Raw genomic sequence first — 72,089 nt, 5'->3', positions numbered from 1 at the left:
TGGCGTTACTTTTAATAAAAAAATCAAAAGCTGAAGGAATGAAAAGATGATCTGTGAGGCAAGTTTTGGTTATCATGAATCTTCTTATTGGTTACCAGTGATATCCTGAAATAGAGAAGTGAATTTTAATGATGATAAGCTGAGATTACACTGTACGCTCATAGATCTCAATGATGAGAATTTTTCTAATTAATGGAATAATACTTTGAACTTGACTATGAAGTTTACCGTGCGCTTGAGTCTAGGAGGAAGTAATATCCAACATTCATGAATCTGGGAATTCTCACATCTGGATTATTCTACAAAAATCACGCGAGTTTATAGAAATTGTTCTGTAATTCTCAACTTACTTTTCACATATTTTGCTCGGGACTAGCAAAATGCTGGTTGGGGGTTGTGTTGAGGGTCAAATATTGCATATCAGACCCATTTATTGCATGGATTTACAAGCATGATACCGTTTAATAGCCTGATTTAATTGTATTTGTGATGCAGAGTGTATTTACAAGCATGAACTGAAAAAAGGTGCTTAAACCATGGATTTAACGCTCTGATGACACCCAAGGCAAGGGACGGACTCCAGGGGATGAAGATCGATGGAATTATGCATCAAGGATCCGAGGAAATCAGGCCATTCACGTTAAAGAGGCCCGAAATTGGTGAAAAATGCAAGATCACATAGTTCTTGCCATCTGATTGGCTCAAAACTTCATACATGACCTGAGGGCCATAAATTAACCGTACATATCAAATTTTAGCCGTCGGATCACTATGGAAGTACCCCAACTGACAGATCAGCCCATAAACCGTTGATTCTGGGCCCACCTGATATCTGGAACTATCTCAACTTTGGTCTCAACGGTTTAAATAAGATGAGAAAGTAAATGGCTGGATCAGATTTTCAAATCACATCACATTGGGGCTTGTACGTGAGGCGTGTACACTGCACGTGTACACGTGCCGAGCCGCACCGAACCACGTTACGCGAGTCAGCAGCGCTGACCCGCATCTCCTTCTCAAATACGGCAACTGCCGTTTCACGTAAAACGGACTGACGCTGTCCGTTTTTACGGACGCTAGTGGGCCCCACAAAGCATACGTACGGACAATCCAAACCGTCCATCGTGTAGAGGGCCTCGACTACTACAAAACCTTACTAAACTTTTGGACCCATGCAAGCACACGTGCGCGATATAGAGGCCACAAACAGGCGGTCCTGCGACGTTCAAAACAATTTTTGAGGTGATTTCTTCTCTGGGCCGCGTCAATGGACGTTCAAAACCACCCATTCTTGACTGAAATTTCATCCTAAATCTAATGGACGGGGTGGATTTCTCCAAAAATACCTCTGTGGGGCCCACCGAACACATCAGCGCCTTTGCGTACGCCTTACGCGCGTTCGGGAAAATCGAAATTTGCGGGAGATAGTGAGCCACGGTCATCAATACTTTGAGTGATCCAGACCGTCCAATGTGTCCACAGGGAGTCCAATACCCTAGCCAAGATTTCAGAATTGTCAGGTAGGTCGATATCACGCCGCAAAGACACTATAAACGCAAGTCATTTTGCATTTTTACTGCGCAGACGAACTCAGTTGCGGAAACAAAGTGCGAAAGCTCTCCTGGTGCGGAGGGGAAACTTCGACCGAAGTTTTCAGGAGGGTCTTCTATAAAACAGGGAAGAGAAAGCATGGATAGGGAGTTTTTTGGGCCGAGACGTGAAGTTTTAGGAGAAAAACGGGAAGACAAGGGTGGTTTTTTCTGCTGGACGTGGCTGAAGCAAGAGGCTGGAACGGGAGCAAGAATCTGGGCGGCTGTAAGGAGCAAGACAGGAAGCTTTAGGGCTGGTCGCGGAGCAGGGAAAGAGGCATTGGAAAGAGGAGAGTTGGAGCTTAGTCTGACGTATGGAGAGCTGCACATGAGCAACATTGGCAAGCTGGGTTTCCTCTTTTTCTTTTCTTCTTCTTCTCTTGTTTATGTTGGATTCAGCCTAAGCATGTCCATTCTCGGCTGAACCTCTTAGCTAGGGCTAAGAGGTGAAGCCTGTAGCGAGATGGGAGATTTTACTGTGTGCCTTTAATTCATAAACTGAATTTGATATAGTTGATTATCAAAGGAATATTTTTCTTAGTCTTTTACGGTCTGTTGTGACTGAAATTACAATGGGTTTGCAATGGCTTTGAGTATTTTTTCCCCCTTTTTATGTTTATGAAGTCAGGAAGCCCTGTTGTTCATCATTGCTCCATGGGCATGGTAGGATGACAGTACCTTTCCTGATCCTCATACATTGTTGATTGGTTGGTAATTAGTTTAATCCTATTGTTTGCTTTGTCTCCTGGGCATGGTTAGATGATGGAATCCATTCTAATTCATATACCTTTCATCTCTTGAAAACCAGATCAAGTAAGTTCAGTTTAAATTCCATAATCCTTGATGCAGGTATAAGATCTCCCTGATCTCTACAAGTGGATCCTCTAAATCCCTAGTTTCCTTCCTCTGAATTCCTTAAAGTTTTAGATAATTATTCCACAATTATTTCCTAAATTGTATTTGGCTTAGATCACATCTTAGTTTAGTTCTAGTTCTACTTGGTTTCAGATCACGTACAAGTTTCAGTCCCTGTGGATTCGACCTCGGTCTTACCGAGTTTATTACTACATCACAACCCTATACTTGGGGAGTGAACAAATGCCTGAGCAACCTACCAACGCCTAGTCAATAAAATGTTTGCCAAACAGATCGGTAACACGATGGAAGTCTACGTCGACGATATGCTCGTCATAAGTGCCGAGGCAAGAGACCACGTATCAGACCTTAAGGAAATGTTCTCGATCTTAAGGAAATATTAGACGAAGCTAAACTCGAACAATTACGCCTTTGGTGTCAACTCAGGGAAGTTCCTGGGTTTCCCAGTCAATCAGAGAGGGATGGAGGCCAACCCTAACAAGAACCGGGCCCTCTTAAAGATTAGCTCCCCAAGGACGACAAAAGAGATCCAATGCCTCATAAGCAGGGTAGAAGCTCTAAACAGGTTTGTCTCTAGGGCTACAGATAAATGCCTATCATTCTTCAAGCAACTGAAGGGAAACACAAAGCTGACCTAAATGAGTGAGTGCGAACAAGCGTTCCAGCAACTCAAGGAGTGTAGGAGTGTATGAGATCTCCCTCCCCCCCCCCCCCCCCCCCCAAGCCAAAGCTAGGAGAGCCACTACTGTTGTTTCTAGTAGTGTCAACCATAACAGTTAGCTCGGCCCTAATGTGCGAAGTAAAAAAGAAGTAGCTACCATGGATATTTATGTCTCTCAAGCATGTGGAATCTCCCCTTTTCAGGCCCTAAGTGTGTGGTCGAGGTGTATTTACTTCGATGCCTATCTCCTTAGCCAAAATTACCCTTTTATAACCTCATTCAACCCATGAGATGATGCTATGTGGCAATCTCTAATCCTGACCCTTCAACCACCTTTTGCCCCTAGGATTACTAGCAATTACTAGAAAATTGGGTTTGGAGGCTATAAATACCCCACTTCCTCATTTCAAGCATCCAGTAGATTCATGAAAAATCTCCTCTTAACTAAAGATCCCTTATCCTCAACCATCTAGCCATTCCTCCACTAAGGATAAGTGATAGTGAGAGAAAAGAGTCCAACCCTGGTCTAGCCTAGTCTAGCCAAAGCCCAAGCCTCCTAAGCCAACTATGTTCAAATCTGAGCCACTCAATTTAGTCGTACGATACTACCATTCATCCAACCATTCACGCTTCAATCAGTTTTAGCATAACATTGTGCAATACTCATTCGCTTCTCAACCCCCTTGCTCCACATATATATTAGCATTATATTATATTTACCATTTTCTCGCATCTGACTGGCAGGCGTATGCTTTGCAGGTTGTCGATATAATCAGAGTAAGTCCACCAAAAATCTTAACTAGTTAGTTGTCATTTTATCATAAGCATCAATACATCATCAATCATCCCATACATCCCATTTCTACATAATTTACAACATGCACTTAATCGTTTCAAACATATGCTATGCAGCTTGCTGATATAATCAAATCCTGCCGATCATAAATTTTGATCGATTAATCACCATTGCCATTACATTGCATTACATTTTCTGCATGCGAGAACTAGTCTTATTCATAAAAAATTAGTCAAATCTTATGAAATAAAGACCATACACCTGTACAAGCAAAGTTGGTGCCTAAAACCTTCCCTCTCTTAACTGCAGTCCCTTACTCAGAATTTCTGAAACACAAACTCACGAGTCATTTTAGGAGTAAGGACCTTCGAGTTTTCAATCCTAACTGCTTGTACATGTTCTAACTGACTGTAGGATTGTAATAATTGGTTAATGGCGACTCTAGTCAAATATAACATCCTTTTCACCCTCAAACGAAAGCTCTTGAGTGAGGAAATTGGTGGAAAAGAGAGTCGCTCTCCCCTGTCCCTAGAAAATCCTCCCTCCAGCGTCCACCTCCTTACATTACATTTTTTATATTTGTATTACCCAAAATTCTACTTTAGGGTGGATACATTTATATTTCAAGTCATTGTATAGTCAGATAGACACTAGTAAAATTAGAATCTTTTGCATAAGTGCCCGTGCATCAGTCGTGTGAAAAATTCTGACGATTCTATCAAGCAGAAGAAGATTGCATGGTGTGCCACACACCACTGACCTCGATGGTGTGTTGACATCACCAAGTTCTTTTGGCCCCATCATGATGTATGTGTTGTATCCACACCCTTCACCCATTTGGTAAGATCATTTTAGGTCATGAGCCCAAAAATGAAACAAATCCAAAGCTCAAGTGAACAACCACACAAAGTAGTGGGGACAATATTGATTCCACCGTTGAAACTTTCATAGGGCACACCATGGTGTTTATTTGTCATCAAATCTATTTGTGATGTAACACGGACCTAGTTGAAGGGGAAAATAAACAGATATCAGATTGATCCAAAACTTATGTGGCCCTCAAGAGGTTTTCATGTTCAATCCCCCACGGCTTTTTGTGGTGTGGTCTATTTGAGCTTTAGATCTTCATAACATTTAGACTCATGCCCTGAAATGATCTCATAAAGTGGATGGGCGGTGTGGATTTAATACGTACATCATGGTGAGGCCCACAGAACTTGGTGACGTCAACACACCACAAAGGTCGTTAGTGTGTGACACACCATGCAATCTGTTTCCCTATCAGGTGGGGCCACATGGTGATTCAAGAAATTAAGCACTTGAATCTCGAAGGAAATAGGGCATGAAAGGGCATCACGCCCCCTCTCGAAGGAGAGCCAGACCCTACTTTGATGCCTGTCGGAAGCAAATCCCATATAAAAATTGCCTATTCGTCGAAAACCTACCATTCAGTTGCTCGACAGAAGATGTGCTCAAGATCTTCCAAAAATATGGAAGAATTTCAAAGGTCTTCCTCCTGTTTTTCCCTGGTACATCCAAACCTAGAGGCTATGGATTCATGCGCTACTTTTACGAAGACGAAGCTCGAGCCATTAGGGACATCCTAGATGGCAAAAGGATTGATGGTAGAGAGGTCTTAATGAAGGAGGCCCGACCAAGATCTACTCTGCAGCCGAGGTCACCGGCGAGATGCATCTAGCCCAGATTCAGAACTTGCAAGGGAAGAAACCAAAAATGGTGGCCCAAGGTGGACCCACACCCCCTCTAAGAAGATGGGAAAAAAAGGGTTTATCCCCAATCCCGAAAATCAGGGATTTCAACGAGTCATTGCGGACCCATTGCAGGTCTCTCGAAAGATGAATGAACTTAGCCTTACTTTGGGCTCCTCTGGTAGCAAAGTGATATCCATCCTCCAGATTAATGACGACATCAGATCATCCAGATTTAATGCCTCTACTATTGATGTAACTAGGATTTCTCCCTATAAATTTCTTATTTCCTTCAAATCTAGGAAAGAACTCTCAAACTTCGGGACGGACACACCTCTTTGGCAGAACATGAGTCTGGTGGAGATTACCCCTTGGTCCCCATCAATTCAAATGGAAGAATAAGAGATATGGATCCACCTTTTTGGAATCCCGGCACATGCGTGGTTTGAATCGGTCATCCATGATTTGGGCAGTCTTTATGGGGAAGTGATATGCATAGACACATTATCCGGATTTAGTATTTTCCAGATGTTTGCAAGAGTCAAGGTGTCTAAGATGAAGGAATCGTCCCTTCAATCTCCAATCCAGCTCTAAGTGGCAGGTAACTTATATGAAATCAGAGCCCAAATCGAAGGTATGCAACCAGAAGCCCATCTCGGTGATGAAAAACTCCATAGCACATCGATGAACAGTTGCCCGGTCAATAATAATAATTGCCCAAGAGATGTCCAGAATACAGAGAAAGCAATGATTGAGTTTGTTGGTATTGAGGTTAACCCCCCCCCCCCCCCCCTCGCTTCCCTCAGGTGCATAGTCCTACCTTGTTTCATCCAGTGGACTCTCGTATCTTAGTGCAGTAGGCTTGTGAGTTCGATATATACTCCAATTCCCAGCAGCAATATGCTATCATTAGATAGACCCCATTTTAGAGTCTATCCTTATCAACAAGAAATTCACCTATTTATCTCATTTTCCTTAGGAATGGGGAATCGCAACAGGATGTTATCTCCCCTCCTCATATCACCCCAAGGCCTCAGTTAGAAGCAGAGAGTAGTTCTTTGCCTCTCAAGGGCCTTACCAACGGTTGTATCTCAGTTTACAGGCACCTAGATTTCATTGTTGATCTATCTCCATATAAGATAGTCCACACTGATGGTGGGCTCCACTCCAACTCACAGACAGGCTCCGAAGGCAAGATGAAAAGACTGCTCCAACTCAAAAGAAGGGTTGGCTTATCAGGGAATGTTTCTGATGGATAACAACCTCATCTGGAATGCTCGTGGGATGGCTATTATGGCCACAATTCGTACAATGAAAAGGCTTAATCGGTCCCATAAACCATCGATAGTTGCGATTCTCGAATTTATGGCTAGAGATAGTCGGAGAGTGGGGATCGGTCTCAAATTGGGATTCCACTCCTCCATCTCTAATGACTCTGAAGGTCGAAAAATATGGATATTCTACCAGAATGACCTCACTATTTCTGTCATAAGCCAATCTAACGAAATGATCTCTTTAGAAGTTTGTATGTAGAACCAGATGGCTAGTATCTGGATATCATTCGTCTATGCGAAATGTTCTAGATTCAATCGGAGATTTCTTTGGAGTTCCTTAGAGTCCCTTGCTACAGGCTCCCCCGACCCATTGGCAGTATATGGCAACTTCAATGCAGTTCTGGATTCTTCAGAGCGGCTCGACTACAGGAGTCAAGATCTGGACAGCACGCGTGAATTCAGAGAAATTATGGAAGATACGGTTGACATTTTGTAAAGTTTGTTTTGGGGTTTTCCTTTCCTGGGATGGCCCCTCCTTTTATTACTGGAGCTCGTGTAAAGTTTTAGAGTATATGAATGGAACATATTTCGCCAGAGAGAGAGAGAGAGAGAGAGAGAGAGAGAGGCTATCGATAAGGTCGGGTTGTGTGATGTTGGATTCGTAGGTAATAGATTCACCTGGTGTAACAACCATGCTAGCCTCTCCCGTGCCTAGGCTTAGCTAGACATAATCCTCTACAATGATATCTGGATGCATCGCTTCCCCAGTTTCTTGGTTAAGCACCTCTCCAGGTTACACTCAGTTCATGCTCCTCTTTTGATGTCCTTCCCCAGGGCCTCTCCTTCAGGCCCCAGCCCTTCCGCTTTCACCGAATGTGGCTTCTTGACGAAACCTTCTCCCTCATTATAGAGAAAGCTTGGTCAGAAGACCTTTCCTCTCAGCCCATGATTAACCTATTACTGAAACTAAAGAAAGTTAAAATGGACATGAGAACATGGAACCAGGACGTACTTGGGAACATTTTTCAAAATATCTGAATAGCCAAGCACTCGCTGACTCTCTTGGAGTCCAGCGCTCAGTCCAACCCCGTGATCTCCGCAGCCGATCTCGTAGAAGCTAGGCTCCACCTTGCCAAGATGGAACTCGCAGAAGAAATCTTTTGGAAGCAGAAATCCCGAAATTCCTGGTTAGAGGAGGGAGATAGAAATATGAAATTTTTCCACCTATTGGCTTTGGAAAAGGTCAGAGTATTGGGAATCCAGGAGATCCATTTGGGTGAGGAAGGGATAGTGTCAAACTAACCTTCCATCCAGCGAGCTACAGTCGATTTCCTGAACTCCTTGTTGTCCTTAGAAGCTGCGGCTTCCTTATCCTCAGCTTCGGAAGAACTCCTAGATTGCATCCCTCCCCTAATTTCTGAAGACAATAACAAAATGCTTATGCAAGTCCCGTCTCTGGTCGAAGTTAAACAAGCAGTGCAAACACTTGCCAAGGATAGAGCGCCTGGGCCAGACGGTCTTTTGGGAGCCTTCTACTCAGGCTGTTAGAACATCATAGGGAAGGATATCCACTCGGCTATGGTGGCCTTTTTTCAAGTGGCAAAGCTACCAAGGTCATTCACCTCCACACTAGTCTGCTTAGTTCCTAAAAATCAGGGAGCTAGATCCTTCGCAGACTATAGGCCTATCAGCCTTTGTAACGTTGTGTATAGGATATTCGCCAATATAATCACTTCCAGGCTAAGTGCCCTCCTCCCAAAGTAGGTCTCCTTAGAGTAAGGTGCTTTTGTTAGGGGCCGTTCGATTGCTAAAAACATCGCCCTTGCTCAAGAAATTTTCAAAGATGTAGACTGGAAGGTCCAGGGAGGGAATATAGTGCTGAAACTCAACATGGAAAAAGCGTATGACAGTGTCGAATGGAATTTTCTGCATTAGGTCCTGCTCAAATTTGGGTATGAGGTTAATTGGGTAAAGCAAGTTGAATCTTGCTGTAAAAATAACTAGTTTTCGATTCTAATTAATGGGCTAAGTTGCGGTTTCTTCCACTCCTCCCGAGGTTTGAGACAAGGAGACCCCCTCTCCCCTAGCCTATTCATCCTTACATATGAAGTTTTCAGCAGGGGACTATCCAGATTGAGCTCCCAATGGCTATGTACTCCATTCAAGGTGAAGCAAGGCTGCAAACAGATCTCCCATTTGCTATATGCAGGCGGCACTATTTTGTTCCTCAACGGTTCCAATAAGTCTCTTCATGTGGTAAAGAAATTCCCCTCCGACTACCAGTCAATCTCAGGCCAAAGGGTTAACCAGCGCAAAAGTTCTTTCCATTGCTCCTTAAAGCTATCCTCTGCAAGGATTAGAAGTATCCAACAAATTCTTGGCATTAACAAAGCTACAGAAAATTTCTCGTACCTGGGTGTTCCAATTTTCAAGGGCCGATCCAAAAGCTCCTTCTTCACCCCCCTACTGAGCAAGATAGCTGCCAAGATTCAAGGATGGAGTGCTAGAATTCTCTCCGAAGCGGGTAGGCTCGCCCTCATCTCATTTGTCCTTAACAGTATACCTATCCACACCTTAGCAGCCAGGATTGTTCCCAAGAGAATTCTAAAGGAGGTTGAGAGAATGTTTCCCAATTTCCTCTGGGGCTGGCGGGATGGAAAGTCGAACCTTCATTGGCGAAGTTGGTCCTCCATTGCCATGCTTAAAGTCGAGGGTGGGCGGGGGATTAGATAGCTCTCGAGCCAATTTTTAGCTAAATCCGTTGGAGCATTAGCAGAGACAGAGGGCAGGTCCTCCCTTGGGGCCAAGAGAGTTGGCATCTTGAGATTCCCCCAAAAATCTCCTTATTTCTATGGAGATTACTAAATGACACCTTACCCATCGATGATCTCATTCAGATGAAAGGAATCCAACTGGCATTAATTTGTAACTGCTATAATATCGCGTCAACAATAGGCCCTCAAGTTAAATCCCTCTCTCATCTCTTCCTTCTAGGCTCTGTCGCCAACAATGTGGCAGCGTTCTACAGCCTTCCTCAGGGTTCCATTGTTTCGTCAGTCCTCCATCAGGAACCGGCTTCATTGGTGGTGACAGAGACCTCTTCCCCTCGGTAGTAGACAGGTGGTCATCCGGATGGCCCCAACTTTCATTCTATGGGAGGTTTGGAAAGCAAGGAATGCTGCCAGATTCGACAATTTGGCGATCTTGGCTTCAACGGTTTTTCATAAGATTCGATGGTGGTTCGAGACCCTCTTACCCTAGATTGCGAGAATTTTCTAGCAGCGCCCCTCTTCCTCTTCAGCTCTCGTTTCTCTCCCCTCAGTTGGTTCCCCTCGCCCAGCCCGTTCTTTCTCTTTAGTTAAGTGGGTCAAGCCAAGAGAGGGTCTCTTCAAGTTGAATGTGGATGGTTCCGCTCTAGCTAATCCTGGTCCAGCTAGTGGTGGGGGCATTTGCCAAGATCATCTCGGAAATCTGATCTTCGCTTTCGCCTGTGGCTACGAGGAAGCTTCTAACAACACGGCAGAATTGTGGGCAATCCTCGATGGTTTAAAATTCTGTTTAGATCTCGGCCTCTCCAATGACCTCATCGAGTCAGATTCTAATTGGGTGGTATCCTGTCTCACGAAGGTTGCCTCGCCTTCCTGGAAATGGTCCTACTAGCTAGCTAGGATAAAAAAGCTCTCGTCTCAGGGAACTTTCGAATAGCTCATGTTCTTAGAGAAGCAAACAGTCCGGCAGATGGCTTGGCCAAAATCGGCAGCAAAGAGCAATCCATTAGGCTCTTCCATGGTCTTTCCTCCTTCCATCGCTTAATTAAGGGGCGGGTTCTTTTAGACAAAACAAGCTTAGGCTACATTAGAGATCTTCCTTCAAACCTCCCTGTATAGCATATGATTAGTAGCCTAGGCATTGTCCCTGGATCTTCTCCTGCCCAAAATAGGCTTACATGTAAAAATTTCTCTGCTATGGAAATAGTTGAATGGTTTAAATAAAAAATAAAAATAAAAAAGACAAAAAGAAAGATCTGATCGTTGATTGAGACCATCATCATGTGTGTCCCACCTTTAATTAGATCATCTCAAAGATCGCTTTGAACAGATAAGACTGTTTTTTTATATATATAGAAAGGTAGAGGACACCACTTATAACTTTGTTAAAATAAGATATGGGTATAAATTTATTTATTTAAATGGATGTTTCATGTTACTCACACACACACACACACACACACACACACACACACACATGGGAAATAGTTCTATGCGGTCAAGCTCATGAGAAGTTCCCATGAGGTCAAGCTGTGTGGGCCCCACCGTGATGCGTGTCAAACATACACCCCATCACCCATCAGTCAAATGCACCATTCCATGGTGGGCCTCAGGCTTAAAATTCAAGTCAATCCATGACTTGTGTAGGTCACACCACATACAAAAGTTGAGAGGGATTATCCTCCCATTAAAACGTTCATAATCATTTGTTGGGCCCACCGAGATGTGGTTCACAAATCCAGTCCATCCATTATGTGTGTCCCACTTGGATGAGGGGTCACACCAAGTTTCGGACGCATCCAAATTTTAGGTGGGCCCCACCAAGTACTTTTATATGTTTTAGGCATGCCTTGACATGATTTCAGATTGTATGGCCCACTTGAGTTCCTTATACGACTGATTTTTGGGATATCCCATAATTTAAAGGGGACTCATCAAATGCGCGGTGCTGATGTTTGACACGCATCACAGTGGGGCCCACACAGCTCAACTGAGCTCCCCTGCATAGAACCATTTCCATATATATATATATAGACACACGCACACATATGATCATTGATCCATATCATCCAATCATGTGGGTCCTAGTTTTGTTACTATCCCTCTAAAAAAGTGATCACTTTGATCAAATGATCCTGACCATCGAATAATCCATATTAATTATACCAGAAATCATTCAATCAATAATCTATATCATCTTTCACTTGGATTTCATATGTGACTGCCCAAAAAAAATCAATTTTATCGAATGATCCTGACCTCCATTCTTGGCTAGGTAAATGGATGGTATTAATGATTCAAAAAGTAGTTCAATCATTGATCTCGATCATCTATTACATAGGTTCCACCTTTGATGCGGATCAGGTGGTGTTGTCAACACCACCCAAGTGGCGTTTTGTTGATGAGTGGGGTGTTATGGGGCCCACCATGTTGCGTGTTTCATATCCACACCATCCATCTGTTTTGCGTCCTCATTTTAGAGAATCAACCGACAACTGAAGGATATATGAAACTCAGGTGGACCACACCATAAGAAACAGTGGTGATTGAACGCCCACAATTAAAAACTTCTTCGAGGCTACAAAAGTTTTAAATCAGATAATTGCATTTTCCCATCATCCTGGTCTGAGTGACCTTATCAAAAGGTTGGACGACAAATAAACATTATGGTTTTCCCTAGAGGTTTCAACGGTGGGTGTCATTATCCCCACTGTTTCCTGTGGTGTGGTCGACTTGAGCTTGGGATCTGCCCCTCAAAAAACAAAGCAATTAAACAGCACAAGGAAATATGAAACAACAGAGAAAACAGGGCCCATATCTTACTGGACAACCAGCTCACTCGCCATGACTGGTGATGGACACTAACCCCAATCCCATTCACCTCTCCCACGGAAAACTGAAAAACTGGCTTGCAGAATACTCACCTCAAAGAGCCATAGAGAAAACAGGGCCCATATCTTAACGGACAACCAGCTAATTCACCATAACTGCTGCTGGACACGAACCCCATTCGCCCCTCATACAGAAAACTGAAAAACTGGCTTGCAGAATACTCACTGCAAAGGGCCTCCTCCCATTTGCTACGGGCCATGCGTAGATCTTTCTAACCAAGCCATCACTTCAATCTTAACCCAGATCTTGCTACTGGCTTGCACAACCAGCCGTCAAAACTAAGCCATTGCTTCAATCCTAACCCAGATCTTTCTTGGTCCTTTTTTAAAGTTTTCTCGAGAGAGTAGAATTTGAAATTTTGATGAAAAAAAAAAAAACAACTAAATTAGGAGGAGACAGCTGTTGTTAGATGTCTTCAATCTTTCTGTAATTGTGTCCGTTGATGGCATCGATAAACCACTCGATCTCCTCGAGTTGTTGTCAATCCCATAGACAGTTCACTCAATCCCATTGATAAACTTTCATTTTTTGGCTTCTACTTATTGGAGAGTCCTTGGTTCAAATTGATCCCATTGAGCCCATTGATGTGTCATCAATGGTACTCATTCTGATCAAAGCTCCCATTGACCGACTTACACAATGGAATTTCAATTTTTGTTTTCTATTTCGGTTTTAACTCTATTTAAGGGTATGTAATTGGGAATTAGGAAATTTTGAGAACATGTTTAGGGCTTTTGTGAGCAAAGGGAGAGCAAAGTAGGGATTTTATGTTGGGATTTTGGCCTGCGGAATCACACAGATCTAGATCTAGGATAACAATACAATGACACTAAGCAATCACAGAAGAACATACAGGCCGGGAGAATTTAGCAACATACATGCGTGTTCTTCATCTTTCATCACTTCCTCTATATCCAACAATTTGCAAACTAATTTATTAAAGTTGCTGATGTGAGCTTCCAGATCTCCACCCTCTACCATCTTAAAGTTATCACTACGTCACGACTAGTGATGACCTTGCGTGTGACCTTATCGAATAACATGTAACCTTTCACACCAATGTCATAGCCAACAAAGATATACTTTTTAGCCCTATAGTCTAGCTTATCTCTCTCAACTGACGGTACATGAGAGTAAGCCTCACAACCTGTGAGAAGAATCACACAGCATGATCGTAGGATATCGGCGTGGTACATGGATGACTCCAACATCGCAGGGGATTCATCTTCTATTCAGATGGCTCTAGGTGAGCCCGGTGCTGAGAAGTGGAAGGAGACTAGATGTGATGGATTCGTTGTACTATACCAACATATGGGAGCAGGTGGAGCTTCCAATGGGCCGGAGAGCGGTTGGATGTAGGTGGATCTTCAGGAGGATACAGTATAGATACAAGGCGAGGTTGGTGGTGAAGGGTTATGCTCAAAGAGAAGGGATCAGCTTCTCAGAGATGTTCGCGCCGACGGTATAGCAGGTGTCTATTAGATCCGTGATTGGCGCTGGTTGGCCAATATGATCTGGAGCTGGAAGGATGAATATGGATTCTGCACTTCTGCAAGGGAAAGTGAAGAGCAGATCTACATGAAGCAACCAGAGTGGTTCAAAGTTAAAGGGGCTAAGAAAAGACTTTGTAGGAGGTCGTGGTTCGACCTGTCGCCTAGGCAGTGGTTTGATTCCTTCATGGTGAGTCAAGAATTGATGACATGTAGATCGCCAATTATGACATGTCTGAAATCAATATACTGAAGACTCGGTTAAGTGAGACATTTAGGATGAAGGATCGGGGGGGCTGCAAAGATGATTTTCAGCATTGAGACTGAAGGAGGAATAGGCTTTGGTAATCATAGGAGGAATACCTTATGTGTAAGTATTGATCAAGGATGTGATGGGCCAGGTAAAGCCGGAGAGCGTTCCCTATGCGTCTCTCCTCAAGTTTTCTTCAGGACATGTCCCAAAACAGATGAGGAAAAGCAGGATATCTCATGAGTCTTATTCGAATGCGGTTGGCAGTGTATGTCATGGTCTGGATTAGACCGGTTATTTCACAGGCTATCAGTGTTGTGAGTAAGTAACCCGGCAAGCAATATTGGGTAGTAGTGAGATGGTAAGAAGACTACGTCTTTTCTTTTGAGAAGACAGAAACAAAGATGGTTGGGCACGTGGATTCTGATCCGATGGACATGCTCTCCTAGATCGCTCCTATAGAGAAGTTCAAGGTCTGTGAAACTTCTCTGGGCTTGGCGATGGCAGAAAAGAAGGACGGAGTATGCACGAGAAGTTATGATGCAATGAAGGAATAAGAGAAGAGATCACGGAGCTACACGGTTGAAGATTGAAGGCATGATGGAGATTGTTGTCAGATGCCTTAAGCCAGTTCTTTGGCATTAGTCGACTAGTCGTGGCTTAGCCACGACTGGTCCTAGAGAGCAGCTCGATTGGTCGTAGCCTGCTCGACTCAAAGTCCAGTGGCTATGTATTTTGGTGTCCGAGATACTCGACAGGTCGAAGGGATGTCACGACCGGTCGAGGGGGTCCCACGACCAGTCGTAGCCTCGGCTCAACTAGTCGTAGTTATGCAGATTCATTTTTAAATCTGATGCGGACTGTGGAAATTTAAGTCAGTCTTTCGCAAGGTGCGAAAGGAAGTTGCCTAAACTATAAATAGGGGTCCCTAGGGTTTTTCTAGGTACAAGGGGAAATAATTATAAAGCTTTCTAAAGGGGTTCTAAGAAATTCAAAGGGTATAGCAAGGGTAAGATTCGAGGTTGTTCGAATCGGGTAGGTCCTCTCACTTGTAAGTTTCTTTTCATAGTAGATTTCTGTCGCTTTGTGCCGTGGTTTTTTCCCACAAGGGTTTTCCACATTAAATCTTTGTGTTCTTCTATGATTGCTTAGTGTCATTGTATTGCTATCCTAGATCTAGATCTGTGTAATTCCGCAGGCCAAAATCCCAACATTTTATACATTTTTTGGGATTAATTCTCAGATCGGTAAGTTCTTCCATCTCTTGTAACTTTGTATATTACAATGGATTCATTGTCACCATGTTTTGTGGCTTTTTCCCATGACGGTTTTTCCACATAAGAACCTTGTGTTCTCTATGTGCTTTGTTTATTTGATCTATTATTATTTAATTCTAACTTGGGGTTGCTTCAGCGTGTCCCCCCAATAACAGGGTAATTTCTCTTCCTCATACAAACAAACAGCACAAAGAGACGTAAATTTCTACACTGTCAAGATTAAAAGCAAACATCGTTATCTAGGAATGACTAGGTAACTAGGTAACGCTACTCAATTACACTAATCATATTCAATTTCTTCACTCTAATATTGCAAATCCTCATGTTGAAATATAGTCCCTATGGTTTAATATTGTCCATTGCCATCGGCCCCCTTACCTCTATTAGCATATCAATTCTCCTCTTATAAACAACATTTTTCCTACTACTACCTCCGAAAGGGACTAAGTCATCAGCAACTAAATTGCATTCCATAAAGGCATGCACGATCTGGTGATTCAAGCTTCCTCACTCACTTCTAACCTCTCTCACCATGTATTGTATGTGCCAAGAGAGGGAAGCGTTATGGTATTTTATACTCTCCAAAAAAATCATCGACTCATACTCCACTTCCACATTAGATAGCCAAAATCTTCTGCATAGCTTCACCCCATCGAGCATTGCTAACAACTCAGGATGAAAGATAAATTCTCTTGTCAATACAAATTTTTACTAATGGTCACGCAACCCATTGGATGAATGTAAATTCTATATGCGGACTGAAAGGATTAAACAGTGCATCGGAGATGGGGATTAAAAAATCTAAAAAAGAATTCGTATCTGTTTGGGACAACATCGTTGTAAGCTTAATAAAGTAGTCTTTCGCACCTTACACCCTTTACAAAAGCACCGGGATGGAAAAACTACCTCAAACGTATGTACGCTTGGGGACCCAGCTCTTTTTTATAGTTATTGAGAGTGAGGAGTTTGGAACCCATCGAAAATCCTTTCCCTTAGGCTCTACATGAATTTGACAATCTCAATCCAAATAAAACATTATGTGTGTAACACATTTGTAGCGCACCACCCCCGCACGATTCTATATTAATCACAACTTGAGTGGGGTCCACCAAGATGCCCAATCACATTATTCACCATTTAGGGAGATCTAGACCATTGATCAATTATGCCCACTTTATAGAAATTCTTACATTCACCCACTTTGGCCACATTGATCAATGTCATAATTCAATTTTAAAAATATTTCAAAAATATATTTTAATTTTAAAGTAAATATCCAAATAGTTAGCCAATGGAATTATTAGATAATACAGGCAACACTTCTACAATCTAGTGCATCAAGACTACTAGTATTGAATTGCGATAGCCATTACAACAATTAATCTTGGTGAAGTGAGACTGAGCATAGTCACAAATACTAACAGCCTTAATGACATACATCAAGGACTAGGAAGTGTGGTATAAAGATTACACACATAATGTGATTGTATATGCCTATATTCAAAATGTCCTAGAGCTTTTAATGTCTCCAATGAGACATGACTCCAGTCCTGCTTGCTCAAAATAAATTGCACATACGTAAATAGAAGAAAAAATTAACTTTATATTAAAATCATTAAAACTTTATAAATGATATCTTTATATATGTCCATAAAATTGAATTGCACTTAACTCTCACTAACTGAATATATTTGTGGGATCAATAACTTACATGGATATCACATGTTCCTGAAATAACGTCATGGGGATCCCTTTTAATGAGCAGATCTGCAATCATCTGCTTAGTGGCGATGAACTCCACAGACACTAGACGATTCTGAACTCTTTCCTTTACAATAAGATACTTGATATCGATATGTTTTGACTAATTTGATAAATGCTTGTTGTTATTAGAGAAGGAAATTGTGGTTGAGTTATTATAAAAGATTCTCAATGGTTTTGGGATACGCTCCAATACCTGTAAACATAAAAAGAAACACTAGTACCTGATATGATGCTTTTTGACAAACAATAAGCTCTGCTTCTATGGTGGACAAGGCTTTTGTTGATTATTTCACCATTTTCCAAGATAGCCCCACCAACTATCATAGAGATGTAGCCTGAGATGGACTTATCTGTATCAACGTAGCCAGCATAATCTACATCTGAGTATCCGACCAATTCCAAATGGTTAGACCTTCTAAATGTAAGTCCTAAGTCCTTTGCTCTTTACAAGTAATGCAACACCTTTGCAGCTATACAATACTGCATTCCTAGATTGGAGGGATATCAACCCAACATTCCAACTACAAAAGCAATGTCTGATCGTGTACAAACTTGAGCATTACATGATGCTCCCAAATACTAATGCGTACAAAAATTCCAGAATACAATTCTTTTTCAAATCATTTTTAAGATACTAAAATTAGCTAATTTTATCACCCTTTACAATGGACGATTGTCTAGTAATACGGTTTAATATGTCATTATTAGTGCACTAATTTATGCACCCTATTTATCAATCATGTGAGTCCTTGTGTCGCATAGATGGATAAGCCTTTGGAAAGTGAAGACCGAAGACACAAGTGAAGATAGAACATCAAGGAGCATTAAACAGGTAAATATAGTGCCTTGGTGACCCTAACCATAAACCAAAAACAACCTACCTTTAGATAATCTTAGGGACCCAATTAGTAAAATATATATTGATCATCTTATAAACCATAAGAGCCTAAACTTGTCACTATTATATAATCTCAAGAGGTTTCAAGTTACTGAAATAACCACAAGAATTCAGCTACCTTCGGTCCCACTAAAACTAGTCAAAATGAGACAGTGAACTCAGACTTTAAAAATAGGCTAATTCGGCTCTAGCCGAACAGACTTTTAGCTGGACTTAGTGTGACTGAAGTTAACCAAAATAGGACAACAAGGAAAATGAATTTATTCGGTCCTAACCGAAAGAACCTTCGGTTGGACTCGGTCCAACTGAAGGTCAAGATCGGTCCAACCAAAATGATCAAAACTATCCAACAACTTTCCAGTCATAATTCAGTCCGATCGAACTGAAAACTAGTCATTAAAGATCCATTAGAGCTTTTCTTTTACAAAACAAGCATCCGGATCTTTGCAAAGACGATGGATTTTGGCATTTTAGAGACCTTGGTGCATCCTTAGCTCTACCAAGCATCATAAACTCTATCCCAATGAGATTCATGCTCTCTTCCTAGTGATTCTTCACTCTAATGAGCATTTGAAGCTCTTCTTCAAGAAGATCATGATCTTAAGCCTTCTTTAGAGTATAGACACCATACTTACTTGTAAATCCAAGTATCTATCAACCTCTAGAGTATCCATCCAAAAGAATCTCCTAGGCATTTTAAACTTCCCATTAGTTGTAGGAGATTCAACTAACCTCCCATCACCTTAGTCACCTCGAATGAACATTATATGTAAAGTGTTTGATCTTGGATCTGAAGTCTTAGTAAAGCAACGGCATCATGATTGAAAAGCATCATGGAGCTGACTGAAGCACAAGAGAGTGGAGATCAAGCAACCCAAGAAAGCACTAGAAAAGGAGCTCAATCCAACAAGTTGTCAATCAAAAGAATCCAAGTTCACTCTCTTTTCTTGTGTAGGATTGTGGGTAAGAGTTTGCAAACCTAAACTCAACTAAGTTCTTGTGTAGGACCTTCGCTCTTGTGAAGAGCCTAAATCTCTGGGTTTTTGTGTAGGACCTTGGCTCTTGTAAAGAACCTAAATCTTTGGGTTCTTGTGTAAGACCTTGGCCTTTGTGTAGGACTTAAAACCCCATGTTCTTGTGTAGGACCGTGGCTCTTATGTAGGGCCTAAAGTCTAGAGTCCTTGTGTGGGGCTATAAGGTTGGAGGTGAACCTAATTTAAAACCTCCGATAGTGAAATCCAGTACACTCATGGGTTGAGTGCGTCCACTAGGAGTGGAGTAGGCAAGTAGTTGAACCACTATATATGATTATGTTTGGGAATGTTATTTGTGCACTTGTTTAAATATGCTTATATGCTTGGATGCTTAATTATGTATGCATGATTAGGGGTTCTACTAAAATATAAAATCACGGTAGTTAAACAACTTTGAACATCCAATTGTTGTGAATTTTTCCATTAAAACGTAAACCTGCTTCTCTAATAGTTTCTTTCCCAAGCGGTTTAGGTTTTTCTATTTTCTTTCTTCCTTTTTGGAACAGCATGGCCCTCTGCTTTTGGGGGGGGGGAGGGATTTTCTTTCTTTCTTTTTTCTTTTTTTTCTCTCTGATTTTAGCTATGTTTTTCTATATAGGTTGAAGGTGTGGGCTGTATATTTCGTGTGATAGGTGAGGCCTGTACATTTTGTAGTGCCCACCTAAATTTCTTGTACTCTTGGTTTTCTTTCAAATACAATTAGTTAACAGGTGGTGTGCTGCCACCTTTCTATAAAAAGAAAAGTAAAAAAAATTGTTTATGACGTAGAGGGAGGGGGATGTTTTTCCCGAATAGGCAAAATCTTGAATCCACGTAATAAAAAAGAAATTCAAAATTATAATATTCAACAATTCTTCTGTAATGTTTGACTAGACTACTTTTATAAAAGATTTAAATTTTAATAAAAGTTTTAAATCAATTAAAATAGAAATTACCTAAAATAATAAATGTTATTAATAATAGAAATGTCTAAATTAATCTTATTGAAGGATTACTAGTATGATTAAGAGCAATTTATAAAAAGATGAAAATTCTAAAACTCTAAAAGTAAAAAGATACAGTAAAAATAGAAATTATTGAAAATAGTTAACAAATTTCTAAAATTGTAATTTTGAATAAGAATGGTATATTTTCTCGCAAAACAAATGAATATGACCCATTATGTGAGTTGGTTGACCCTGAATGGAATGTTAGGTAAAGATCGATACATCATGCATTCAGTGATGATATTGATGCAGGGATGAACGTGATGAGGTCAATCACTGTCTTCCTCAAGGATAACTACTCCGAATCCACAGCCTCATAAAGACTTCTCGAATCCACGAGGAAAAAAATAAGAAAAATAGAAATAAATTCTATAAAATTCGTAATTTGATTGACAGATGAAATAAATAAGTTCGCAACCCTTTAAATAGGGATACTAAGCAATGGGAGAGATTTCAGAATCAAACTACAACTAAAACACCTAGAATTCGCAACTTACTATAAATAGTAAACTTACTATTTATAGACGGTCATGATGTTTAATAGTGCATAAGGTTTTCGGCCAAAAATAGTAAGTGTCCTATTTGGCTTCACTAAATTGTTCTCCTAATTATTCTAAGCACCTTTAGCGTTGGGCACAACTCCTAAAGCCCAACGGATGAAGAGTTATAATCAAACTAAAACTTACTATTTATAGTAAAAATGAAATTAAAATAGGGAAACGACCGTCGATCTGATGGCATTTCGCAAATCCGGCTTATGCAACCTGGCATAGCAGGGTTGGGTGGCTAAAGTAGCTCATTCTACACCAAAATCATATATTTTACGTCCAATAACTCATTCCAAATTGTGAGATATGCCTGATTTAAAGTCTGACAGTGTAGATCACTTTTGTCGTCGACCGGGCCTTTTCTGATCCATCTTAGCCTTGAAACTATCCGCGACTTGCTCTACGTTAAATACCCTATCAAAATTTACAATTAATTTACGGTCCAAACTTCATACAGCAGTTTTTCTCTACTCTTAGTGAATTTTTTCAATCTGAACACACATAGAGCCCAATTATGCCATGCCCCATGTAGGAAGGAGTGGGCTCGGATATAACATACTACATCTGCTTTTGTTTGAGCTTCTTTCAATCCAATTGTGCCAAGAGTACATCTATGGCCTGCTCTACATAAGTTTCTTTCCCAAGTGACTTATATATCTAATGGCTCCCACAATCCAATTCCCCTTGTGTCTACGGTGATCCACTCAAGACAATTACGATCACGAGATCCATATGCCACTTATACCAGGAAGATGAAAGCAAAGAATTTCTCTGGCAGTGCGAGATATAAATTATGGTAATGGTACAAATAATGCTATGGTAATGATAACGATAATTGCAAGTAGGTGTACCATATTAGTCAATCTTGACATTGTGCCCCGCGGACCACACCTTTATCTGGCGATGGCCCATAAATATCTTTGAGTGAATAAACCAAACTAAAAAAAAATAGTAGAAATTTTTCCCCACTAAATGTAGTTGGCGGGCCTTATTTCTGATCAGTCATCACAGCATTTAATTCTGCCTAAGATTAAAGGAAAATTTCTCAGCGTGTAACACGAGAAGAACAAATGCTGATGTGAGACATTATGACAGTTATCCAGTAAAATGACATTTTCAAGGCATACGCGGTGACAACATAAATAGGCACTATTATAATGCCCATGTTGAAATAAATAGGGGTACGTTTATTTCAAGAAGAAAAAAAAAGGTTTCACAACCATTGATATTCAGTAAAGTCTGAGGCCACTCATGTTTCTGTTGAGATGTCGAGCCACATCTGGGGACCGCACGACCGGTCGTGGGCCCTGCTCGACCGGTCGTGGCCCCCTGCTCGACCAGTCATGGACTGGCTCGACTCAAAGTCCAGCGAACATCAGTTTTTGGGTCCGAGGTGCTCAACCAGTCATGGCCCGTGATCGACCGGTCTTGGCCCATGCTCGACCAGTCGTGGGGTCCGCTCAACCGGTCATGCAGTCTACTCGACTGATCATGGTTACGCAGATTCGTTTCTGAATCTGATGCGGACTGCAGAAAATTGAGTCGCCTTTCGTAAGAGTGCGAAAGGAAAGTTGTCAAAACTATAAATTGGGGTCTCTAGGGATATTTTAGGGTTAAGGTGAATATTGAAAAATATTTCTAAGGTGGGCAAGGGATTTTCTCTATACTTCCAACGGAGAGGTTAGTATATTGCCTTGTAATCTTTGTTTTCTTCATAGTGAAAATTTGCATCCGTGGTTTTTTACCCTAGTTTGGGGTTTTTCCACGTATATCTTATCTTGTGGTTTGTTTTTTTTTTTTATTCTTTTCTATTCTATATTTCTTCTTATTTATCGTTTGTGGGTGAGACTTGAGATTGGATCTCAGTTCACTGCATTGTTGGCGTGCTATATAACAACTGGTATCATAGTTATTGGTTTAGTTCTATTGGGAGCGATGACGGAAGAAGTAAAAACTAAAATTGAGAAGTTTGATGGTTCAAACTTTACCTTCTAGAAGATGCAAATGGAGGATTATCTATATCAGAATGACCTCTATATTCCTCTAGGAGGAAAGGAGAAGAAATCAGAAAATATGACAGATGATGAATGGTTTTTACTGGATAGGAAGGCTTTAGGAACGATCTGACTCTCTTTGTCTAAGAGTGTCACCTTCAATATATCCAAGGTGAAAACTACAAAAGAATTAATGGAAGCCCTAGCCACCATGTATGAAAAGCCCTCAGCATCCAACAAGGTTCATCTTATGAAACAACTATTCAACATGAAGATGTCAGATGGTGGGAGCGTGGTTGAACATCTAAACGAGTTCAATACAGTCACGAGCTAGTTGGAATCCGTTGGCATTGTTTTTGAGGATGAGGTCAGGGCGTTATTGATCTTATCCAGTTTGTCAGACAGTTGGGATGGTTTGGTGATTGCTGTGAGCAATTCTTCAGGGTCGACAAAGCTGAAATTTGATGATGTGGCCGGTCTAATTCTCAGTGAAGAATCTAGAAGAAAGGCATCAGGAGTTTCAGGGGATTCAGGGAATGCTCTAAACGTTGAAGGAAGAGGAAGATTGCTGAACAAAGGAGGCAATAAACATGGGCGTTCTAAGTCGAGGAAGAAGTCTAAGGGACCGAAAGATAAAGATGGGTGTTGGTATTGCGGCAAGAAGGGGCACATGAAACGTGATTGCAGGGCGCTCAAGAAATAAGAAGAAAGCTCTCAAGGCAGGAAGGATTCAGTGATCTATCTGAGGAAAGTGACACAGAGGCGTTGATCTTCTCACTTGATGTGATAAATGAGTCTTGGGTTATAGACTCGGGTGCTTCGTTTCGTGCCACTTCATGTAAGGAAGTTCTAAGTGATTATGTGTCAGGTAATTTTAGGAGAGTCTACTTGGGTGATGATGAGCCGTGCAGTATTGTTAGAAATGGAGACATTCATATAAATCAGAAAGACGGAACGGCGTTGAAATTGAAGGATGTCAGACATGTACCGAGTTTGAGAAGGAATCTAATCACAGTGGGGCAGTTAGCCGATACCGGTTATGTGACGACATTCACCAGTGATTCCTAAAAGATCACAAAAGGTGTCTTAGTAATATCTCGAGATAAAAAGGAATGTACTTTGTACGTGACTTAAAAATCGTATAGTTCACTCGCAGTCGCATCAACTGGAGTGAATGGGCAGTTATGGCATCAGAGGTTGGGATATATGAGTAAGAAAGGGATGAAAGTGTTATTGTCAAAAGGGAAGCTACCAGGGCTGAAGTTTATTGACTTGAAATTCTACAAGAACTGGGTGTATGGCAAACAGAAAAGGGTAAGTTTCAAGAAGACGGGACACGCTCTAAAGACGCATCTGTTGGAGCTTGTACACATTGATGTGTGGGTTCGGCACAGGTATTATCTCTTGGTGACTCACGTTATTTTATTTCCTTTATTGATGATGTTAGTAGAAAACTGTGGGTCTATTTCTTAAAATATAAATCTGATGTATTTGATGTATTTAAGAAGTGAAAAGTTATGGTAGAAAATGAGATAGGTAAAACAGTAAAATGTCTCAGATCTGATAATGGGGGAGAGTACTGTGATAAGAAATTTGAGGAGTATTGTGCAGCAAATGGAATCAAACATCAAAAAATAATTCTAAGGACATTGTAGCAGAATGGTGTGGCTGAGCGCATTAACAGGATTATCCTTGAGCGCGCCAGGATCAATAGAAGTCCCTTAGCACCATTGGATGGTGGACTACTAGAAGAAGCGTGGACTGGGAAAGAAGTGAACCTTGCACATCTCAGAGTGTTCGGTTGCACTTCATATGTTCACATTGATGCAGAGCACAGAAACAAGCTGGATGCGAAGTTCAAGAGATGCACGTTTATAGGCTACGGGCAGCATGATTTTGGCTACAGGTTTTGGAATGCAGAAAATAGGAAAATCATCAGAAGCAATGACGTAGTCTTCAATAAAAAAGTGATGCATAAGGATAGTGTGCAAGAAAATAAAGCCGAGGAGAAAGAATTCATAGAGATAAAAGAGTTACCGGACACGGGTGTTATAGCGCCACAGGATGATCATGTATAGGAGCATTATGATGCAGAGTCGCATACACCGGTTGTGAGGATGTCTACTCAGGACAGGAGACCCACGGTCCGATACTCACCCTCCTTACATTATCTACTGCTGACAGATAATGGTGAGCCAGAGTGTTTTGAAAAGGTGTTACAGTCAGATACACGGGTTAAGTGGGAGCAGGCCATGGATGATGAGATGGACTCTCTTGATTTTAATCGTACATGGGAGCTAGTCACTCAACCCAAGGGTAAGAAAACTCTTCATAACAAGTAGGTTTACAGACTAAAGGAGGAGCACGATGGTTCGAAATGGTACAAGGCCAGATTGGTTGTGAAAGGGTTTCAACAAAAGGCAGGTATTGATTTCACTGAAATATTTTCACATGTGGTGAAAATGTCTACAATTCGCATGGTTTTGACTATAGTGGCTATAGAGGACTTACATATAAAGCAGCTAGATGTTAAGACAGCCTTTTTTCATGGAGACCTTGAAGAAAAGATATATATGTATCAACCGACAGGATACGTGGCATCAAGAAAGGAGAACAAAGTGTGTAGACTGAAGAAGAGCTTATATGGCCTGAAGCAGACCCCGAGGCAGTGGTACAAGAAGTTCGACAGTTTCATGTCGGGAAATGATTTTAGGAGATGTCATGCAGACCACTGTTGTTACTTGAAGAAGTTTGATACATCATACATCATCCTTCTTCTATACGTTGATGATATACTTGTGGCTAGTTCAAGCATGAAAGATATCTCAGATCTCAAAAGACAACTGTCTAGAGAACTTGCTATAAAGGATTTAGGAGCTACAAAATAAATTCTGGGCATGAGGATAAAGCGTGACAGGGAAAACAAGAAATTGGTTTTGTCATAGGCAGAGTACATACCTAAGGTTCTTGATCGATTCAATATGGGAGGTGCTAAGCCGGTTAGCACTCCATTAGCCAGCCACTTCAAGCTATCTAAGGAGCAAGGTACAAAGACGCAGGAGGAAAGGGACTACATAGCTAAAGTCTCATACACGTCAACTATTAGGAGTCTCATGTATGCTATAGTGAACACAAGACCAAACATTGCTCAAGTAGTGGGAGTTGTTAGTAAGTTTATGAACGACCCCGAGAAGAAACATTGGGAAGCTGTAAAGTGAGTCCTTAAATACTTGGTAGGTACTAAGGATGTAGGGTTGTACTATGGTGGATCAGAAATTAAGATACAAGGCTACGTGGATTCAGATTTGAAAGGACACATCGACAGCAGAAGAAACACTACATGTTATGTCTTTACTCTGGGTAGTGCTGCAGTCAGTTGGGTCTCTCAGTTACAAAAGATAGTATCTATCAATACGACAGAAGCAGAATATATTGCAGCTACAGAAGCATGCAAGAAGATGGTGTGGATGTAAGGTTTCATGGAAGAGTTGGGTAATAAGCAAGCAAATTGCAAGCTGTACAGTGACAATTAGAGTGTAATACACTTGGCTAAAAATTCAACCTTTCATTCAAAAACTAAGCATATTACCATCAGATATCACTTTATACGTTCGTTACTGGAAGATGGATCGATTACTCTGAAGAAGATTTATACAAGTGAGAATCCCGCGGATATGTTGACCAAGGCGGTCACACGGGACAAGCTGAAGCTCCGTGGAGCCACATCTGGGGGCCGCACGACCGGTCGTGGCCCCCTGCTCGACCAATCATAGATTGGCTAAACTCAAAGTCCAGCAAGCATCAGTTTTTGGATCCGAGGTGCTTGACAGGTCATGGCCCATGCTCGACCGGTCGTAGGGTCCGCTCGACCGATTGTGGTTACATAGCTTCGTTTCCGAATCTGACACGGACTACGAAAAATTAAGTCGCCTTTCGCAAGAGTGCGAAAGGGAAGTTGCCAAGACTGTAAATTGGGGTCCCTAGGGCTATTCTAGGGTTAAGGTGAATATTGAAAAATATTTCTAAGGTGTGGGTAAGGGATTTTCTCTATACTTCCAAGGGAGAGGTTAGTATATTGCCTTATAATCTTCGTTTTCTTCATAGTGGAAGTTTGCATCCGTGGTTTTTTACCCTAGTTTGGGGTTTTTCCACGTATATCTTGCTGTGTGGTTTATTTGCTTTGCTTTGATTCTTTTGTAATCTATATTTCTTCCTGTTTATTCTTTGTAGGTGAGACTTGAGATTAGATCTCGGTTCACTGCGTTGTTGCCATGCTGCGCAACAGTTTCATGTTACAGTCTTGATGTTCAGGTTATGATGCGCGCAGGCACGTACACAAAACTATAAAAAAAATTAAAAAAAAAAAAAAAAAAATTTAAAAAGAGAGAGGTTATGACGCATATCAGTTGTTTGATGGGAAACTCAACCCTATAAACTTGGCCGATTAATATGAGATTGTAACTTGGTGTGGACATTCCAATTGTGAGTGATGGATACCCCTCGCTTCTTTTTCTTTTCTTTTTTTCTTAATTCCCTTCCACATTTACCATGTGTAATGCAACACTAAAAACCTTGCCGGAGAGTTGACCCAATGCACTGTGAGGAGCCACCATCCACTTCATCCATCAGTTTTGCCAGCTCATTTTAAGATATGAACCTAAAAATGAGGTTGGTGAAAATTTGAACTCAGCCACACCATAGAAAACATGGGGATGGAAATGCCCACCTATATATATATATTCCAGCCAGTTCATAAGTTGAATCACGCAAGGATTATTAGCCTGATTAAAAACTTTTGTGAGTTTCAATCACGTGTTCAAAACGGGTGTTGTCTACTTGAATGTTGGATCTATCTCATTTTGGAGTTCACATCCTAATATGAGCTGGCAAACCATTGAATCGTCTGAAAATCTCAGAGACCTTGCAGTAGGCCCTACAAAGCTTTGGGTTAAAGGAACCATTTTAACTAGGAAGCATATTCCATCATGTCCCCACTTGACCAAAATCAGTCCTGCCTATATGGGCCACCCATGATGTATGGGTTTTATCTACGCCTTTCATCCATTTTCCAGATTTTTCCAGGACATGATCCCAAAAATAAGGAAGATTCAAGGCTCAAGTGGACCACAACACAGGAAGCAATGATGATAATGATGCCAAATGTTCAAACTTTTGTAGGGCGCACTGTAATGTTTTTTTGTCATCCAACCTATTGATAAGGTCAAATAGATCAGGATGAATGGAAAAAGAAAAAAGCAAATTTTATATTGATTCAAAGTTTCTATGGCTCCAAAAAAAAAAAATTTGTGAGCATTCAATCCCAACCGTATGGTTCACTTGAGCCTTGGATTTGCCTCATTTTTTGGCCCATAACCTAAAACAATATGAAAAAAATGGGTGAACAAGGTCAATAAAACCCATACAACATGGTGGGCCCCACAGAGCCCCTGCCTGGACCAATTCTATCCCGGCGGGGGCAGGATGCAATCTGCTTCCTTTTAACAGGGTTTTATAGGAAACTCGTGTCGGTGTTATTGCACTTATCGAAAGTAGTACGTGTACAAGTGCGTCCAATCAGACTTTAGGCTAGACCATTAATGTCGGTGTCAGATTTGCATTGAGAACATGTCAAAATAAGCTGACCCATTTCTCTAATGGATAAGTTACCTTGTAAGAGATACATAAGGTCAAATAGACTGGGATGATTGGAAAAAGAAAAAAAAAAAAAGCAAATTTTATTTTGATTCGAAACTTCTATAGCTCCCAAAAAAAAACTAATTAATTGTGAGCAGTCAATCCCAATCATATGATCCACTTGAGCCCTGGATTTGCCTCATTTTTGGGCTCATAACCTAAAATAATATGGAAAAATAAATGAAGTCAATAAAACTCATACAACATGATGGGCCCCTGCTTGGACCGATTCTATCCAAGAGAAGGCAGGATGCAATCCGCTTCCTTTTAAAAGGGGTTTATAGGACACTCGTGTAGTTGCTATTGCACTTATCAAAAGTAGCAGGTGTACAAGTGTGTCCAATCAGGCCTTAGGCAGGACCATTAATGTCACTGTCAGATTTGCATTGGGTCCATGTCAAAATAAGCTGACCCATCTCACTAATAGATAGGTTACCTTGTAAGAGATCCAACCCTGACACATTTATCTAAAAGGCTCTGCTATTTTTCTGGAAAGAAAATTTTTATTGAAGATGAGGGAGTAATTACAGATTCGAGTAGGGGCCCAAAAAAAATTGGATTTTCACATAAATGATGTTCCAAATGTATTAGTTTTGTCTAAGCTTAAACTAACTTTTTTAATGAATTATTCATTTATAAAAGATAAAGACAGATGATACAATCCTACTCGTCATGCTCTTTACAATCCCACCTGCCGTACACATTTTATTTTATTTTTAACATGCCTTCGGGTAAGCCCCACAAAAGACGGGGCCCACCCACCATATACGCTCAAAAAAAACACAATCCCAGCTCTATACAATCGAAAGGACAAACAATAACCAACAAAAACACCACAGACTCTACCAGTAGCCTGACGAAATTTAAAATAAAAATAAAATCCTACGGCCCCAAAATCAGCCGGAATTTTGACTACTCTCCCCGGCCTTCTCCCTAACCACACCCATTCCCTCGTTATCTAGTGAAATCAGTCCTCTAATATGACTCGGGATCTCCATCCAACTTCTAAAAACCTTGTTGGAACATTTGCTACTGCCCAACTTACTTAGATTATCGGCCGTCCCATTTCCTTCCCGTAGGATGGAGAAATCTTGAAATTAAGACGTGACCGCTTCTGATTAATCGCTCCTCGGTACCAAATATTCCGCGATCAGTGGGCACGGGGTTGGCTACCGCTTCTACAATGATTCTCAAGTCCAACTCAATAATGACATTGAAGGGACCCAACAAGCAGCTAAGTTCCACCCTGTCAACCAGCACTTCAGTTTCCGCAAAGGTATTGGATAGGCAACCATAGAAATTATGTTGAGATTTGTGGTTTTTTGAAAAAAAAAAAAAAAAACAAATATTCAAAATTTTAGGATTTTGCCGCCAAAACACTTTTTGGAATTTTCAAATCAAAAAGTGCGGTGTGTGCTTTTATCCCACGTCAGAAATGAAAATAAAAAAATTGTGGTTTATATGAGAATATTTGTGTAGTACTCTTAGTTAGAGCTTTAGAGATTGTGATGCTCAGATTGCATGTTCTAGCGTGCGATCGCATGAGGGAAGTGTGATTTTAGTGGCGCTAGTTGATATACTTTACGTGTTTTATATATATATTCGGTATATCCAAAACAATTTCCAACAAATTATTGAATACAAAAATCACCCACCTGAGGTGGTCCCCATTGAGCTCCAAAAGCATATGGGTTTATGTGTTCTTAAAAAAAGGTTAAAAGAAATAATAATAAATTGAAGTATCTATTTCAAAATAATAAAAATAAATAAATAAAAATCTCAATAGAGGATATATATATATATACATATAGTAGTTGTTGATGATTGAATCTGGTTGCCCTTGCTAATCTCGCCGCGTACTTGCAAAATGATGTGACACTGAGGGCGGCAGTTGTGGCCAGGGCCCCTCCGATGCCTAAGTCATGGTAGGCAAGCAATGGGTGTAGTTGGATTAGAGTAATTGTGCGTACCTTTCTTTTTAACGAGGGTCTCTGTTTATAACCACTTGAGATCACTTACGTGTATGCCAATAAATCTGCTAGATAGATAAGTATCATAGAATGAATCTGTCGCGACATATATGACGCCTTTCTTGACATGATCCTCGACTGAGATATCAGAAGGTAATCCCACCCATATACGGAGAGGATCCTTCTCTCTATTCGGATGTCATGGTCGACACCCAAGGCCAATGGTTCCCGAGGCCGACCTCTGAGGTCGGGGTCCTTGGTAGAAGCTAGTTCTCGAGGCTGATGGTCGAGGGTATCCCTCATACGAAGCCGACCTCCGAGGTCATTGGTCAAGACTGTGAAGTCTTAGTTTGGTGGATGAGGTCAGCATATATGGTCGCTACTCGAGCTGGTTACTAGGGTCGTGGTTGGCACCTAAGGCTGATCTGATATCCGACCCTTCACGATTCATGATTGATGTGTTTCCTCCAATCTTCCTATTTTATTCCAAGCGTTTGCTAAGTTTGATTTTACCTATAACAGTAGCTAAATCTAAATAGTGTAAATCAATAATCATATAGGCATGACCTTCATCTATGAATATAAGATTCAATGAAGTCTAAGCATATTTGGAATTTTAAGGTTTTGCTCATATTTGGGTTTCCATTGGCCCTAGGTCGGGTCCATTTTAGGTTTATCCAAATCAGACCATTTTGAAATTTGATGCATGTTGGCTTGGGATTTTAGATCCAAACCCCACCCAACTGGGCTTGAAATGTGTCAGGTGGCCCGTACCTATAAGGTTGGGGCGCTAAACTTGGCCCGAGGGCTGAGCCCTGGCTTGAAATCTAGGAACGGTGTCCAAGCAAGGGCAGGGCCAAGCTAACGTGGCCTGCTTTGTTGGTCAGGTCCAATCATCAAGTGGGCAGCTATTAAAAAATTCATCATACATGTCTACTTCAAATACACTCATTGGATTGCCGTCACATTTCAATGATCCAAACCATTTATATGATGAAATTCCTTAGGATGGAGGATAACCCCAATAAAAGTGTTATATTACATTATTTCAAATATTGGATTATAAACTATTTTCTTTATAAAGACCAGCCCTGGCTCAACCCGGCCTTTTCAGCCTAATTAAGGCTATGTCCAGGGTTTAAGTGACTAGGGCTAAGTGAGGGCCAACTTCGGCCAGCCTTAGTCTAGCCAATTGCCAACCCTACTCCAAATTCAAATCCTGACCCATTTATTGCTGAGCCAGGCCTGATATCTGTAAGGTTGAACGGAACCATTTGCAACCCTCACCAAAAGTATAAAACAGAGGCTGTAGAGAAATCGTTCTGGTTTGTTGGGTCTAACCAAAATATGCCCAGGTCTAAAAATCAGTTGGGTTCGATCATCAAGTAGGTGTCTGTGAACAAGAATATTGACTGCAGGAAAAAAAAAAAATAGGACAAGCACTATTATTTTGTGTGCTTGTCTGACCCACACAATGAATGGACATGATGAGTAGATCAGGATTATTTTTTACCCAAGGCATGCTTATGTCGGCCACACCAGATGAGTAGCAGCAGCGAGCAGTCTCTAATATGCCAGCATTGATAGTCTCTAATATGCCAGCATTGATGGCCTTGGAGCATGTATGGTTGCAAAATAAAAATGAGCTCCCCACATTTCTGACTCAGAGCTGACACCCCCACAAAATTACTAGCCCTGTTTTCCCAAAAAGCATTTGCAGGAGTTCTGATTTTTATTTTTATTTTTTTAATACCTTCTGCATCTGTACAAATGTTTATCATGTATGAAATCAGAGCTCCCCCAATCCAAGCCGCCAATGCAAGTTTTAGCAAGAGGAGAAAATTGGTTAAATGGTGGCCCCCTAAACACAGTGCTTAAATGTAAAGAAAAGGGGTTTTTTCATAGTCGTCCCACATCATTACAAGGCTATTGACATGCTCCCAAGAAAATGGGTTTTTCCACAGTCCCACATGTTCCCACGTGATTTTGCCTAAATAGATCTAGCCCAAAATGATTTTACCACCAACAGATTCCAACACATTTGGATGCAAAAGCCTCTCATGACCTCTTCCACCCTCCTAATCCCTAAAACCCCCTTCGAATTAAGGAAGCAGAGTTTTGAACAGTTGACCCAGTGACGCTTCCTCCAGGAATCCTGATCCTCTGCTTGTCAAAAGTAGAAAAATTCTACTTCTTACAATGTAATTGGGTCACATCATCATACACCGGCAGTGCTGACAATGTCAGTGATGATGTGGACCAATCAAGATGCAAAGAAACATGATTTTTCTGCTTGTGGCAAGAAGAGGATCTAGATTCTTCCACCAGTTATCTAACTCTCTAAAAAAGAAGTCAGAAAAACAAAAAAAAAAACCTCCACATGGAGACTAGGATATCAAAGGCAGCCATGACGTGTATTGGGTAGCTTGCTAAAACATTTTTTATAAGAGCAATTCTTCCCGCCAGTGATAATAGCTTTGGTTTCCACTCTTATCTACTTGGTTTAGAGAGAGGAGTTGGCTAGATAGATTCTCCCTTCGAAATTGACACCCTCGAATATAAAAGGGGCAAGGAAGCTAGTTTAAAGTGCGTTGCATGTATCACATGAAGAACCCTCGAGCCAGACACCTTGCTAGGTATATGATGAAGCAACCCTTGTCTTCATTAACTGAAACCATCTCATAATTATCGAAGGGGTTGTTTGGATGCCTATAAAATTCTTAAATTGTAAAGGGATTACATGTAATCTGATTACAATTATAGGGGTGTTTGGATATGTGTATTGCTTTGTCAAAGTTTTACAGACTGTAATCTGAAACCTGATAAAAAGTCATGGCTGCCTTGTCTTCATTAACTGAAACCATCTCATAATTATCGAAGGGGTTGTTTGGATGCCTATAAAATTCTTAAATTGTAAAGGGATTACATGTAATCTGATTACAATTATAGGGGTGTTTGGATATGTGTATTGCTTTGTCAAAGTTTTACAGACTGTAATCTGAAACCTGATAAAAAGTCATGTTTAAAATTACAGGTCTTTATAGCTTAAAAGTCATCATATATTTATATACACTTATGATATGTGGGGCCCACCATAATGTGTATGGTATATCCAATCCATCCATCATGTGCCTCCCTTGATTCTCTCATGTAGTCCTAAAAAAACAGCTCATCCATTATCAAATGGACCACAAGAGGGAAGGATGGGACATCCACTGTTAAAAATTTCTAGATTGCATTTGGAGCTTATCGTAATGGGTAGAAGACATCTAATCCGTTTAGTGCGTGTATGCCTTAATTATCTCTTAGGGCCCTTAAAAAATTAAAGTCATTCTTATGCGATTTACAGATTTTGGAAGGTTCACCCCCTAAGCGCTATGGTATGAATACATACTTTATTCATTGTAAACACTTTACAAGCTAGTCAAGCACACAATTTGTCTACCCGTAAACACATTACTACTTAAAAGCCAAATGGAATAACATGTAAACCAATTACATTTGAAACTCTTTTTAGGCGTAATGTGTTTACAACTGAAACAACTATAGGCATCCAAAAAACCCCTAAGTACAATCACACAATGCCTGTGTGATTGCATTGAACATTTGTTTGGCCATTGGATAGGCTTCAGAGATAATTTTCAAGTCTAGGTCATAAATTAAAGTCAGCATGATGGTCCTAGCCAATCTATCAACTTTTATAAATTGATCATATATGCACCTTACTATAGCCGTCACATTTGATGGTGGCTTAACCGGCATTTGAGAATCAAGCGCATAATTAATTTTATCTTGAAAATTTATGTGCATGATTATCCTTTTCCACATGGTGAAGTTTGTACCATTTAGTCTTTCAATTTTGCTTAAACTAATGCTCATTGCTATTGACATCTCTTGCTTTTTCTTTCTTCTTCTTTTTTTTTTTTCCTTTTTCTTCTTTTTTTTAAAGAAAAATTTTTTGCTGATAAAGGAAGAAAAGTTGAAATAAATTAACTTGATTGTACAAATATCCCCAACAACATATGCCGATGTAACTATCCAATCCCAAAGTACTTGTTGGGCCTTATTTGTGTTTATATAGGCTTGAAGTAACTTTGATGTGGCCTTTTATCTCAATGAACTTGATCTTAGCCTAGGCTTTATGAATTGGTTGTCTAAGGCCTTGCTCCAAGACAAAAATGAAGAAAATGGAAAAGAAGAAAAGAAGAATAGAAAAATATTTATATTTTAGTCATAGTTCTAATGTTGCATAAAGGTAGGAAAAAAGTAACATAATGTGGATTTACAATTATCTAAATTAATGATGTGGTCATATGATAAGCTTTTATTTTAACAATTTTTTACCAAAAAAAAAAGTACGTATTTTAATAATATTTGCATTTGGTATCTTCCTCAAAAAGGATTTTAATAAATGACCCCATTAATTTGATTAATTATCATTGGAGCATCTTCGGTTAGATTTTTTTTTTTTTTTTATCAGTAAATCTCATAGAAGTTGAGGTCGGCCCTGCAAGCAAAGAGGTAAACGAACTGGGTAGGCCCCACCATGATGTTTACGTGAAATCTGTCCCCATTAACCAGGTGCATCATCTCATGTTAGGCCCAGGGCCCAAAAATCATGCCCATCCGTGGTTCAAGTGGACTGCAAAATTTGAAATAGTATAAAAGGCAGCTGTCACTCTCTAAACTATTTTCTTTCATGTGGCCTACCTTAATCACGGATGGGCTGGATGTTTAGGCCTCGTGTCTAAATTTTGGTGTGGCATCTAGTTAAAATAGATTTCATATAATCATCACAATGACCCTGTAAAAATAAGGGTGAAAGCGTCTCTCCTAAGTGTTTTCTTTGCTGCGGCCCATCAGAATCACAAGTTAGCCTAACTTGGGGGACATTAACTCTTGATTTTTACAAGACCAACTATCATGGCTGTATAAAATCCACTCCAACCATTAGATGGCATACCAAAACTTATGCCAAGTACCCAAATATCAGGTCATTCATGATTCAAGTGGGCCACACCAAGGAAAATAATTTGAATGGTGATCGTTACTAAGTATACTATTTCCAATCATGCTGTCTACCTGAATTACAGATGTGGCTGATTTTTTAGCCATAGGCCAAACAGGGGGTGATGCAATTAGCGGTTGGGGTGGATTCACATAAACATCATGGTGGGCCCACCTGAGTCATCTACCTCTTTGCTCACACAACCAACCCAAACTTATGTTAAGAAGTGTAATGAATGGCATCCAATGATGATTATTTAAATTAATAGCATAGCTTATTAAAAATGTCTTAGAAAAAGATATCAAAATATAAATTCTATATTAAGTAGGTTGATTTTTTAAATCTAGATTATGAAATTAACCCGTTAACAATGTAAAAGAAGAGAGAGAGAGAGAGAGAGAGAGAGAGAGAGAGAGAGAGAGAGAGGCATTATTCCTTTTTATTTTTATTTTTATCATTTTATTCTTAAAAGTGGTATACTATTTGTCGATGCAGTTTTCTGGCAGACCCTTTGCAGTAGATCTCCCAAGACCTACACGAGTGTTAAAGAGATACAAAGAAAGCCATCGCTAGTGCAAGGGACTCTTCGATGCCTAAGTCAAGATCGAGGTCTTATGAGTAAGGTAAGATCTCCAAAAAAGAGACACCAATTGAATATTAGGGTTTTTTGTGAACGTACCTTAGACGGCGGGAAATACCTCTCTATTTATAAGAGAGATAGAATACCATCGCAGGAGGATTCTTTCCTGATATCTTGGCTCTAATCCAGGATTTCTACAACATGATTGGTTTCCAAGATCGTTGGAATTCAATATTATCCTTTGAAGATCTCGGGAGATATCCTTTAGGATGTTAGGAGATTCTCTAAATCTTTAGGTCAGTCTTAGGTCGGATCCCAAGGCGGGTCTTGAGATGAGAATGAGTGATACCGACCTGATCGACAAATCAGCATTCACTATCTCCATAGGCCAGTTAGGAGCATCATCAACCTATGATCGCACTTCAGCCTTGCAACAACCATCCAGTAGCTGATCTATACTCGATCTGTGATCGAGCTATGGCCGATCTATAGTCTATCCGTAATTGACCCATGGCTAATCAATGGTCGACCTATGAGTTAGGTCGGCATATAGCCACTTGAGAGGGCTCGTAGGTAAGCTCTTTGAGTGTCCTTAAAGTTGCATCATCCTCCTTGGAGGTTGCTTTGTTTTAGGACGGAGGGGCCTTATCAAGCATGGGTCTCGACGGGTCCACGCTGGTTCAGTAGAGTTGGTCCATTCCATAAGCTGATTTAAGGACTTGTAGATTTTTCCCCAATAGTGAGCCCCTCTTGCTTTTTGAAGCGACCTGCGGAGGTTCGAAAAGCAATTTGGTCAAGATTAGGTTGGGTTATGTGGACTAGGTCGAGCCAAACTTTCATAAATGTCAGGCATGGTGGCCAGCATGGGAGTCGAGGTGTGTTAGCTCGTGATCATGACGTGATGGCTCATAGCTCGAGGTCACGTGGGACGCCAAGCCATCTTCTCGGTAGCAAACTAATGAAGAAGTGACGCGTGGTGTCATACTTGATATCGAGGCGAGTGGCGCATGGGGTCACGCCACGTGTCTAGTTGGGGCAGCCGAAGGGGTGTGTACGGCGTCGCTTTGATGGGTGCCTTAAATGGATGCCACGTGGCATAATTATATAAGGGAAGCCCTAACCTTTAGGTCTTTCCCTCTCCATTTCGTCTTCCTGCAATCCGATTTCCCTGTGTGATTTCGTCGACTGTTCCCGCTACAATCCGGCTGGAATCCTACCAGTTCTTGCTCCGATGAGCCTCCTCTCCCCCTCCTCCTTTCATTTTTCCATTAGAAATCATCATGTCTGGCTCGTTGAGTTCATAGGAGGGGGTTGTCGGTGGCGAAAGTGGGGCGAGTAGTCGCCTTAGGGTAATGTCGAACCCACCTTCGCTGTTGGTGGTGATGGCGGATGCCGCTTTCCAGTTGTCGTCGTCGAGGAGAGCATTGGAACAGTCTCTAGCACAAAGGTTGGCACCTGCTGCTAGGGCGTTGAATCTGTCTCCTAAATGCGAGACGGCGCCCGGACCCCAGGCACTGAATGTGTCTTCGGCAACAGAACAGGTTGCTAAGGCGTGTGACCTACCTGATAAGGGTGAGCCAAGGGAGCTTGACAGTGAGGAGGGTCCGAGGAGGAGTTGGCTTAGATCAGGCTTGGATATCATGTTCCCGATTCTGTAGTTCTCTAACTTCCTTCGTCGGATGAACTTCTGGACTGACCTTTAGAAGGGATCATGGTGATCTTGAGTCACGCTTCAGTGCAGCTTGCGACTCCCCCTACAGGGGATAGCTAGGCGTCTGTTAGTTCACCTTGGCTTAACCCCAGGGCAGATGACTCCAAATGAGTGGAGGGATTAATTTATTCAGCTGTGCGGTCTTATGGGCCGAGCTAGACTAGCTAAAACTATTAGTGGACGAGTTCATCTACCTATATCAGGTAAAAGCGAACACCCTTTGGCCCAGCTAGTATTACTTTTCCGCATGGTGGAATACCGACGGGGCTTTAATAACCGACCCCCCATCCCCCAATAAGAACTGGAGGGATAAGTGGTTCTGGGCCTCCGGGTGCTGGGAGGTGGCCGAGCCTGGATCGACTCAACCCCTTGTTCCCCAAGCTTTCTCCAAGCCAAGTCAGTGTTGTAGAGGTCATTTATCTTTAGTTGGTCGGCTTCCACTATCGTCTAATCTTGTTTACATGTCTTCTTTTACAACTATTCTCAAGCATCCGCCGTTGCTCAATAGTGGATCGGTAGCTCAGATCAGGGACTTGCGGGCCCTTAACGAGGAGAGAAGATCTTGGAGAGTACTTCTTCAACCTGAGTGACTCCTCCAGTCAGGCTTAGACATAGCTCTAACAGGTAAGACCTTGGGTAAGATCTTCAGCTGAACTTTCAAACTTTGAATTTTGTTGGGAAATTCTTCTGACGTACTAACATACTATTCTTGTATATCGACACAAAGATGCCTAAAGTTTGGCCCTACATCCGACCCCCCTCTAAGGTCCGTGCGCCTCCTCAAGATGAACTACCGACGCCAAAGAGGAAGAGACAGAAGAATTCTTCCAAGGTCAAGGAGAAGGTCAGCACCTTTTGGCCGACTGTCATAGAGGTTGAGGATGAGGGTATGGAGGTAGCTCCCTCCTCTGGGGTGGCAGGAACAGTTGTTTCAAAAGGCGACGCCCCTGCCGAGGTCCAGAGGGCTTTGGATCCTCCTTCAGAGGTCCAATCCTTAAGAAGGGAGGAAGTCGAGGAGAGGCAAGGGAGCCTTTGTCGGACTATGGAGGAGATCCTCCCTTGGGCAGATTGCCACAACGTCGAGGAGGAGTTCGTCGGCTTGTTCGACTCTCCCATGGATATGACCCTTGCGCACATGACGACAATCCTTCTCAGGGTAAGAACTTCGTCGGATATCAAGTCGCCTCATTTTTTTCAATTGTTCGTCCTGATCCTCTCTTTTTTTATAGTTCGCCCCATGCGTGTTGAAGGCACTCGCCAAGCTTGCTCAGGTGCATAACTGGGTGAAGGAAGCTAAGGCTCGGACTTCAACTGTTAAAGCCGAGCTGGAAGCTACGAAGACGGCTCTTGAAGCGTCTTCTACCGAGAAGGCCGATGTGGCTGCACGGCTGCCGGAGGCCAAGTGTTGCATGACGAGTGCCTTGCTCAGTTTGTCGATATGGGCACAAAACTGGAGAAGCTAAAGAGGAAGACCAAGGCCACACTCGTTATTGCATGAAGGGACAATGTTAAGGAGTTTTGGTCATCCCAGGCACTCCAGGATGAGAGGGATAATCTCTATCGTTAAGGTTATGCCGAGTGTGTGAGGACAATGAGAGAGACCTTCCGAGAGCTCAATCTCTCAGCTTTTGACGAGGCAGAGTCGGGTTCTGATTGGTCGGGCGATGAAGTGGCTCCTTAGGTGGCTCCCGAGGTGGCTCCCGAGACGACTTCCGAGGCAGCGCCCGAGTCTTAAAGTTAATTTTACAAAGCAATATTTCTTTCATCATGCTCTCTTTTTCAACTTCAAGCATTTCAAGCATACTAAGCACCATCTCCCTTTATCTTTTTTTTTTTTTAATTTCGCTTATAGTCCAATGTACAAACTTATTTTTAGAATTATAGTCGATGTAAAGCCGATGTAGTCATGCCATTTTGGGTCTTATCAATGAAAATGTCTCCTTTTGAAGATCTGTTTTCATCTTCTTTCCCGTTATAGGACGAGCTACATTGTTAGACATGGATTAAAATTTTTATTAAAGTCCGCACAAGCGGTATAGCTTGGACATAGCACGAATATAGCTCGGTTAGATATTGGTCATGTAAATGATTGCTTTTATTCGAAAACATATTGCAACAAAATAAAGGTTATACCGATCAATTGAAGAGTAGTAGATCTTCAAATGCTCAGCGTTCCATGGATGTGGGAGTAGCTGGCTGCTCAGATCTTCTAGTCGGTATGTACTAGTTTGAATGGTGCTTGAAATCACGTAAGGCCCTTCCTAATTTGGGCCTGAGGTCCCCATTCCTGCTTCTTTGGTATTTTGGAATATCTTTCGGAGAACTAGATTCCTAACTCAAAACCTTCTGACCTTAACTCGAGCATTAAAACTGCGACACCTGTTGCTGACGAATAATGATTCGAAGCCGAGCTTGCTCTCTTTGCTCTTCGAGAACGTAGAGACCGAGGGACATAAGCTCGTTATTGACATATTCATCGAACGAGTTTGTCTGAGCTATAACTAGTCCGATTTCTACGGGGGTGACTGCATCTACTCCATACGTCAGGGAGAAAGGGGTTTCTTCAGTAGCTGTTTAGGCGGTACTTCGGTAAGCCCATAAGACTTGGGGAGTTCCTCGGCTCAGGCCCCTTTGGCGTTCTCGAGCTTGGTTTGGAGGTGATATTTAATAATCTTGTTAACTGCCTCGACCTGTCCATTTGCTTATGGATGTTGTGGCGATGAGTAAATGCTACAAATTCTGAGGTTCTTACACATATCCTAGTATTGTCTGTTATCGAACTACTTTCCATTGTTAGAGATGATAATCTGAGGTATCCTAAATCTACATATGATATTCTTCCAAACAAAATATGTAATCTTTTGCTTAATTATCTTTGCCAATGGTTCTACTTCTATGCACTTGGTGAAGTAGTCTACAGCTATTACAGCGAACTTGGTCTGACCTTTACCCATGGAGAATGGATCAATGATGTTGATCCCCCACTAAGAGAATGGCCAGGGGCCGGTCATCGGAGTGAGCTCTTCTGGCAGCTGCCGAGGGATATTCACAAATCTCTGACATTTGTTACATCTCTGGATGAGTTTCCATGCATCATGCTGGATGGTCAGCCAATAGTAACCCTGCCGGATAACCTTATGTGCTAACAATCGCCCTGCAAAGTAATTTCCACAGATTCCTTTGTGGATCTCTCTTAGGATGTATTCAGCTTCTTCTAGTCGGAGACACCTTAGGTAAGGAAGGTAGAATCTTTTTTGTAGAGAACACCATTGAGTATGGTATACTAGGCAGCTGTAATTTTCATTCATCATGCTCTAGTTCGGTCCCTGGGTAGTTCGTCATTTTTGAGGTACTGGATGATTGGGTCCATCCACATTGATTCCGAACTAATCGAAAAAACGGTCGAGAGGTCTGCTTCATTAATGCTTGGTCTGGCCAAGAATTCGATTGGAATAGATCTTGGGATTTCATCCTCATTTGTTGTAGCGAGCTTCACTAACATGTCGGCTTTTGAATTTTCAACTCATGGAATCAGGTTGACACTACATATCTAGAAACTGCTGATCAATTCTTGGCTTTCTGGAGGTAAGCCTTCAAATGCTCTTTCTTAACTTGGTAAACGTAAGCTACTTGATTGACGACCAATTGGGAGTCGCTGAAGACTTCAAGATGTTCAGCCCCCATGTTCGCTGCTAGTTTTAGTCCGACGAGCAAAGCCTTGTATTCTGTTGTATTGTTGGAGGCTTAAAATCCAAATCCCAATGCATATCGCATGCACCTATGGTCAGGAGTCTCTAAAACTACCCCTGCCCCGCTTGCGTTAGAGTTGGATGAGCCATCAATGTAGAGCGTCCACTTGGGTGAGTCAGGAGTAACTTGGGAGTCAGACGATTCAATGATTTGCTGGCCTATCGAACTTTCTGGAGAGAGCTCTAATTTGGGTAGGTCGGGCTTAAGTCAAACATCGATCGGATCTTGTTTAGATGACTGTGTGACCTCAACAATGAAGTCAACCACCGCATGACCTTTGATTGCATCTCGTGGTTGGTATCTGATGTTAAACTCACTTAGTTCGATCACCCACTTAGTTAGCCGACCTGAAGCCTTAGGTTTTTGTAAGATTTGTCGTAGTGGCTGATTGGTTAAAACAATGACTGAATGGGCTTGGAAATATGGCCGCAGGCGTCGGGAAGAAATATGGCCGCAGGCGTTGGATATCTTATTTCTGCAAGGACAAGGGCTTTGCTAACATAATAAACCAGGAACTATTTCCCCTCGTGCTCCCTAATTAGCACCGAGCTAATTGCTGTGTCAGACAAAGCTAGGTACAGCAGCAGTGATTCTCCTAGCTCGAGTTTGGAGAGCAAGGGTGGCAATCCCAAGTATTTCTTAAACTGTTGAAAAGCTGCTTTACATTCTTTGGCCCAATTTACTATTTATCTTCCTTTCAACTATTTAAAGAATGGGAGACATTTATCTTTAGCTCGGGACATGAAGCAGTTGAGTGCGACTATTCTTCCAATTAGCCTCTTTATATCTTTAATCGTCTTTGGAGACTACATGTCGAGGAGAGCCTTAATTTTCTTGATATTCGCCTCAATCCCTCACTGGCTAACCAAAAAATCGAGAAACTTTCCTGAGCTAATACTAAAAGCGCACTTGCTCAGATTCAGTTTCATTCGATATTTACAAAGGATGAGGAACATTTCCTTGAGGTCAGTCACATGGTCTGCAGCTTTGATGCTCTTGATGAGCATGTCATCGATATAGACCTTCATTGTTCGCCCTATTTGGCAGGCGAACATCTTATTGACCAACCTCTGATAAGTCGCTCTTGCATTCTTCAAACCAAAAGGCATCACATGATAATAATAAAGACCTTTTTCGGTGAGAAAGGTAGTTTTAAATTTATCTCCTAGGTGCATTACCATCTGATTATCTCCAAATATGCATTCATAAAACTAAGTAGTTCATGTCCCGCGGTACTGTCGACCAACTGATCGATCCTAGGAAGAGGGAAGTTGTCTTTAGGATAGGCTTTGTTCAGGTCTCTGTAGTCTATTCAGACTCACTGCTTCCCATTAGCTTTCTTGACTAATAAGATGTTGGCCACCCAGTCCGGGTAGTAGACTTCTTTGATGAACTTGACTTTGAGGAGCTTGCCGACTTCTTCAATCACAGCATATCTTTCTGGGCTAAGAGCGCATCGCTTCTGCCGGACTAGCCGGTAAGACGGGTCAATGTTTAGTCGATGCATAATAATGGCGAGGTCAATGCCCAGCATGTCCTCATGGGACCACGCAAAAACATTGGCATAGCATCGAAGTAGGGCTACCAACTTATCTCTCAATGGCGAAGTCAATGACGACCTAATCTGTATGGTCCTAGACAGGTCAGACTTATCTAATGGGATCGAAACAAGGTCTTCCATGAGTTGACCTCATTCATGAGATACCTCGTGTGGATCCAGGGATTCAATCGTCATTGCCTCGGGTGAAGCTCTTAGTGTTGTCGCGTAGCATCAATGAGCATCGTGTTGGTCGCCCATGATAATTCTCATGCCTTGCTTTGTTGGGAATTTCATGGAAAGGTGGTAGGCCGATACTACTGCTCGGAGGAGATATAACGACGGTCGTCCAAGAATGGCATTGTAGATGGACGATTGGTTGACCACAAGGAAGTCGACCATCACGGTGGAGTGATTTTGCCCATCTCCAGCCGAAAGAGAGAGTTGGATGGTTCCTTTAAGCATGACTTATCCGCTTGAGAATCCGATCAAGGGAGTTTTCACGGGCCGGAGCGAAGACCAAACAATACCCATTTTATCGAAAGCTTGAACGAAAAGCACGTCTGTTGTCGACCCTGTGTCGATGAGGAACCGAAATACCTTCCAATTGGTTATGGTCAAAGAAATTAACAAAGTGTCGTCGTGAGAATGGTGGACACCTCATATGTCTTCCTCGGTAAAGGTCACACTGTACTTTTCCAGTTTTCTTTCTTTCAAGGGTCAGACGAGGACCATAGTTTTTCCCTCAAGGTCACTAATGCTTCTTGCATGCATCTTTCGGGCATTGTTCGAATCACCTTCACCTTTGTAACCCCAAACAATTTTGTGGATTTTCCCAGTCGGCTGGTTGTTGATCGGCTGTTTCTCGACAGCCGTAATTCGATTTCCTCCTTAATCTACATGTTCTCCGAGATGGCCCTCTCAGATGAGCCTTTCAATTTCCTGCTTGAGGTTATACCAGTCGCTCATGTTATGCTCGTGATCCTGGTAAAAATAGAAATATTTGTTCATGCTTCTTTGATCGGGATTACTTCGTAACTTGTTCGGCCAATGGACGAGACGTATATCTTTTATCTCCATCAAGACCTGCTCATGGGATTTATTGAGAGGGGTGTAAGTAGTGAACTTACTATCATGTCGTTTGTTCGACTTACGGTCGTCCCGAGATCGATCATCTTTTCACTTTTTGCTCGCGTTAGTCGAGTCGGGCTCCGTCTTCGTCTGCTCATTGGCCAGAGGATTTTTGCTTTGGGCAGCGTCCCGCAAGATCCGGGACTCCTCGATGTTAACGTACTTGTACAATCGGTTCAAAAACTCAGCCAAGGAAATAGGAGGATTCTTGTCTATAGAAAAGAGGAATGGCTTGTCTCTCAACCCGCTCATGATAGTGTTGAGTGCGGTCTTGTGCGAATGTTTTCAAACCTACAATGCTTCCAAGTTGAAGCGTTTGATGTAATTTTTTAGGAGTTCGCCCTCTTTCTGAACTACGTTCATAAGATGGGCATGTGCTTTGAGTTTCTTCTTCCCTTCGATGAAGTTCATGACAAAGGCCTCACTGAGTTCAGAGAATGAGCTGATGGACCTCGGCCTTCATTATTTGAACCAAATCCGAGCAGCATTAGCTAAAGTCAGCAAGAAGGCTCGGCACATGACTGCGTCAGAGGCATCATGGAGTTCCATGTAAGTCCGGAAGGACTCCATGTGCTCTGTTGGGTTAGTGTTCCCTGTGTAGGGTGTGATTTGGGGCAGTCGAAACCTATCCGGCAGCCGTGCCCATATTATATCTATAGTAAACGGGGATTCAGTTTCCTCTACCGTGATCACATTGGCTTAATAGGTTTGTTTCATATCTATAATTTGCTTTTTTAGACTTTACATCTTGGTTCTCCACAATTCTTCGCTGTCAATAGTGGCTTCGGTCAAAGCTCGGCTTCACCTCCTCCGATATATCTCATGACACAGATCAGACGTAGGTAATGGTACAGTCCCAGAAATGTGAGTGGGACTAGTTCAGCAAGGTCGTGTTGTTGGCCCGATTGAGATGCCTGTGCACAAGAGGGCCGAGGAGGGTTGGTATATGGTTAGACAAAACTCAATTGTCCTTCCCCCCGATTGGTTCCTTGAACGTGCTATGGCTACATCTGATCCAGCATCTGTTTCACGTAACGTAGGTCGGCCCTCATATCACTAACCTCCCTTTCAAAGGTGCTTCGTCAACCATTCCTTCCATGAGTTTGATGACCACGCCTACTGGAACCCGACATGGCCTGACGCTGCAGGGAGACGTGACAGCTCTCCTGTTGCTCAGACCGTTCTATAGGTTGTGGGGCATGGTTGGGCATAGGCAGGGTCATGATCGGAAGAGCTACCCAAGGGGATTGAGCCTTCTTGTTTTCCTTATGTCATTGCTGAATTTAAGATGTTCACTGGTAGAACCTGAACGGCTTAAAGACTTTGATTCCCACAAACGGCGCCAAACTGTTGATGCAGTTTTCCAGCAAACCCTTTACATTAGACCTCCCTGGACCTACACAGGTGTTAAAGAGATACAAAGGAGGCACTGGCCGTTGAGGGTAAAATATTGCATATTAGACCTCAATTATCACATGGTTTTATGAACATAATAATGCTTAACGTCTTATTTTAATCATGTTTTTGTTGTAAGGTAAATTTAAGAGCTTGGATTGAAAAGGGGTACTAAAGGCATGAATTTGATGCTCACAAATCACCAAGGCAAGGGACGGATCTTAAGAGACCGAGATTGAAGAATTCACAAGCCAAAGATTCGAGAAAATCAAGTAATTGAATATGAAAAAGCTTGAAAATCGTATTAAATGCAAGATCACAGAGTTCCCACCATCCATTTGCCTCGAAACTTTATATCTGGCCTGAGGATCATAAAGTAACCATACACATAAAATTTCAGTCATTGGATCTTTGTAAAAATGGTCCAACAAAGAGATTAGCCACAAAACCACCGATTTGGGGCCCATTTGATCCTTGGATATGCTTCAAGTTTGGTCTTAAATCCTCAAACTAGATGGCAAACTGAATGGACGGTGCAGATTTCTCATGAACATCATAGTGGACCCCACGTGCATTGGTGCATGTGCACGGAAGGTGCATAGTCGCACCACACCAGATCGGAGAGTCCGATCAAAGGTCGCTGACCTGACCCGGCTCTCGTTTACGCAGTAAGTGCAGACGTCAGTCCTCTGAGATGACGAGTGGCCCACCACCGTCGTCCCGATGGTTGATCTGAACCGTCCAACATGGCCAGATGGTCCACTGAGATGACGAGTGGCCCACCACCGTCGTCCTGATGGTTCATTTGAACCGTCCAACGTGGCCAGATGGTGGGGTCGACCACAGCCATGGTGTCCTTTTACAACCATGCACGTGCACACAAAAAGATCACCATCAAACGCAGGATGAACATCGGGAAAATTTGATCCCTTGGGCCACACCAAACTCAAGCGAAACCATCTATTCCTTACTGAAATTTCACCACGAATCCAATGGATGGAGTGGATATCTCTTTTGATGCATACCAGGGGGCCACCGCACATCCCAGCGCAGGTTCATGCGAAGGAACATGCACAGCAGCATTCGGCCCTCCGTGAACCACTGTGTGATCAAGGCCATGGTCGGATGCAAGATCCAGACCGTCTAAAATCTTGAAAAAAGGGGCCATGACCATAGCTATGAAGGTAGAACAGGAGCTGAGGTGAAAAACGGCACCAAAATCTCTTCTAAACGCAGCTTAGTTTGCGTTTTCTTTCACTGCGAAAGGGAGTACGAAACTCCTTACGTAGCAACCGACTCTCTCCACCAACTCCAGCCAACCTCCCTTAGCTATAAAAGGAGAAAAGAAGAGAGAGAGGAGAGAATCATCAGAGGTGGAGAAGAGCACAATGTGAGAGAGAGAGAGAGAGAGGTGAACGGCCGGCGACAACAAGAGGAGTTCTTCTCCTTCTTCTTTCTTCTTTAGTTTTTCTTCTTTTAATGTTAGTTAAGAGATTAGTTTAATCATGCCTATGATTGGCTAAACCTCTTAGTTAGGGTTAAGAGCTGAAGCTTGTAGCGTGATGGGGTATTTTCTATGCTTGGATTCATGTTAAGTTGAACTCTCTTTGGTTTTGGTTTGATTATAAGGAATATTCATAGTTTTTAATGGTTTGTTGTGACTTGAATTACAATAGATCTGTGATAGCTTTGAGTATATTCTGTGTATGTATCGAGATTGTGAACATAGGAATCCTGTTGTTCACCATCGTCATATGAACAAGGTTGGATGATTGAACCCTCGCTAAAGTTCATAACTCTCTCAGATTGGGTGTGGATTGGTTAAATTTTGTTGTTTGTTTTGTCTCACGGGCATAGTTTAGTGATGGAATCACTTCTAGTTCTCATACCTATCATTCATTGAAAACTAGATCAAAGGAAGTTCAAAATTGAATTTTAATGAAATATCTTTCAATTGGATGAAGATGGGACTCTGAATCCAGTTGTGTTCTTGAATCAAGCATAGATCTCCCTGATCTCTACAAGTGGATCCTTGGAAACCCTAGTTTCCCACCTTTGAATTTTATAAGTTTTAGTTTAATAATTTACCATTATTCTCTTAAATTCTCCTAATTAGATTACATCTTCTTCTAGTTCTAGTTTGAGTTACTTTCATATTACGTACAAGGTTCAGTCCCTGTGGATTCGACATTGGTCTTACCGAGATTATTACTACATCGCGACCCTATACCAGGGGACTCTTTGATGTCTAAGTTAGGATCGAGGTCTTGTGAGTAAGGTAGGATCTCTAAAAAAGTGACACCAGTCGAGTATTAGGGTTTTTTGTGAACATACATTAGACGGCGGGAGATACCTCTATATTTATAGGAGATAGAATACCATCGCAGGAGGATTCTTTCCTGATATCTTGGCTGTAATCCGATATTTCTACTAGACAATCGGTTTTCGAGATCGTCGAGATTCGATATTATCCTTTGCAGATCTCAGGAGAGATCTTTTTGGATGTTAGGGGATTCTCTGAATCTTTAGGTTGGTCCTAGGTCGGATCTCAAAGCGGGTGTTGAGTCGGGAATGAGTGATACCAACATTATCGATAAATTAGCATTCACTATCTCCATAGGCCGGTTAAGAGCATCGTCGACCTATGATCGTACTTCTGCTTTGCAACAGCCGTCTAGTGGCTGATCTATATTCGATCTATGATCGAGCTATGGCCGATATACTGTTGATCCGTAATCGACCTATGGTCAATCACTACCAAAAAACTGACCAAAGGCTACGAACCATGCTAGTTTTTAGCTACGGATATAAATCGTAGCTTTATTGCTACGGCTTAAAACTGTAGCGAAAAATAATAAAACCGTAGCTAAAAGCTAATGCCACCACCCGTGCCTACACCATGTGACAGCCCCATAAGGAACTCTACGAGGCCCATTAAAATGTGTATGCTCCATCTAATACGTCTATACATTTTGAAAGATCACTTTAGGGCAATATCTTAAAAAAGGAAGTAGATCAAAGGCTCAAGTGGACCACACGGTAGGAAACAGTGGAGCTTATAAACGTACCATTGATCAATGGTGTGGTTCAATTGGACCTTCGATTTGCCTAGATTTTGCGCCATTCTCTATAAAAAAATTTACAAAATTAATGGACGGAGTGGATATATCAAATGCATCATGATGGACCCCACAAAGCTCCTGATTGGACCATCCGTCCAGAACCCGTCAAACGTGCAAATACGGAGGGGCTGTGAACGATGGCACAATGGCTACAACTAGTGGGATTTTAGCTACGGTCTAAAACCGTAGCAACAAAAATGCGAAAACTTAGCCCCGTTTTTCTCCTTCCCCCTAAAACGAAACTTTCTAAAATTTCTCTCCCTCCATCCGGGGAAAAAAACCCAAATCCGCGCATCCCTTTTCTCTCTCGTGCTCTCTCCCTCTCTCTCGCTTCACTCTCCCTCTCTCATTCTCTCTCCCTCTCCCTCTCCCTCTCGACCCTAACCCCTCCCTCCCTCTGTTCCTCCCTCCTTCCATTTCTCCCTCTCCCACTCCCTTCCCTTCCCTCCCCTTCCCTCTTGACTGCAACCCTTGAGCGATGCACCCCCTTCACCCAAGCGAAAATCCACCCCTGCGGCCCCCGCCCTTCACCTCTTCTCTGTCTTTCCTCTCTAACCAGGTACCCATTTCTCTCACCATATATTCTAAGTTTGATTTTGAGTTTTTATTTCTAAATCTTCAAATACACAGATTAGGGTTTCGTTTCCTGTAAAATTTGTAACAAGAAAAGGATTTAGGGTTCTGTAAAATCTGTAACAGGAGAAAATGGGAAAGTTTTTTTTTTGCAAGGTATTTAAGGATTTTTTTTGTACACTTAGGGCTTTCAATCTTCCTCTATTCAATTGATCCAGTGTCGATTGACATTTACAAGTCCTCTCTCTCTCTCTCTCTCACTTTATTTCTCTTAATTGATCCAATGTCAATTGACATTTAAGGATTTTTGTTTCCTGTAAAATCTATACACTAGCCATTTACTTTGTGTCTATCAATGTTTATGATGATGGTTATTATTATTTTTGTAGCCACTTCTTAGAACAGTCAGCATTATGTTTTATACTTGGGTGACAGGATAACCTTTCTGCAATTGATATCTAATGATGATTTCTATGAGCACTATTGAAACATGGATTTCAGTTTTTGGGTTCTTGTTTGCATAGCAAGTGGAAAGATCGTATTCCTCTCACAACGACAGTCACTTAGGTTCTTGCGCCAAGATTCAAATTATGGAAAAGTGTAATGATTGCTTTGTGGATTCCATCCTTTTCTTTGCTATCCAAACAATAAAAAATTGTCACATCAAAGGAAAACTATTTTTCTATTCCATTGTTTAGCATGGAATCCCTATTATCTAAACATGGCCTTATATTTATGTCCGAGTCTGACAGCAAGCAGCTTGGTCCCAGGTTTCATCTTGAAGGTTGGGCTTGGACAGATCCAGACCCTATATCTACCCATTGACAGCCCTACTGAAAACTGTATAGAGAGCTAGATGATGCTTCAATCTGATTGCCTTTTCCGCACTTGTTCAACATGAATATCTGAGCATAATAAGAGAAAAAACGAACTAGCAGCTCATGGATAGCTAACCAATGACAATTCTCAAATTCTGTAAATCTATGCACATCACTAACTACTCATTTCTTGATTTTGTAGACTCATTCCTCTACATCATCTAAAATCTCCCATGCACATCAACCTTAGCTGTGTTTTCATAACCAGGACTTTTGCATTTCCAAAAACTAGAACTCACAATGGCCTTTGAACTACTCATGTGACTATTGAGAAGTCCAATTTTGCAGACCTTTCATCTCATTTCTTATTGTAGAACGTGCAAGAAATCTATTTGCTGATCACTGGTTCTGGGAGTCCATTAGTTGTCTTCGAGTCTGTCTTTTTGTGCATTTTGTTCTAGGGACAAGGTCATCTATTTGGAATAATTTCTCTATCTATTTGGAATAATTTCTCTCTCTCTCTCTCTCTCTCTCTCTCTCTCTCTCTCTCTCTCTCTCTCTCTCTCTCGCTCTGTATCTTTTATTAGTTTGTTAGAAACACTGCAAGTCACTCTAGGACAAGGTAGCAACATATCTCTCTAGTTTGTTGGTCCAACATGGTCATATGAAGGAACCTTGTATAAGGAAAGCTTTGAGCTGGTGTGCATTTGGTGTATTTTTTATATGCTGCTCCTGGAATGTTGGTTTCTTTAATCGGCAATTTTGAGTTCTTCTGATGGTTTCCAATGCTATCAAGGCATATTTTCTTATGTGCTCTGCTATTTGTCACTGCTTAAGGATGTTGGCTCTGTTCATATTCTTATTATTTGTGTCTAACCCTTTGTATTTGGAAAACAGAGCCGTATACCAGGGTATACAAAAGGGCAAAAAACTGCAATGGGTAAGGCCTGAAGCTCAAGAAGGGTGTGATGTGTCAGATTAGTTCAACATTATGGTACTCCATCAAAATAGGTTAGACATTGTCTTTGAGAGTAACCTAGAAGTTAGAACACATGAAAAAAAAAAAAAGAAAGAGAGAGAGAGAGAGAGAGAGAGAGAGAGAGCAACATAATCAATCTCCTCAACTTAAATTGATTCGTGATAAATATTTTTCATAAGTTACTAGATGTTTTCAGTGGGAAATTAAATGCTTACCTGATTAGTTGCTACTTATAATTGTACGTCTGTGCATTGCAGGATCAAGACAAATCCCAAAAACGCGATAAATGAACATTTCCTACCATGATTCCTGGACTTCATGGTGTGGGGGCATGAACATGAATGCCTTGTTGATCCACAGGTATTGCTGATAACATTTTTTGTTGCCTATGGATTACTTCCTTCTTATTGCATCTTATTAAGGGTAGCTTCTGATTTCATAGGAAGTTCCTGGGATGGGCTTTCATATAATTCAACCAGGGTCGTCTGTTGCAACATCATTAATCGATGGGGAAGCAAAGCTTAAGCATGTCCTTCTTTTAGAAATTAAGGTTGTTTTGGTGAAGGAGCCTGTTTCTTTTTACCTCCTTTCATCTTTTCCATCAATGGTCATACATGTGAAATACAGCTGGTGATTTCTATTTATAGGGGAATCAATATCGTCCAACTAAAATACCTTTGAAGTTAGTGAGGCCTTTTGAATATGTTGAGGTACAGAGTTCTGTGGAATTTGGTTTTCATATTTTTTGAGTATTTTCATACCATGTCATGCTTCCTAAGCAGGTCATTTTAAAGGATGAGGCGAACATTGACCCCAATGATCAATCATCTGTTCTTGAGCATTTGGACAAAGTTGTATGGATTTTTCTTTCCCACTTTCATTAAGACCTACAAAACCTCATACCTTAATGGCTACATACTAGTAACTGTATTTTAATAAGTTCAGACTGCTTCAGGTCAGAAATCTAATTGTGAAAGGTAGCAGAAAGACTGTTAGTAGGTTCAAACTGCTTCAAGCTGGCTTTAATCTGTATTATCTAGTATTGAATTGAATTAAAATAACTAGAAGTTCAGTAAAGTGGAAACTACCTTTCGGAATGTTTTATACAGAAAATAAACCTCTTTTTCTAGCCTTTCTTGGGTATGCTTGGTTATCATCTGATTCTTTTAGATTTCTTTTTCTAAGTTTATTTGAAATATGATTTATGAGAAAAATGCCAAGAGGATTCATCGAAGATGATTGAAGAGGATCTTCACAACATACATGCCAAATTTCCAATGTAAGCAAGAAATGAGTAAGGTTGACGTTGTTATTCTGGAACTTTTGTACTAAAGTTGAAACTTTTGAATCATGGAGGTAGGGGCGGCTTGTTACTTGATTCTTGTCAAGTGACATTTCTGCATATAAAACTAGCAAATATGGAAATCCACGGTAACTTAAATTTCCCAAGGCAATCTCATTGGGATTGCCTTAGGAAATAACATATGCGAATTGAATTGCTTATGGTCATTTAAATGAAGAGGAAATAACAAAAATAATGGTGTTTCTTGGCATGCACATGTACTAACACTTGAGCGCTTTATAGCTAACTCAGATATTTGCATTAAGAACCAGCTAGAATTTGCTGATTTACATTTTATCTCTGCATAATGGAAGCTTATGCATGGTCATAGGTTCCAAAGAACATTCCTGTTGAAAGGTATATCTTCAAATTATCAGTTCATCTCTTGTAATTGACAAGAATTTTGTTCTCTTAATTGGTTGGAAGTGTCTGATTTTTAATTGGTTGGTTATTTCTTCCAATGCAAACTAGTAAATGTATGCAGAATTCTACTTGTCATTTTGTTTTTTGCAGATGCCAAAGTGCTTCATTGTTGTATGAATCATCAAGTATCCAGTGCTAGTTGTAATATCTCAGTTATCTTAGGTACGTAAGGCACATATGTTCATACATACATAAATTTGTATTTCATTGACAGGTAAAGAGAATTTTATTAAAAAGAATACCAATGGGCTAGCATATTACAACATATAGAGTAAATATGCAACACCATTGGAGAAAGTAACTAATGGGCTAGCATTCGGTCCAAAATCACTAGACAATAATAGGAAACATGGAAAACTATCATCTTCCTGATTGAACAGGGCTTCCGCAATTATACTTACGACTTTTGATCTACTTCTATAGTGGTGATCTGCTTGGTGTCAGTCAATTGGTAATGACATGACACAGTGTATTTCTTCTGTTCTACCTTATGAGCATCTAAAAGGAATCTAAAGATGAAAATTCTGTTGGCTTCATTATGTATTCAATAATGTGGTTAAAACTCAATTCTAAAGGAAGCAAGTTTCAAGTGGGATGATTGATAGAGCATGATTTAGTGGAGCAGCTTTTTAATGATTAATGTGGCATTGTTCTTGCACATGCACATCCAACTTGTAACCTTCATGCAATTGAAACTGAAATCTCAGCATGGAGAAAGACGTCCAATTGCACACTTCTTCCATTGATATGGATTGAAGAAGATGGCCCTTAGCAACATGTTGACTAGGAAATAAGTCTCGACCTCCTTGGCATTCTTTATAAATTATTATCAGACAATTTAGTAAATATGTAAAATAAATTCATATAGCATAAGTAGTATAAAACATAATGTGTAACAACAATTGAGGATGTGTGCTTTGCTAGTTAGGAGTTCTGCTTAGTTAAAGGGAAGATAGGGTTCAATTCTTGCTCTTTGCTTATTATTATTTTTTTATAAAACCAAACAAAGAGCCACAGCGAGTCGCATTAATTGAGTTGCTCCTACTACTAGGTTTCCTGATGACTTGGCTAGAAATTTTGTTGAGTCGAGTTGACTTGGCTAAATTTTGGGTTGATTTGGCAAATTTTAGAACTATGATTTCATCTGCAACTGCTACTCATATGTCATCTCTTTGTACTTGTGATTTGATGGATTCATAGATTTCCTGTGTTCTGAATAGTTGGCACTTTCTTGCAGATTTTGGTACCAATTGCCAATGGCTCAGTGGAGATGGAAGTTGTTATGGTAATTAATATTCTGCGAAGAGCAAAGGCAAATGTGGTGGTAGCATCTATCGAAGACAAATTAGAAATAGTGGCAGCCAGAAAAGTGAACTAATGGCTTATATGCTCCTCAAGGATGCTGACAAGCTACAATATGACCTTATTATTTTGTCGGTAAGTCATGAAGACCATACAGTTTGAGACATATTGCATATCCACACTTTCAAGGAGTGGAAACTATTGAGCATTCTATTAGTAAGGCTTGCATTATTTCATATCCTGTGCTTCCTTGCTTGGTTTTAGGAGGATTTGAGTTCTAAATCATTATTCTTTGTTGCTGATTTTATTTTATTTTTTTCATTCCTTTTCAAGAACAACCATATGATCTTGATCAAAGGTTGTTCCACTAACAATGGAAACTGCATCTGCTTTAGGAACTTGCAGGGATCATCAAGCTTTCAGCACCATCCAGTTTCAGTCTATTTAAAAGCTGAAAATTCATATGGATTTCAATGGATTTCACTTGATGAAACTAAGATCACTCCCTACAGGTGAAGTTCTTGTTTTTATCATGTTGTTTACACACCCTAAACACACCCACAGTCCGAAATACAAGTTGAATCTCAAAAAAATAACGTGGTAGACTTTAAAAAGGTTTAATGGTGGGCATCACTCTCCCCATTGTTTTCTATGTTGGGATCTACTACTGCTGTGGATCTGCCTCTTTCTTTGTCTCATGCCATGAAATAATATTCTTTTTTATGTCATCTCGTCGTCGTCTTTCTTTGTCTCAGCCATGTGCAGTAAGCTTTCGGATCAAAGCGAAGCTAAGAATATGGTGTTAGTTGATGGCGAATTGATAACCAGTAGAGGCACATTCATAGAGTTCTCGCTTGTGATTGTTGAGAAGTTATTTGGCTGCAAGTAGGCATTGGATCTTGCTGTCAATGAGAACTTTAAATAGACATAACTATTATGTTGGCATTGTACTTTTGTGAATGGATTGAAATGAATGATTGTATTTGATTGAATGAATGAATGAATGAATGATTTAGCCATGAAGTATTTATCTATATTAGCTTATATGAGTTGATCTATCAGGGCATGTACTACAATGGTAAGAGACGTCATTATTATATTTTCTTAATTTTTTTAAAAAAATAGGCATTAGCTACGGCTATTAACCGTAGCCCTTTATATCGAAACCGTAGCTGTTGCTAATTTTAGCCTATTGCTATGGTCCTCGCTCTACTTTTAGCTACAACTATGGAAGCTATCACTATGGATTTAATCTGTACCTATTGTTTATATGGCTACGGATTTAATCCGTAGCCATAGCTTTAAGACCTATGGCTACGGTACCAATAGGTACGGTTGTGCTACGGAATCTAACCGTAGCCATAGGCTTTTAGCTACAGTTTTTATCCATAGACTTTGCCCAGTTTTTTGGTAGTACGACCTATGAGTTAGGTCGGCATATAACCACTTGAGAGGGCTCGTAGGTAAGCTCTTTGAGTTCCTTAAAGTTACATCATCCTCCTTGAAGGTTGCTTTGTTTATGGATGGAGGGGCCTTATCAAGATCAAGTATCGACTGGTCCGCCCTGGTTCAGTAGAGTTAGTCTATTCCATAAGTCAATTTAATGATTTGTAGATTTTTTCCAACACTATTTATTTTATCTATTAGTAGTGCAGGAGAAAAAAGAAAAAGAAACAAAGCTTATCTTTTTTATTTTTATTCATAGAATTGTACACTTGTATATTTAAAGCACAAAAATCCAGCCGGGGCACTCGTGATTACTTAAGGTAAAGCTGCATTTCTTAGTATAAGAAAATGGCTTGCTCTCAACATCAAATCAAGGGTTCAAAATAGTCACCGATCCTGAATGCCTATGAGAAAATAGCTTATTTATGGTTCTATATTAATAATATAATTGGTTAAAATGATAGTATCATCTCATCGTATGGGACGAACTGATGGGGATGGGGGAATCGCTGAATCCCGAGTCGCGACGGCGGCCTACCGTCCTCTTTTAGGCTTATTACAATACTTGCGGCTGTATTACTATTTTAATGTTGCCACGGTAGCCGTTAGCTCTGGAATCATATCTCCTTGATCCAAACCACTCATATGACGGAAAAAAACCTGGATAGCTGACACACGAAAACTTGTTTTGAATGAGATTGGTTAAAGGAGACGGTCCATATTCAAATGAAAAGAGTCAGATAGAAAAAAGGTTAAAATAGTCCATTCTGATATTTTCGTTTTTGGGTTCCAAATTTACTGGCAAGCCCATCGTATAAACGGTTTGGATCATTGAAACATGAGTCCAAATCAACGGCTACTGTTACAAAGTGAAAGAAAGCAATTGGAGGGACCCATGTTAGCGGGCTCGGCGGTTTTTAGTACAAAAGCGGTATTGGCGGAGGCGGAAACCGGTCTCTCCGGAGGATAAAAAGTAGAATGCCACGTCAGCATTCTCTGTCAAGCTTGGGTTTCGGGGGATGGAATGGCCATGTCTTTTGTCCATATCACCGCAGATGAGCCATTATGAATAAATGAGTGCCCTGCGAGTCTGCGAACGGCCTCCTCCCCCCATTACCGGGCCGGACATAGGGCTTTCACATTGGGTTTTGCTGCTATGAAGTGTATGATGCTTGATACGCAGGCACTCGAAAATTACATTTATGACATATAACAATGCAAACTAAACCGATTAAATAGTGGGACCCACTATATCTAAGTCTATGACTACTAAATTTTGATTGGTTAAGCAATCTTAGCCTCTGATTTATGGAGAGTTGTTTGTTGAAATAGGACTGTTGGATTTTAATACTTTTAAATATCTGATAAAATTCCACCGATCAGGTTGTCAGATAGACAAATAAATTTATTTATTTTTTAATATAATATATCTAGATTAAGACTTATACTTTTCTCGGCCTAATTCATATTACATAAATGCCATATATGCAACTTTTACAATCTGATCCATAGCAATAGACTGAGCGGAAGATACCTCCTCTTAATACCGAGGTATCAATTGATTTTTCAAATTCATTATAAATGCCATGTAAATAACATCTTATTATAATTTCATCCTGTTTAGAAATATATCTAAAAAGATTAACTTAAATTTGTGAGCCCCACCATGATGTATATGATATATCTGCGTCGTCCATCAGCTTTACCATGACATTTTGAGGCATGAGCCAAACAATGAGACAAATCCAACATTAAAGTGGCCCACACCAAAGTAAACAGTGGCCCCAAAAAGTTTTTAACGGTGAGTGTTTGATTACCTTTTTCTTGTGATGTGGTCCACTTAAATTTAAGTCTGGCTCATTTTTTTGGTCATGCCCAAAATTTAGTTGGCATAACAGATAGATGGTGTGGATAATCCATATGCATCATGGTGCGCCCCACAAATATTTAGTAAAATCCTTGATTTTAGCATTTTAAAAAAAATAACAGTTAAATCCATCCTCAAAAACAATAATAATTACCTATAGAAATAATTATTACGTATTTACAATGCAATTACATTTACCTTAGAAAATCAAACAAGCCTATGAACTTACAGCGGGTGTACTAACAAGCAAACCAAATAAAAATAATAGGGAAATTTCCTACTGTACGACCCATTTATGGCCCATTTCCAAAAATAAGCCCACTTATTTTGAGCTCCTAAGAATAAGCCTCAGCTGTACGGCCCCATTTCTTAGGTTGAAAATGCCCTTGCTTTTTCAGCTTTCAGATTTGTGAAAGGTTGGGATCCCTTTAGCTACGGATTATAACCGTAGCTATAACCTTAGTTATGACCGTAGCCATAACCCGTTGATTGCAAGAGGGTGGACAACGAGTCGGGGTCGACTGGGTCAACCCCGTCGACCAGGTCAGTGAGATAGTGAGTTGGGGTCGATCGGGTTTGGACCCGATCGACCCCGACTCGCTATCCAACCTAGGTTTTTTTTTTTTTTTTAAAGAACTTTTTCTCTCCTACATTTTTCTCTAATACATATTTATATAAATATGTATATATAAGCATATAAAAAAAAATTTTATCTCTTTTTATTCATTTCTTTCTTTATTCATATAACAAGAACATCTTCTAAACCAAAATTAGTTACTTAACGTATCATATATGATTTTAGGGCTGAAAGTTGGGCAGGTTCAACCCAACCAACCTGTGATCGACCCGACGTTGGGTTGGGCTTGGGCAGGATGTATCGGGTTTGGTCTTGGGGTTAGGCCATATAAACACCAACCCGATAAAACTTGGGTTAGGCTCGGGTTGAGGTCTCGGGAATCACCGAAAAATGCATGGAAATGACTGTGAAATGCATAGAAATGACCCTGAAATGAAGGGAAATGACCGTGAAATGCATGGAAATGACCGTGAAATGAAACGGAATCGCCAGGATTGACTGTGAAATACATGGAAATGACTGTGAAGTGAAGGGAAATGACCGTGAAATGCATAGAAATGACAGTGAAATGAAACAGAATCGCCGGGATTGACCGTGAAATGCATGGAAATGACCGTGAAGTGAAGGGAAATGACCATGAAATGCATGGAAATGAACGTGAAATGAAACGGAATCGCCAGAATTGACCGTGAAATGCATGGAAATGACCATCAAGTGAAGCGAATTGACCGTGAAATGCATGGAATTGACCGTGAAGTGAAAGACATTGATCGTGAAATGCATAAAAATGACCGTGAGTCAAAACGGAATCGTCGAGATTGACCGTGAGGTGAAGCGAATTGACCGTGAAACGCATGGAAATGACCGTGAAATGAAGGGAATTGACCATGAAATGCATGGAAATGACCGCGAATCAAAACGGAATCGTCGAGATTGACCGTGAAATGCATGGAAATGACCGTGAAGTGAAGCGAATTGACCGTGAAATGCGTGGAAATGACCATGAAGTGAAGGGAATTGACCATGAATCAAAATGGAATCACCGGGATTGACCGTGAAATGCATGGAAATGACCATGAAGTGAAGTGAATTGACCATGAAATGCATGGAAATGACCATGAAATGAATGGAATTGACCATGAAATGCATGGAAATGACCGTGAAATGAATGGAATTGACCGTGAAATGCATGGAAATGACCGTGAATCAAAACGGAATCACCGGTATTGACCGTGAAATGCATGGAAATGGCCGTGAAGTGAAGGGAATTAACTGTGAAATGCATGGAAATGACCGTGAATCAAAACAGAATCGTCGAGATTGACCATAAAATGCATGGAAATGACCGTGAAGTGAAGGGAATTGACCATAAAATGCATGAAAATGACCGTGAAATGAAGGGAATTGACCGTGAAATGCATGGAAATGACCGTGAATCAAAACGGAATCACCGGGATTGACCGTGAAATGCATGAAAATGACCGTGAAGTGAAGTAAATTGACCGTGAAATGTATGGAAATGACCGTGAAGTGAAGAGAATTGACCGTGAAATGCATGGAAATGACCGTGAATCAAAACGAAATCGTAGGGATTGACCGTCAAATGCATTGAAATGACCATGAAGTGTAGGGAAATGACCGTGAAATACATGGAAATGACCGTAAAGTGAAGGGAATTGACCATGAAATGCATGGAAACTAATGACCGTGAATCAAAACGGAATCGCCGGGATTGACCGTGAAATGCATGGAAATGACCATGAAGTGAAGGGAATTGACCATGAAATGCATGCAAATGACCGTGAAATGAAAGGGAATTCTCCTTCACAGTAATTTCCGGCGATTACCGCGAAGTGAATGAAATGGATTTTCGACCATTGACCTGATGGAATCTTGGAAAATAACCACGTTGGTTGGCTAAAGTAGCTTCTCCTACCCCAAAATCATATATGGTACGTCAAGTAACTAATTTTGGTTTAAAAGATATTCTTAATAAATGAATAAAGAAATAAATGAAAAAAAGCGAGAAAAATTTTGTATGTGCTTATATATACATATTTATATAAATAAGTATTAGAGATAAATATAGCTAGAATAAAGTTATTCATGTTAAAGTTTTTTTTTTTTTTTTTTTTTTAAGTGCATAGAATGCGGAGTGACTACGGTTATAGCTACGGTTATAAGCCGTAGCTATTGACCCGGATGCCAACTCACTGGCTACTCTTTTTCTTCTTTTTTACATTTTTTACCTGTTGTAATCCCCACCGCTTTTTGTAGGTTTCATTATGAGGTATGTGTTATATCAAAACCATCCATCTATTTGGCGAACTCGTATTAAGACTTGGGATGAAAAGTAAGATAGATCTAGCTATCAAGTGGACCACACTGTAAAAGGCAGTGGAGGATTAGACCTCTACCATTGAAACCCTTTTAGGGGTCAAGAAGTTTTAGATCATTATGGAATTTATTTTTCCTCTTCATCCAGGTCTTTGTGACCGGCGAAAATCAATTTTCCCGCTGCTCTTTGTGGTGTGGTCCAGTTGATCTTTGGATATGATTTTTTCTTTTTCGTAATGCTCCGAAATGATCTCAAAATATGGACGAACGTTGTGGATATAATAAATACATAACTGTGGGGCCATGTAACTCTGATATCCTTTGAACGTTCGTACAACTCGGAGGTCGAGGAGCGTCAGCGCTCGTCTTCGAGCACCAGGCGATCTGCTTTCGGAAAGAAAGCACGGGCATTTTCGACATGAGAAATGGGGCCGTACCGCTGGGGCTTATTCCTGGGAGGTAAAAAGTAAGTGGGCTTCAAAAGGTTGATGGGCCATATATGGGTCGTACAATTAGAAATTACTCAAAACAATATATGCAATTTTTAAGTAATTATACCAGTGCCCATGTATTATCCATCCTATGCCAGAGTATCAAAATTCTTGCGTGCAGCTCCTGTCTGTCAAATACACCCAACTTTTTCACAGCGTATGTACTTTGTGTATAAAGACAGATAGCGATGATGGCTATAGGCAGCGGTCAGGGTAGGATCTAGTGGACGGGGATTTCCTGCTAAAGCATTCCGCAAGAAGTTACTGCGCTGGGATGTAGGTGGGTCTACCTTGATGTTTGCCATGAACACCGTTCATTTGTTTTCTGAGATCATTTCAGGACATTTTACAGGAATTAGATGGATATAAAACTCAAGTGGGCCGCACGATAGGAAATAGTTGTGATTTAGTCACCACCGTTGAAACATTTTTAAGACCACAAAAGTTTCTCATCTTGCTAATTTTTTTCGTGTTTTCACTTCATCGTGGGAATGACCTTATAAACCGTCTGGATGGCATACAAAAAATCAAGGTTGAGCCCAGGAAGGTTTCAACGGTAGAAAACTCTTTCCCCAATTTTCCCTCTCATATGGCCCAGTTGAGTTTTGAATCCACATAATTTTCGGTCCCATGTCATAAAATGAGCTCAGAAACGGATGGACGGGATGGATTTATCACAAACATCACGGGGGACCCCACCTAGCATCCAATGCAGGAACTTCCTGCTAAAGGCTTTCGCAGGAAATCCGCGTCCGGAACTCGTGTGGCGCGGACTGGGTATCCTGTACCTAGAGACGGACGGTCATACCAAGGGTTTCTGTGAGTCCCACCGTGACTTATATATGCCATCCATCTATTTTGACCAATCATTTTAGGCCACAAGACTAAAAAGGATGCAGATCAAATGGTCAAGTGGACCATATAGTGGAAATTTAAAGCCTATGGTAGAAAACTTAGAAAATAAGCATAACGGTGGGCCAAGGTTATTTTCAACGGTAAGAGCTCAATCCCCACTGCTCCATGTGGTGTGGTCCACTTAAGCCTTCAATCTACCAAATCTTTGGGATCATGCCCTAAAATTATTTTTCAAAATAGATTGATGGCATGGATATAACATATGGATCAGGGTGGACCTTATAAAGCCCCTAACATGACCATTATCTCTAGCTATGTCATGGTGGGGTAGTACCCAATCGGCCCATAATAATAATAACAGGGTTTTGAATAAGTTGCTGGCCCATCACGCACCCAGATTGGGTACTAACTCGGCCGGTTTGATTTTGACACACGCATGAGGGCTCTGAGGGGCCACCATGATGTATGGGTTTTATCAACATCATTCATCCATTTTGTCATATAATTATAATTTTGGGGTAAAAGCCTGCAGAAAAGAGGCAATCTAAGCCTTAATCAGACCACAGAGTATTTGTAGTGACACTTATTATTGAAACTTTCTAAGACCCATGGTGAAACTTATTTTTCGCAACCTCTTAGTAAGGTCACGTGGACCTAGACAAAAGAAGGCACAAATATCAGCTTGATCAAAACTTCTGAAATGGTATAAAGGAAAAAGGAAAAACACAAATATCAACTTGATCAAAACTTCTGCAACTCCTAAGAAGTTTTTAATAATGATTGTTCAATCTCCATATATTGTTCCACTGTGTGGTCCACCCAAGTCTTGCATCGCCTCATTTTTTTGACCACACTGAAATGATCGAGTGGATATGATAGAGACTCATGTTTTAGATTCTATGTTACCCATGTCAGGGAACAAACATTTGTTGAACAAGTGACTGTATGAAAATAAATATTTAATGGCTTATATTCAAATCTAAGATTCAAAATGAAACATGGTGATAAGATTGTAGCTTCTTTATAGTAGTATTCAGGACTACATCAGCGGTTCATATTAATCTAAGGATGCAAACCAGCCGTACCATACCGTGGAACAGGTCACCATACCCTAGCAAAACCCTATATTAAAATATTTCAACCCTCTTTCCTTTTCCCATTCCATTCATTTCCTGAATTTCGAGTGTCTCCTTTAACCATCATTTGTTTTTTAGCCATTGATCTTGAATGCTATTAATCCACATCCACGGTGATGCCCATCATATGATTGCTTCTAATTAATGAACATGATCTAGATCCAATTTTTCAAGTTCAAGCATAAAAGGGGGAAGAAAGCAATATTGTAGATGTATCAGAGAAGACGGCTTAATATAATTGTTGATTAAAAAAGGATAAATGTTCACATATAAGGTTGAATGCTATATGGTCCTTAAACTCGTGGACCCAACTTGAAACTCAACTTACTCAACTCAACCAGTGTTTGGGCCAAGTCAAGTCTCAGGCCCAATCCTCCTCTGTCGATATCAGTTCGAAGGAGCTTGCCGAAGCCAAGATGGATGTCACGAGGTGGGAGCTCGCCGAAGAGGTCTTTTGGAAACAAAAAGTCCGGAACAACTGGCTTCAAGAAGGGGATAGGAACACTAAGTTTTTCCATCTCTTTGCTTCGGAGAATTTTAGGAGAGCTTGGATTCTGGAGATCAAACTCGATTCGGGTGAATCCACCTCGGATCCTCAAGTTATCAAAACCGAAGCATTGCCTTTCTCCAAGAGCTGCTGTCCGCTGAGGTCCCCTCGATGTCAACCCCTATTGCTGATCTCTCAATGCAGTCAGCCCCTACCACTGATGAGTTGTTGGACGTCATCCCTTCTCTCATCTCCGATGAGGATAATGACAATCTCTTGAGGCCTCCCAGCTTCGGGAAGGTGCACAAATCAGTCCTTGCTCTCTCCAAAGAAGGCGTGCTCGGGCCGGATGGAATATCAGGGGCTTTCTTTGCTGGGAGCTGAGCCATTATTGGTAAAGATGTGCATATCACCGTGGTCGATTTCTTTCAAGGAGGTAGCCTTCCCAGGGCCTTCACGTCCACGTTGGTCTACGTGATCCCAAAATCCCTAGGCGCCAAATCCTTCGCTGAATATAGGCCTATCAGCCTATGTAATGTCGTTTACAAGATTTTTGCTAAAGTTCTTATGGACAGATTGGGCACCCTACTCCCAAAGCTAATTTTCTCTAAGCAAGGGGCCTTTGTCAGGGGCCGATCCATTGTAGAAAATATAGCATTGGGTCAATAACTTTTTAAAGACATCAACCGGAAAGTTCGGAGCGAAAACTTGGTTGTGAAGCTCGATATGGAGAAGGCTTACGACAGTGTGGAGTGGCATTTTCTAAAAGGGGTTCTGATGAAGTTTGGTTTCAACTCTACATGGGTGAAGTTGGTGGAAGCTTGTTGGAACAACAGCTAGTTCTCCATTCTGGTTAATGGGGAGAGTTGTGGCTTCTTCAAATCTAGCAGGGGGCTAAGACAGGGTGATCCCCTCTCTCCCAGCCTTTTCATTCTTATGGCTGAAGTATTTAGCAGGGGGATTTTCAGGCTGGTTTCTAGTGGGTTGTGTCAACCGTTCAAGCTAAAGCAAGGATGTCTTCAGGTCTCCCATCTGCTCTATGCCAACGACACGGTGTTGTTCCTTAATAGGTCTCGAAATTCCATTGATGCGGTGAAATATTTCATTGCCAACTATCAAGCCACTTTGGGCCAAAAAGTTAACCATCGAAAAAGCTCCTTCTACTATTCTCCCAAGCTATCAGCGGCTACGATCAGATGCCTTGAGCACTACCTCGGCTTTCCTAGGTCGACTACGGTGTTCTCCTACCTGAGGGTTCCGATGGTGAAAGGGAGAATCAAGTGCAGTCAGTTTTCTCTTTTGGTTGACAAAATAGCTGCCAGGTTTCATGGGTGGAGCTCCAGGATCCTCTCGCAGGCTGGCAGGTTGGCATTAATTGCCTATGTCCTCAGCAGGATCCCTATCCACACATTAGCGGCCACAGTTGAGCCCAAGAAGGTCCTAGGAATTTTGGAGGGTATGTTTTCTAACTTCTTTTGGGGTTGGCGGGAAGGTGTGCGGAAACTTCATTGGAAAAAATGGAATGACATTTGCTTCCCAAAAGAAGAGGGTGGGTTAGTTATAAGGAAGATGAAGGATCTCATGAAGGCACTTCACATGAAACTGGTGTGGAGTGTCAGGTATGGGAAGGATGGCGGTTTATGGGCGAGCTTCATGCGATCCAAATACGAGCGGAACAGCTCTTCCCTCTCCCCAATAGTTTTACCTACAGGTGCTTCGCTGATTTGGAAGGTGTTGGTAGGGCTTTTCCCCATTTTGGACAGCAACGTCCAATGGGACGTGGGGCGTGGCGACTGTAATATGTGGGCTTCTGACTGGTCCAGTCTGGGTCCTTTTCGTTCGCTTCCCTCCCTGGATATCCAGGTAGATAAGCTTGTGCTGAAGGTTTCAGATTTTATTGGGGAGGATGGGCTGAAAGTGGGGGCCCCTTTCGACTTTCCTGGATGGATCCAGGAGCACATCCTCAGCCAGGGTATTTGCACCTCCGACTCTGATGATTCTCAGGTGTGGCCATGTAGTCCCGCCGGCGTTTTCTCCGTCAAGTCAGCCTGGGAAGTGGCTAGAGAGAGCAACCAAAAAATTCCTTAGCCTGGAAAGATATGGCATCCCAACATTCCCCCCAAGATCTCCATGTTTATTTGGAGGATGTTGCAAGATGCTTTGCCAATCAACTTAGGCATCTAGAAGAAGGGGATTTCCATCGCCTCGAAGTGTGAGTGTTACGGGAGTGGCCCGGCCTTGGAATCAGTGTCCCACCTTTTTCTGGTTGGTCAAATGGCGGCAAATTGCTGGAGCAATCTGGCCAGTTTTTTCAGGGTGTCTCTGGCCCCTCACTCCTCGGCTCGAGGTTGTCTCATTTGGTGGTGGCAGTAGGATCTTCCTCTTAGACATACGCCCTCCGTTCTCCGCTTAGCCCCAGCTTTCCTTCCGTGGGAAGTCTGAAAAGCGAGGAACGGGGCTAGGTTTGATGGCCGTGGTATTTCGGAGCAAGGGATTTTCACCAGGATCAAGCGGTGGATGCAGTTGTGTTTTTCGCTGTTTCCTTCACCCCTTCATCTGGTGGAGGGCCGTCCCCAGCCTGCTGTCTTTCATCCTCGTCGACAGGGCCGCCCCTCCCTCAGTTTCATTATTGTTAAATGGGTCAGGCCAAAAGAGGGTTGGTGGAAATTAAATGTTGACAGGTCAACCCTCTCTAATCCTGGGCCAGCTGGTGGAGGGGGACTTTGCAAGGACCACAATGGCAATCTGATTTTTGCTTTTGTCAGTTGGTACGGGTGCTCTTCCAATAACGGTGCGGAGCTTCGGACAGTCTTTGATGGGATGAAATTCTGCCTGTCTCATGGTGCGGGGATGTTCTTATTGAATCTGACTCTAAGTGGGTGGTAGATTGTATCCAGGGGAAGTCTTCCTACACCTAGAAATGGAAATATTGGGTCTCCAGGATTATGAAGCTCAACGGGCAGGGATCCTTTCGCATTTCCCTTGTCCCCAAAGAAGTGAATGGGGCGACGGATGGGCTGGCGAAAGAGGGTAGTCAGGGTCACATGGACGGATTCTTCATGGATGTCAATGCACTCCCTCAGACTGTTAAGGGGTGCTTCCTGACGAACAAAGCCGGGCTAAGTGCCATTGCTTTTAGGCTTGTTCTTCTTTTCATATGATAGGAGGGGCAGGGTCTTTGGCCCGTTCTCCCTCTCGAAATTGTTGCCTGTATAAATTTTCCTCATCAATGGAACTCGGGTTCTTGCCAAAAAAAAAAAAAAGAAACCCTCAATTAGGTGATATTTCCAGCCGAGTCCTTTGGAAAGTCAGCAATCAACCTAACTCAACCCGGACACAGAGGACTCATCTGGTTGACTCAAGTTCAGCCTGATTTGACTGAGTCACTCACCTTAAGTGACAGAATTGTATTAAAAATAAATATGTTGAGAGCGAGATTTGAACCTCCAATGTCATCTAAGAGTTTATTTGGATTTAAGTAATTAAAATTATATCACAACATGTTCATGGTTTGTCAATCCCCTTTTATATTAACCACTGTTATGGATATATGGCTGTTAAACCATGAATTGTATATGGTTGAGAGGTTGAAGTACTTATTATTGACAGTTTCAGTGGATGTGAGGATGACACTCATCTATGCGCATGCATGATCGTGTGATTGTCCAGGTTCAAGAATCCCATGTGTGTATATGTACCATTATCAATCTTCAAGTACTAAAACAAATGTGCATTATTATACAGTTTGTGAGTATTATGTTTTTGAGTTTTGGCTCCCATTCTTTTGTTAGGCCCACTCTTGTTTTGGCCAAAAAGCCTGTGTTATATGATAGGCGAGGCTTGTTTATTTTTATAAAGCCCGCTAGAATGTTTGAAAAACATTTTCCAAATTAACAAAGTTGCAAATGGTGTTCTTCCACCTTTCAAAAAAAAGGGTACTAAAAAAATTGGCACGTGTCAAATGTGCATATGTAAGGTGTAAATATCCCACCAATCAATCTTTACCTTCCCCACATGTGCCACAATCTTTCGTGTCCATATTTCAGGTGTTTGAGAAATAAATGATGTAAAAACTACTAGATAGCAATAGCATGTCCATGACTAGCTAACCTCGACAATGAGCCATGGATCACTACTCAAGACACCACTTTACACATATCCAAAAATGCCCTAAGAGCAGTATATAACAACCTTAACCAGTGAAGTGTAAGTAATGTTGTTACTTTAAGTGACATTTTATATCACTTTCACAAGATCTGATTGTTTTAAATATGGTTAAAACTCCTTAATTGAGCAGATTGAGTCTTTGAGTCAACCCAACTCAGCTGAAGATCGAGTTGAGTCGAGCTTTTGGGTTTTTGAACTGTAGTATGCATACAACTTTTCCAATTTCCACCAATGTGTCAATTTTGTATGACATCATGACCCTGAAAAGGATGGGCGACATTGTAAAGATGATAAGATCTGGAGTCCAAAATGCTCCATTTATCAAGTAGCTTATACTGTTGAAATAAATGGACAGCGATTGTTTGACTGAATGTAGCCGTGTAGCCCAACTGAGAAGCAATTGTTTTGATTTTTGTTCCAGGTAATTTTCATTGCATAGTACCCTACTAAAGACTTCAATATTCCACTGAAATGACACATCAGCATAAACTAATAATGTTGTATTAAAGTTAACACCGGACATTTTACATGCAATTATTTTTTTTGTTGAAAAGAGGTTTCCTTAGCCAACACGTCTGTACATATCTAAGCATACATCCTAACATGGCGTTCGTTTGTGGGACACCATGTATCCCTCATATGGGACCAGTTGCATGGATCTTCTGCCTCAGAAAGTGGTCGTTTCACCCCTTAAGTTAGTCACGATTTATCAAAGAATTGATGGCTAAAACCTTTTTTAATCTAACCAGATATTTCTTATGTTCACTGTAACACACTAAAGGAGTGTAAAGGTGGAAAAAAAAAATGGAAAGAGTATGGCCCACCTCATGGAAAGCTTAGATCTTGCACACTTCTACCATACTGGCTCGGGTGTTTGAATAAAGATGCATGTGAGCTTAGCAAACTTCTTAAATAAACTTTGGAGTATGGGATGTGGACGCACTCAGAGAGAGATCGAGGAGAGATTGGAGGAAAGGGATGTGGCTTGGTGCAAGCTACATGCAAAGGAAGAAAGAAAGAACAGCCGGAGTGCCCATGGAGAAACACTGATCTCCAATATGTAGTCTTGTCATAAATACCATATGATTTTACCATCAAGTAGTGTAGATTCCAGCAGATTTGGGTTATGAGTAAATCTGTCCCACTGGTTCCATCCAATACTTTCTTCAAGATTTAGGTGGGCCATCAGGAAACATCCAGGAGATGCCAGTGACTGACGATGTTGGACTGATCTTGTGAGTTTTTGTGGTTGTGGCTGGGGCATCTTGTCGATGCCTTGCTTGTCTCATTGACTTGGTGCACTTGGGTTGTGTGTGAGGTTGCTCGGCTGGATACTTTACTTAGCCCTATTCCCGGTTCAGTCTCCTTTTGTTTCTGTTTTTTTTCTTTTTCTTTTTATGCTGTCTGGAGGCTATATATATATATATATATATATATAGAGAGAGAGAGAGAGAGAGAGAGAGAGAGAGAGAGAGAGAGAGAGAGAGAGAGAGAGAGAGAGAGAGAGGGAGGTAAGGCCTGATTATTTTATAGCACTCAGCTGAAGGATTGTGTAACTATTTCATTTTATCAACAAAGTTACAGGTGGTTTACTTCCACCATTCCCGAAAAGTAAAAAATAATAATAATAATAATAATAATAAGTAAGCACACATGTAACTATGGACCACTGGTATTGCAATTCTTGACTTCTCTTTAACTTCTTTTTATCTTTTTCTTTTTCTTTTTTCTTTTTTCGAGGGGGGAGGGGTGGGGGCGACCCAGCTGCTCTTTTTCTTCTTGATTTTGATTCTCTAATTTAAGTTATTCTTTTTAATAGATAATATGCGAAAATCCTTTTTTGTAATTATTATTACAGTCATATTAGCTTGATTTCTTAGACAAGGCATTAATAAAGTGAGATGATAAATGAGCAGCAGCTCCGATCAGACGATGTACAATGAAAGTTGGTGCTGATGTATCTCCACAACATTCATTTCAAAATGGGACATTTCAAAACATAGAAATTTGAAATGCCTGCTAGATTCATGGCAACCTTTTCTAATAGTGAGGAAAATAAGCATGAACTCACCGTGTTCCTTGGGCACATTGAAACTGCACTTATAATTCAATAGCTTGATTCTTTAAAAATGATATAATGGCCTTTTCAGACACATTTTTTTGAACAAAGTAGATGTGGCACCTGTAACGCAGGTAGGGAGAAAGGAAATAGTTTGCAAGACATGGGTGATAGGACAGAACAGGAAGTTGAATAATTCAAACTGTTGATATGAAGAACCTTTCCACATATATATTGGGATATTAACAAAGATCATAGCTTGGAATATTTTAACCTTTTGACCAGACACTTAAGAATCTTCCCATCTTGAAGATTAGATCAACAATTTGTGTTTTCCCTTATTCCGTATGGGAATCACCCGAATTAAATGGCATATAAACATCATGATGGGTTCTAGGAAGCTTCCAATGGTGAGTGTTTAAGTCCCCATGGTTTTATATGGTGTCCCAATTGACTTTCGATCTGCCTCATTTTTAGCTTATGTCCTAAAATGAATTGACGAAACGGCTCATTTATTTTTGCTCATATCCTTAAATGAGCTGGGAAAATGGCTGGGCAAAGTGGATATAACACAAACACTATAGTGGGCTTATAGAGCTTCAGATTATAGGGGATTTTTGTAATCTAGGGTTGTAAGGGAGTCAAGTCCTAAATTTTGTCCCTGGCTACCCTGATTGGGATGCAAAAAGCTCATGAAATTTGATTGGGCCATGTGCCACTATCGGAGATGGGACCCATGCAAAGTATATTTGAAAGGTATCCGGTCAAGTATGAATTCTACCAGCCCATTTCTATCAACGGAATGTGATCCAATCAAATCCTGCCATATTAGTTTATCAGGATATCCTTGGTGATTGAGTCACCAGGCCATCCTCTTCCATCTGATCGCATACAGTAGAGGAGATAATCAGAGAATGACCAATATCTTGCAAGTTATCGTTGGACCACAAGTCCTAACACATGCTGAAAGTCGAAAGGGGCCTGATACATCAGCTGTTACAACAGTGTACCTAAATGTCATTATGGGAATGAGGTGAGCATTCTAGTCAACAAGTAGGCCCCACTTGGACATTGGTTAGCCCATAAAAAATCTTCTTTGACTCAATCGGTGGGCCACCAAAAAAAAAAAAGGCCACAAATGGATTTATATATATATATATATATATATATATATATATAAAAGAAAAAAAAAAAAAAAAAGACTCTCTATAATCAACTATATTCAATGTCCACGTGTGGACCAAATTGAATTCTGAAAGAGGATCAACTGATGACTAGACCAAAAGTCAACTGTGTCTACCAAGATGGCACACGTGTGGCACTCTCCTCTTCAGTGCGAATTTCCTTAACTATTTCTCTGTTAGGAGCATGGTTTGCTATAATACCTAAAACCTCCAAATTCACATGGTCTATATGTCTCATGGTTCGAAAACTAAAAAACTTGGCTGATTTCATATAAGCAAGATCAAGTTGACTCAAGGTCTTAAATCAACTAGATATTAGAAAAAGAGACTGAGGAGACGAAAAAAAAAAAAATGCATGGCTTGAATCATGGATTGCGTTGTCCTTAAGATAGTAAATGCCCCACACCAGTTAAACTAACACTGAAACGGGTTCTAACAAAGCTGCCCTAGAATAATTCAACCTCAAACCTAAAACTATTGTTGCATATAGATGCAGTGCTATTGCACAAGCCAAACACCTTTTAAAAATAATGCACAAAGAAAGAAAGAGAGAGAGCTTCAAAGAAAATTTATGAGAGTATGAGGGATGATTTTCTTGTATCTTATAGTTCTCTCATACCCTCCGTATATGGAATTTAATTGGGCCTAAAAAGGTAACTTAAAAAGGCAAGTGACACTTTTGTGTCTTTTGATTTGAAAGAGAGATTGCTGTAACCTAATTTATTATGGTTATCTTAACCAACTCGGTCAATAATTTTTCACATTCTCCCGCTTAACTGCCATCAAGGAAGTGTCATGATGTTATCTAACTATAAACTATACGCATAATTGTCACATGGGCACCACATCATACATCGGTCAACCTAGAGTTAATCGTTCTTTCTTTGTCATACAGGGTTAAGCCATGATTTAGACCATGGATAAATCCTAAGGTAATGTAGGATTGGCATAAAATAAGGAGTAAAAAATTCTAAAGCATATATATATATATATATATATATATATATATATATATATATATATATATATATATATATATATCTTCCCTTGTGCTGTTACGTACACAATAGCAGTAAAATCCAATTTCCTTTCATCAAACCACTGGTCCTTCAAATTTTTATTTAAGAAAAAAAAAAATCGTTTACAACCAGAAAGGTAAATATTTTTTAACTTTTTAAAAGATTCAAAAGTTTAATGGAAAAATAAGAAACACCCTACAATTATTGAGTTGCAAAATAATTAAAATAAAGTAGAGATTTCAAATAATATACCTAAAAATTTGATTGAGTCACCCAAAAGAACAAGGTAATTTGGTAAAAACATTGTTCAGGTCTAGCTAAGT

General features: G+C 40.9%; 1 protein-coding gene across 1 annotated transcript; it reads left to right on the top strand.

Annotated features, from left to right (window-relative positions):
• Positions 1-49,147: 49,147 nt before the first annotated feature.
• On the top strand, positions 49,148-52,012 carry LOC131217191 (double-strand break repair protein MRE11-like). Its single transcript, XM_058212048.1, has 6 exons — positions 49,148-49,263; positions 50,993-51,106; positions 51,332-51,434; positions 51,517-51,624; positions 51,722-51,784; positions 51,857-52,012. The coding sequence occupies exons 3-6, from the start codon at positions 51,393-51,395 to the stop codon at positions 51,956-51,958; spliced, it is 315 nt and encodes a 104-aa protein (XP_058068031.1). The 5' UTR covers positions 49,148-49,263; positions 50,993-51,106; positions 51,332-51,392; the 3' UTR covers positions 51,959-52,012.
• Positions 52,013-72,089: the final 20,077 nt, after the last annotated feature.

Source organism: Magnolia sinica, chromosome 1 (genome assembly GCF_029962835.1).
Source record: "Magnolia sinica isolate HGM2019 chromosome 1, MsV1, whole genome shotgun sequence".
In the NCBI taxonomy this organism is placed as follows: domain Eukaryota; kingdom Viridiplantae; phylum Streptophyta; class Magnoliopsida; order Magnoliales; family Magnoliaceae; genus Magnolia; species Magnolia sinica.
The sequence above is the reverse complement of the archived record's forward strand: the minus strand, read 5'-3'. Positions and strand labels throughout refer to the sequence as shown.

What these genes read in the sequence shown, in the direction of transcription:
- LOC131217191 (XM_058212048.1), top strand. Translation starts at nt 51,393, where the DNA reads ATGGTGTGGGGGCATGAACATGAATGCCTTGTTGATCCACAG. An exon ending in AATGCCTTGTTGATCCACAG is followed by an intron (nt 51,435 to 51,516) that starts GTATTGCTGATA and finishes CTGATTTCATAG; the next exon opens with GAAGTTCCTGGGATGGGCTT. An exon ending in GGCCTTTTGAATATGTTGAG is followed by an intron (nt 51,785 to 51,856) that starts GTACAGAGTTCT and finishes CTTCCTAAGCAG; the next exon opens with GTCATTTTAAAGGATGAGGC.